The sequence below is a fragment of the Aplidium turbinatum genome, chromosome 16 (genome assembly GCF_918807975.1).
Source record: "Aplidium turbinatum chromosome 16, kaAplTurb1.1, whole genome shotgun sequence".
In the NCBI taxonomy this organism is placed as follows: Eukaryota; Metazoa; Chordata; class Ascidiacea; order Aplousobranchia; family Polyclinidae; genus Aplidium; species Aplidium turbinatum.
Window position 1 is genome coordinate 7,831,124 of NC_137487.1, and position 72,089 is coordinate 7,903,212.

Consider the following 72,089-nt stretch of genomic DNA (forward strand, 5'->3'; position numbering starts at 1 on the left):
AAGTCCACGTTCCTTCTCGCTGCTCCTTCTGATTGTAGTCTGTGTGAAAAATTATAGATTCTTTGGGAAATAATATATTTGATTCATTAGTTAATCAAAACACTAATTTGAATCCACAAAAAAAAGTAATGGATAGCTACTTTTTCCTTAAACTCAGCAGTCTCTTCCCAGACAACAAAACTCGTCATTTTTACATTGATTCAACGTCTGCAGACTGTAAAAATGACGGATTTTGCTTTTCAAACGTTTAATTGCTTCGTAGTGTGTTCACCATTGTGTTTGTTGCAAAAGAGAGATGAAAATGAAAAAAGAAAATCTCGTGTGGTATCTTAAAATTGGAAGGCGCAAAAGAAAGCCACAGAAACATGGTCCTTTTGTATGAGTTAAAGCTCTATAGCAAATGTGCAATTTACTTATAAGTTTAAAAATGTCCATTTATTGTTTTTACTGCTTTATATAGGCTGCTTGCCATACAATACAAACGAAACATAAACACAAAGAAATAACTGCTCATCATCTTAATTGTGTACTTTTTTCTTGTAAATCGTGCTATGCACATGCGCTTGTTCCGGTCAACATTATAATGTGAACTTTTTCATTAAATTATCTCCTGTCGCATTGTTTATTGATTAATTATCATTCGTTGTTTTTTGCATTAAGTTAAAGTTCTTTTTGTCGTGCAAAAACTCACATTGACAACATTCGGCATTACAACCATGAAAACGTCTATGAACTTTTTCAGGAAAGTTTTCTGTTTCAGACGTAACCGTTAATAGAACACTGCAGCAAGTGCAGCATGCCCGGCCGCGAAATATTTTTTCCTACGAGATTTTTGTCTCATTTACATATTTTGGTAAAAGTTTGTATCGAGAAGGTATTGATTAAAACCGTGTGGAATGCAACAGTTTCTCGTTGGCACGGTTGGTTCAGTGGTATCATCCTCCGCCTAGTAAACGTGAGAACGAGGGTTCGACGCCCGTCAAAGTCAAATTTTTTTTTTCTTTAAATTAATTTTTGCGGTGCACAAGAGCTTTTCAAAAAAGTAGGGTTAGGGAAAGCTTATATTTTATTATCATTGCAGAATTTTATTGGCAAATAGTTATTTCGCAATCTGAATCAACCAATCTCTCAAACACTTTCGGAAAATCTTACTTTTAAAGTGACTAAAATAAATGAGACAAAAATCTCGTAGGAAAAAAAATTTCGCTGCCCGGCCAACATCAAATCAAATCACAAGAATAATGTTTGCTAGATAAAAAGCAATCATAGATTAAATACTTAATACCTTAAAACAACTATCCTCGAAATTGTACTCAGTTACAGGATGAATGTACTTTTTATAAGTTCAGTTTTCTCTTTTTGTCTGGTTGTTGTTTACGGTCAAGGTGATGACCTTTGTCTTCCATTACGTCGTGGAGTGTTTAGTAGCGGTCCTGGTCCAGTCATTCAGCAAGGACGTCCTGGAAAGATTGGACCAGCAGGAGTAACAGGACCGCCTGGATCAAAAGGAGACAAGGGATCACCTGGTCGTTGTGAATGCGATCCCAATGAAATTGAGCAACTCCGAGAGGAATTCGAACCGATGAAGATTTTTTTAAAACATTTCATTCCATCACCAGCAAGAGGTTACTTAATAATACATTGAAGTGAAATATCAGTTATAAGTTCGAACTATCTTTTTTATAAAATCCGACTTCAGATCGGATTTCAATAAACAAACGAAATTTCTTTGATGTGATTTGTTAAAATCGAAAAGCATTTTTAATGAGTAGGCTAGGTAGTGTTTCAAACAAATGTTTCAAACATATGTTTTACACCCTAGTTCATGTTTGCGGTGTTGGTATCAGAGATGGTCGCATACCTGACAGCGCATTTTCGGCTTCATCGATGTATACAGGGCCTGATTAAGGCTCACGGGGGCCCGAGGCACAGCTAAGTTTAGGGGCCCCTGTTGGCAATCGCTTTCAATGCAATACCGTGTAGTCTCTGCGAATGATGAAATATGGGCTAACAAATAGTTCAAGCAAAACTATAACTTCATAAATATTAATTTAGCCAATTTACCTACAACTTTCTAACAGTATGCCTGAGCAGCAGTGGCCGAGTGGTTAGCGCGTTGGGCTCGCAGTCGAGGGCCTGCATGTTCGACTCCAGCCACCCGCACTTGCTGTTGTTTCTCTGGGCAAGAAACTTTACAATAATTGCCTCTACCCAGTGATCGATTTCGAGTAATGGGTAGTACCAAATTTAAGTCATAAGTAGAGTAGACAACCGGAAACAGACATTGCCGTCGGCTGCAGCGTGGGTCAGGTGTACGTCGGAAGGCGTACACCGATGCATAGCGCTCAAGTCCGCTTTCCCGCAATGCAGGATAAAGATAATAAAACAAAACAAAAGTATGAACACTCTTATACTTGTTACAAAAATTATTGGATGAAAAATCTCTCTAACAGATTGGAAATTGAGCTCATTTCAATTTCATAATGGAAACACTAGTAAAATATATGCTACATTTGAATTTGAACTAGCAGAGTTTATTAATTGATCCTTGAAACCAGTGCTGTGTTAAACCCTTTGTGGGCCCCGGAGCCAGAATAATTTTGGGCCCTCTATCGTCAAGCAGACCTATAATATTGTGTATATTTTCACTGCACCGACATGGAAATGTGGTTCGTTTCAATAGACTTGCTCACCAGTTTAAAAAACAACACAAGGGTAAGTAACCGCAAACACAGGTCTATCATTTCTTAGCTACACCTTTGCTCGGAATGAAAGCCAAAAGTGTTAACAATTTCTAATAAAAAAAATACTGGCAATGGAACATATCAAACATATCGGTCACGACGCGGTAATACCATCGTACAAAATTTTGACTGTTTGAACTTTGCCGCCCGGTACCACGCAGATAAAACCAAAACTGTAGAAATTATTAATTTCCATTCAGATTTGGTCATCTGGTAACATTATTGTTTTTCCCCATTTTTATTTTTTATCTGGCAACATTACTTGTTTTGTCAACCAAGGTAAAAACATTGTAATTGTAAACAAAAGCAGTGTAAAGCGTTTTGAGGATCAGGTGTTCAATTATTTTTATTCAACATTATTTCATTCCAAGGCAAAGCTTTCATAATTTTATGCAGGCATTCAAGTCTAATTAAAGTTTTTAGGGTATGGTAGCCTAGGTTAGTTGCAAGAATAAACATGTCCTTGTGTTAAGAATGATTTTTGTTTTGTACCGTACAGCATGTGATATGCCAGGCTTATTATAAGGTATTTGAAGATAAGAGCAATTTCATGTGCATATATTCAGAAAAAGTAAATACAGAAGAACGTTTCTGCTAAAAGTACAGGACAAGTTTTTCCTGCTCACAACATCACTAGTCAAGGATATTTATAATTATAGTATTGTATGTAAACGTTAAAAATGAAATGATAATTAAACGATCTGAAATACTATTTTGCTTACACCTAACAATTTTTTAAAACAAAACACTTTTATTGGTGAAAATAAATTGAATCTGTGAATTCACAAAGGGCCTAACCCCATTTTTTTTTATTTTACTTTTTGTGCTTTCCGATTTCTTTCAATGAAAAGAAATTGAATAATTATGTGAATTCAAAAAGGGCCCTCCAGTTTTTTATTTCACTATTTGTGCTTTCCGATTTCTTTCAATGTCTTCTAAACTAAATGATACTTAAAAAAAACAGCCAAATTTTTCAAACATATCGGTAAACACATAAAAAATACCCTATCATTTTTACATTGATTTTGAAATGGGCCCAACTACAGCAATTGCACTTCAACTTCTTTATAGTTTCTCCACAGAATCCTCACTGAGTGAACTTTTTAGGTATGATGCTTCTTACCAGTATATATGTTTAAACATATAATCATTATCGAAGTTTCACCACAAATGTAAATGACCAAAATAATCAAAACAGTTGTGCCAAAAACACTTTGTGGCAATTGGGCCCTTTTTGAATTCATATATTCAATTGCATCAAACCTGTTATATGTTAAATATACATTTCTGCAGATCATGTTACTAACGTTATCGCAGTTTAACTTTGTTTTTAGAGATGTTTCATTGTAGTTAGGGCCCAAATTTGTATAATAGGGCCCAAATTTGAGATGTTTTAGTATAATAAGGGCCTAAATCATCTTCTTAATGGACAAGTACATGCAGTGAACTTTAGCAATTCAAAAAACACTTTACTGAAACGCAAAAGTATATTATTTGTGGGCCCCTGAGATGGTGGGCCCAAGGTCCGGGCCCCCTTTACACGGCACTGCTTGAAACCTATAAAAGTATTGACGCCTACGGTACTAAGGTAAAAAAATTGGGGGCCCCTAAAGCCAGGGGGGCTGAGGCCTGTGCCTCGTGTGCCTCATGGTTAATCGGGCCCTGGATGTATAACTCTGGGACTGCAGCACGATATGCAAGATTGGATAACACAGGAAGTCCAGGAGGATTTTGGCATGTTGGAAGAGGACGTAAGTGATGTATTTCGGCAAATAAGTCGGAAACGATGCAAGACCGTGCAGAATTGCAGATGTCTTCTACAATACTTCCTACCCGCAATAATATTGCTAATTGTGATGAAATAGAAAGTCGACCTCATACGTATGCCTTTTCGAAAAGATTTTTTTTGTCAAAACGCAGTGAAATGAAATTTCATTTTGTGAAAAATGGTTCAAAATAAACAAAAGGAAATTTTTCACAAAAGAATAATTTGAAACGAAACCAAAGCAATAGAATTTTGAAATCTAATCAGGCACAAATGCCTGCTTTTGAACTTTATAATGATTTCGGAATTCATAGATTATTGTTGGGTTTGTTTTGAGTCGGCAATGAAAGCAATATAACGCAGTAATCAGCTAAAAGCACTGTAACAATTTTTTTTGTGAGATTTTATGAAAAGGATTTTGGAAGGCAGACTTTTTACGGCATGGCCTAAATTAAATCTATGAGAACTAGACCAGAGCTTTCCAACCAGTGGGTCGTGACCTATTGGTAGGTCGCGAAGCTATTTCAGGTGGGCCGCAAACCATTTCTTAATGTTACAGTTTACGATTAGATCGAGAAATTGTTGCATTATTATTAAGTACTAATTGTGCAACATCATCCATTTGTCCCTTCTTTAGTAGATGAAACTGGGAGCTTGTTTCCATGAGAAGGAGTCTGCCAGTTTTGCAGCCCTTTTGCCTTGCTTTCTGGTGGTTGAAGTTGATTCTGTTTGAGTTATTTACATTGATATCTTTTTTCACTAACTCGCCATCTCTTTTTCTATTTTGTATGAGGACCATCTGGACATGCACACAAAGCAATAGTAGGCTAGTTGTAAAGGGTTAGACTGCTATTGTATGATTTATTATACTGTACAGCCAGGGATACTCAACTGGCGTACCGCGGTCCTAATCAGGACCTTCTGGGTGTTCATGGTGGACTGTGAGCTTTTGGAAGAATAACCTCATTGCCACGTTCCAGGGCTCCTTTAAACAGATTTCTACCGAGAGGAAGCTATTTTTACTGTGCTTATCCTAGCTGCTGGAGGGCTTCGACTCCCAGACACCCCAACACTTTCTCAGAAATCCAATTTGAGTTACATTTTACCTAAAAAAGTGGTGTGGTACCAATAATTTAACTTTCGTAGTTGCGTGGGAAATAACTTATTTACCGGACCGCTAAAATATTCAACTTGTCAACACCTTTGTTAACATTAGTTGAGTAACCCTGTTGTAGAGACACTGTACACTGTACAGTGCAGTACAATAGAGCACTCGCACCATTTTATAGATTGATGTGCAGAAGCAATAATCAAAAGAAAAATGGCCGTACAAATGTTTCAAGATTAGTGAACGATTTCAATGAAAAAGGTAACTATTACGCTTAATCTGAAGAAAAATGTTTCTGCTCTCAAGCTTTTAACGAATACTTTCTGATAATGAAAGAGTGTAGTTCTACAAAGAGATAAAACCTTTATTAACATATAAAAAACATTCATTTATTTAATCATGGAAGTCATTCATGATGACCAAAGTTATTTCATAAGTTTGTCTTAACCCTATTTCCTGTGACGTATTTTGGCCAGTTGACTTGCGGAGGGGGGGGGTCGGTGCGACACTATCACTTTCAGCTCGTGTAACTCAAAAACTACGCAAAATAGATCAATCAAATTTTCACATGATGCAGATAATTTATCTGACAACATAGCATCGAAAATCTTTTGCAATTTGTTCAACAGCGTAACTTGAAAAATCAAATAATTTGATGGTTGGTCATATTTTTTTATTTGACTTGAGAAATCGTTTCTTAATTACTTTATAATTGAGTGTGACGGGATAATTCCATTGTGTTGGATTTTAATCTCTTACGCGTGGACGTCGTCCACGCTTCAATGAAATCGTAATTGGCGTCTGACTTGCGTTTGCTTGTTGCTTTGCCCGAGGCATTGCAAAAATCTTTCGCTTTGTCTCAACATTTGCAGAGAATGAGACAAAATCACGGCAAAATAAACTGTTTCAAGTCATTTTTGAGCCATATGTTATAGTCTACACATTTTCAAATGTACTGTCATCGCTTGATATTAAAACTAAATCAAGCAATGAGCTTTAGTAAACATTTTATTTGTAACAATTGTGTTCAGTTCAGTTTTCTTTTCACACTCATACTGTCCAATTTGGTTATACATGATCAAGAAACACTTTGCAGTTTACAGCACATCCCAGGGAGCTATTTATTTGTTTTTAACATTGTTTCAACGTCTAGAGACGTTGAATCGATGTAAAAGTATCTGATTTGCTTTCTAGCTAGCGGTTGATACAGAAAAGTAAGGTAGCCTATTGGTGTCACATGGTGTTTGAACCACAACCTATCCAAAGGTAGTTACTTGCTTCGATAGGAGCTCGTTCCAACTTGGACCTTCATGCACTTCAAAAACAAAAAGTGTATAGAACTCCTGACTGATAAACTATGTCACGATGCATTACAAAACTGATTTGTTTCCATACCTACCAACAATGATCACTTTGAATGAAATAATTTTGCAACAATTTTGATAAAGTGAAGTGATAATAATCGTTTAGTCAAATCGTATTAGTAGGCTATAGAAAAAGTCGTTTGTACATTGCCAAAGGGAACTCCCGTTCTGCGTGACAAACTCAAAGTCGTGGCATAACGATAGGAAAAATAAATACATTTAGCAAGATATCAAATCTTGCAAAAAAAATCTTTTTTAGGCTGATTGTTATTATCATACAAAAAAATCACTAAAATTTTGACTTTTTTCTTCGGCAAAATTGAAGGTTTTTGATATTTTGAAAATGCACGTTTGTGTCTAAGCGATTGAAACGGCTTTTTTATGTTGTCAACTAGATTTGCAAGATAAGGTTTTCTACATGTTTTTATAATTTGTTGGACATGCATTTTGTGTTAAGCTATTTCTTACGCATTAGAAGATTTCTTTCTTTTCAAATTTTGAAACAACTTTTTAGATGCAGTTTGCGGTTGACGGCATTACTGCAAAAGCCATCTTTTGTAATTGATACATAACCAAAAACAAAAGGCGCATAAATTAGTGCTGGCTGATAGACCACGTAACAATACATCATAATGATGTTTTTCCGAACCAAAGACCCAGAAAACCGATTTTGTTGTATATTAGTTCAGACGTTGAACCAATGACAAAAAGTGATTTGCTGATTTGAAACAAAGTAATTGCTGTTCCCAATGTGCAAACCTTTTGATAAAAGTAATCAAGTTTTGGCCACAGCTTTCTGGTTCACTGAGGCTACTCTGGTCAATCGACTCACGTTGCAAATAACTTATCGAAATTATTGGGTAGGCTCACACTGAAGTTGTTTTGTGTAAAGTCTTGCTTGTGAAAAAGTCGAAGTAAAAACACAAAAATGAAGTAAGTTATATTTACAAAGTATTATATTCTTGAATCAACCACAGTTTTAAAAAAAAATAGTTTGAACAGGTTTCATGTAATAGAAACTACAATTGATATCATCGCGAAGGATCAAATAGCTGTGAAAATCACTTCGAGCAATTGTTTGTTATGATTTTCATTTTTCATCATGCAAACCAAGGTGAACCTCAATATCATATTTTTATGCCAAACGATAAAAATCGTTTTTATTTTTTTTTAGTTACTTTTAGGAGACAAGGAAAACAATCCGTATAAAAAATAATTCAATTCAACACATTTCCCTTATTTTGTCAGATATGTATTTCGTGCAACAATTTTTTAGAAAAATTGCTGAGTATGGTATCGCGTTTTAGATGCAGTCAGAGAATGCAACTTCGCGGTTGATGGCGTTATTACAAAAGCCAATCTTTTGTCACGGAAATGTATTCGAAAACAAAAAGGCTCAAAAGCGGCTGACTGATAGGTTACGTTGCGATACGTTACAAAAACAAGGCATTGAATTCAGATTCTTTCAACCAAGCAAACAACTTTGCTCCAAATGACATAAACATCCAAATTTATTGAGAAAATGATATATGCCTACACCTTTTTGAGGTAAGCTTTTGTGAAAATAAGCTTTTGAAGATCAACATTTGAAAACAAAGTTTGAAATTATTGAGTTGGTCCTAATAGTGTTTCTGCTGAGATATATCAAAACTTTTCAATCCTCGTAGAGAAAAAATAATTTTGTAATCTCTCAAGCAACTGCAAAATTACCATTTAGGTAAAGATTCATTGCTGACAATACAGTATGTGCAATGTTTGTCAAAGCACAACAATTTCGCTGCGCGTGTTTTTACACAAAAGCAGAGCAGTTTAGATAGACGATGTCAAGTTCTTTTCAGTATCCTTCAATCTCTCGTTTTTATAAAAACGTTTTAACAACATCCATAAATATTTATGTGAATATAAGTGTACCGGTACATGCAGAAGTTTATTGGCGGGTCAAAAACTCACTCCTTGTTGCTTTCCGACAAGAAATCAACAAAAAACTTCCCACATCAGTTTGTTTGTTTTGTGAGATAGACTGAGTTTTGTCAGAAATTTTCGTACGGCTTCTTGTTATAAGTTAGAAACAAAATGTATTGGCCATAGAAAACTATGTAAAATTACATCTTTTTCAGCATGGCTTATCGTATACTTACTCTCTGATATAATTTCAAAGAAACCCACATGTAATTAAAAGATTAATCAAAGCAACTCAAAACTCGAGTTTGCAAACAAAAGGCGGAATCATTACGGTCGAATGCTTTACAACAAAGCCAACTCACGAGTTATCTGCGTCGCAGTTCCACGCACGACGGCGCTCAGTAATCCTATTAATCCGTATAATTAGAAAACAAAAGGACTAGCTAGTAGCAGGCTAAAATATCCGAGTATGTTATGAAAATCATGTCATATCTCTAAAACTATAGACAATAGCAATGCCATTTAAAGCGGAATTAATACTTGAATAATTTTTAGGAAAAGTCAAAAAATTTCAAAGGTGTGGATTGCGTAGTTCTTTAGTGATATTGCTTTGAAAAGCGCCAAGTCCCACCCGACCCCCCCCCACAGGACAAAGGGTTAAACCAAACTCAAAAGATCGGCTGTAAGCGACTTAGCTGCAATGCGTATCACTGCACCAAACATCCGTTGGTGAGCTGACTGCCGAGTTTAGTTTCATGTTTTATAACAGAGAAAATCTATTCGCAACGATATGTACACTGCTTTGAAACTAAGTAATTCAACAACGAGCCTCAATAAAACAGGATATGCTTCTTCCTCCAAACGAAAGTGAAAATAAAGTATTAATTGTTTGTAACAAAGCCTACGTCTTTCATAACTTCAATTGACTTTAGATCTAAACATTCAAACTGAACTTCTACGTTTTCATTTCTTTTATTTTACATTGTATGGTCGTTGAAACAAGGAAAGATGTTTCACTTGGTTATTTTGACGTTGAAAGCCCTTCGAAAAACTTTAATAGATCTTTGCAAATTTTAGAATATTTTGCAAAGTCTAAAACCAAATCAATCTTTTTGTGTCCGTATGTATGTGTCACCTATATCCAGAGCTTTCTTCTTTTGGATGAAGGTGTGTTTGGCGACATTCATCATGGTTAAGAGTATCGGGTTGTTCTTTTGTCCGTCAGGGAATTGATTGTAGAGGATCATGTCTTTTGTTATTTCCATGTCTTTGTTGGTTAGGTCAAAATATTTTTGTTTCAGGCGCTCCCATATTCCTAGCGCAAAGGAGCATTTGGTTAGGACGTGGGCCACATTGTCTTCAGGTTTTCTGCAGCATTTGCAGTTTGTTATTCTATCGGAATGTATTGATCTATTAAATTCTCCCCATTTGTATCCTCCATGTGCAATCCGAAAAGACATGGAGGATAGGTAAGGTGGAAGGAGGAATTTGATTTCTTTAATTCTTAGAAGAATTTCGTTCCAAGGAATCTTTTTCCCGTGTTGGTCAATCTTGTTAGTCTTCTTTTCCTTTTGCGTTTTCAGAATGAGGTAGATGTTCTCATAGGAAGTATTATCCCAATCATGTTTCAAGCCTTTGAGTTTGCAAAAGGACTTGAAGATGTCCGTATACATTTTGTTTGGATTTGGAGCATGCGGAATGCTGTTGGAGAACAAAAGAGGATTGATGTGCCTCATTCTGTAACTCAAATTAAACATGGCCCATTCGTGCCAGATTTCGGTGGCGTCTTCTAGTGAGAAGAGGTGGCGAATTCTATCGATGCGGCTTGTTTGAAATTTTGATTGGATGTCCGACATGCTGATGCCTCCATCTTTGACAGGAGGAAGTGTTTTGCTTCTCTGGAGTTGTTCGAATGGCGAAGGATGCCAGAGGACGTTGAAAAGGATTTTGTTGAGTTCTTTGAGGTGTTGTTGTGTTGGCATCAGTACTCTACTCAAATGCAAAGTGACAGGTACCATGAGAGTGTTGATGATGGAGATCTTTCCGTAGAGGGAGAGTCTTCGTGGTTTGTGGATGTTGGCGATCGTCTGAGTTTTTTTGATGGCGGTCTGCCAGTTCATTTTGTCAAGTTCTGTTTTGTTTATTCCTAGCCAGATGCCCAGGATCTTGATGTTGTTCAAGATCGCAGCTTCAGGAAAGAGCTGTTGAGCTTTTGGGGCCAGAAAAGGTTTGGACGCCAGGATCTGGGTCTTTCCCTGGTTCACTTTCTGGCCGGACATCTTCTGGTAGATAGCTAGTTCTCTGTTGATTTCTTTGAGAGATGGTAGGTGTCTCTTGTTATGAATGTAGTGTCGTCCGCATATTGCTGAATTTTGATTGTCAGCTTGGAAAAGCGAAAACCGTTTATAAAATGGTTTTTCTCTATGCGTCGGGTGAGCACGTCAGCACAGATTATGAAGTAGAGCATGCTGAGGGGGCAACCCTGTCGAATGAATAGTGAATTTTTTTTATTTTTTTTTGTGGATACGTAGTTTTTCACCTCGCACGCACATCAATTTGTTTTTATGCGTTTAGTCATAACATGTCATTGTGGATCGCATAAACAAATAACAATAAAAAGTGGGCGTGAACTGAAAAGGCTTAAGAACCACTGAACCACACAACATTCAGAAGCGCAAAGTAACTTTACACATCATCTCAGTTGTGAGTTTACTGACTAAAAGTGAGAAAGTCAAAAAAGTTGACACATGGCCACCTGGAGATGCGCCTGATTTGTCACATTTTGCAGATTTTGATTACAGCTACTGCTAGTGCTTGACTGACATTTTTTGAGATGTTTTTACTTTTTGCGGTGTCCTAATGACATAAAACTTTTTTGTTGCCTTGGGGAAGCAGTAGCAAATGAGAAAAAGTAAGTTAAAAAACGCAAAATCAGACTGTTATTGAAAATTAACAGTCTGACTAAAATTTACGAAATCAAATTTTCTTTGTTTTTCAACATATGAGGATGTTAAAACCTATTGTGTCATCTGGGGAAAAGAATAAAGAAAGCGTAAAAATCTAATTTTTAGAAAAATTTATTTAAACGTTCGCCCAAAGTTAGAAAAACCTGAAAATTTCTGCCAAATGTGACAAATCAGGCCGTATCTTTAGGTAGCCATGGTTGACATCAGTTTTTCTTTTTAGCTTTGGAAGATTTAGTTGCTCAATTTCGTGAACTTTTAAGCAAATTTATTTTTAATCACGTTTAAATAGAATGAGGCATAAACTAGAGTATCCCAAATGAGCTGTGCCAATTTGAAATTTTAAGGATGTTACAAGCTGAAATCACTGATGAAATAAAAGTTTTGCTCTTTCCTGGCCGCCAAAACTAGCTTTCTAGTTGGTTGAGTTTTGAGCAGTTCTGTGCAGGTCATAGAGTGTGTGATGGGTTGTGAAGCATTTTGAAAAATTTGGAAATTTTATATTTTAAAAATATATAGGCTACAATAAGGAGCATTTTTATTGCACATTTCAGTGATCGCTTGTCGCATTGTTGTACATGGCATTTGAAAGCCACGCACCAAATTTGAGGCTAATCGACGTTGATTTTGCCTAGCGACTTTGGACTGAAAACTGACATTTGGCGCCATTTTATGATACTACAACTTGTATCAATGCACGATGTATTCTGTATAGTGTATATTATACATAATATATCGTGCAGACCAAAAACGATTTGGACAATTTGTAGTGGACGATTTGTAGTGTAACAAGAGCAATTTAAATCTTATAACACGCTAAAGAAATTAAAAAAGTGACAAGTTTCCTTAACTCCCACTTTGAGAGTCTCGCATTCAAAAACGTAGTGTGATGTCATGAAAGACTTAGCAAGGAAAAAATTACAGGAAACCGGCTCAGTGTGACAATGCGGAAGGAGGATTCAAGAAAAAAGTAAGTAAAAATCGAGATATAATTAAACATGATAAAATACAGACATTATACTGTAAGTTAATAGAGAATACACATGGATAACCTATAGCAGTGGTTTCCAAACCGTGGTACGCGTAACACTAGGAGTTCGCGGAAGTCTTCCCGATGGTACGCGAAAAACTCGCTTAAGTTGACAAATAACAATAGTTAAAATAAAATAACAGAACTTGCGAAAACTTTTAGATTACACAATGTGCATTATTGTGTCATAATTAATTTTGAGTTGAGGAGATTCAAGCGTTTATGACGCAACACCTTGGTCAGTGGTTCTCAAACTTTTTTCGTTGTGACGCTTTTGGAAAAGATTGTTGGACTTGCGACGCAATTTCAGTCATTTTTATTTATTTGTTTGCGTCTCCAGTCTTCATTCGTCTCGCGGTGAAGTGAATCAAAATTGCGCTATGTGATTGTTAAACAATAATCGTTTTGTCTCCGAGCCCTGAGCTGATATTCGTTAAACATTCTTGCCTCTTTTTGTATGTTTTGGAATTTTTTTGGAAATGTATGTGGTACGCCCAGGCCCGGATTTAGGGGGGGCAGAGGGTGTAGGTGGCCCGGGCCTCCCGACTTTTGAAAGGCTCCCCTACGTGGAAAAAAATGTGATTTTGTGCTATTTTCTTTCCTTTCAGCCTTTGAAGTTTCTGCAAAATGCTGTGCAGTGCTGGATTAATGCTACTGTAGACGTAGAGGTGATTTTTGCACGGGGGCTCCCCGATCTAAAAGTGCTCGGGCCCTCCATCAGCTAAATCCGGCCCTGGGTACGCCAACACTGTATGAAACTTCTAAATGGTACGTGAAAGGAAAAAAGTTTGAGAATCACTGGCCTGTATCCACGGAAAATCTTAAATCAAGAGTTTTGAGAATCCGACAACATTATTAAGTGAGGAAGATCGACTTAGATATGACCCATCCTTCGCCGATCAATAGAACATAAACATATGACATTATAAATGTTTTATGAAAGCAAAATAAGCAAACTTCAAAATGCGATATATTAGAACCAAGGCAATCATCTCTACAGAAATGATAAAAAGAAAGCGGGTCACAATAAAATACGTATAACAGGCTAAAGTTATTTTTGTAAACAGCAAGTAACTGCTATAGCCCACACTACATAACATTGATTGAAACCTCAAACGTTTAGTTTTGGTGAGCTATGACTAGCCTACTTTTCAATTTTGATAAACAAAGAGGATTTGCGATTCTTGAAAATTCACATCACTGTATCAAAATCAAAAACGCTGAGGCACAATTGTTTGTTCATTAGGTTTTTTTGCATGACATTTTGTAATTGATTGTTGATTGGTTTTTTGCGCTGATTTCAAATCTGAAGTCGGTTTTTGTCTACAAGCTTTAGTTTTCATGCAATTTGAAAATTCTTATTTCGATGGAATCGTATTTGTGAATGCTTCAGAATATCAATATGGCATATTTATAAGGCCGAGCAGCATACATGTTGACAGAAGTGTCTGGAAGGAGCACTGGATGTGTGCAATCATGTAAGTCCTCCGAAACACAAAGCAGCCTAAGAACTCCAAGATCACGCAACTAACTGCTATTTTTGCTAGAACACGAAGGGAGTTGGCAAGAGAAATCGGTCGTCGTCGTCGTGTGAGCGTCTGGGGCCGAGGGTGTATTCTTTTACCACCCCAGATTCACGATGTTTCCGGACTACACTGGAAGGCTACTAGAGAGCAGCCAGTCTTTGGTTTCATCATCCATGACACGCAGACCTTCCACTCCGTTAGGTGGCTTGAAGATGGAGCAGTCATTGATGATGTGGTCTGCGGTCTGTTCCTCGGCACCACATTCACAGGAGGAGGAAGAGGCCATTCCCCATTGGTGCATGGGTATACTGAGAAAGAGAAATCGGTATACTGTAAGATCTCCTATCTAAGCATTCCATTAGCCATTCGACTTATCCGCATCCTGAACTTCCAACCCCGGTAACTAGTGGCTTTTCTTCATGTGAAGACAGCTAAAATGATGATCAGAAATATATGTATATTTGAGAGAAACATATGATGGCAAAAAAGACACATTGAGTAAAACGACATTAGCAATTCAGAAAATTTAAACTTGAAAAGGGAAAACTTAAATTGACAAGAATTCTTTCTTTGTATTTTTCATGCAGTACAATAATGCTGTAATGTTTTGCTTCTCGGAAGATATTTTGTGCTGTTCACTAAGCTTGCCTAAGATCATAGATTAATGGAAAACCACGACCATGGTATATCAAGAATAACACATCAGGTCTGGCATATCTTGTTTCGATAGTGCAGAAAAGTGGCTTTGAAATATGCTTTTCCAAGTCAGAAAAAACAGCTTCAAACAGCAAGATATTGAATAGGTATTCGTTCATGGCAAAACGTTGGTGACTACCAAAGTACTGATGTTCGTGCACATTTAACCCAACAAACTTTCCAAGCTAACCTCAGCTGTATTTTAGTAGTAAGTTGAGAGTGGTAATAAACTATCATTGAAAATGCGCATGAGTAAAATTTGATCAAGTTATGAATAGAAACCAAAAATTTTGCGCAAACGTGTGTAAAATTCTGAGAGATAAATTGGAAAGAAATTTTAAAGTAGACTATGCTCGCTTACCTTGTCTCCTTCCGACTCATTCATGATCATTTGCAACTGATCTGTAGAGCTTCCATATGACATATTGTATGACATATTGTAACTTATTGAGTAATTCATTGATTTTTTGGTCGTTATTTGGTTATTCGCCCCGTTAGCTCAGTGGTTACGCGCCGGCGCAAGTTCGACTCTCAGGGTGTGCGCTTGAGCAACGCACGTTAAGGACTGCTATCCATTCAGCGGCAACAACACTTCAACAATCGGAAACTTCTCTTTGTCAATCTCGGTAACCTGGCCTGCATCAAGAGCCTCTACAAGTATGCAAAACTACCAGGCATAAACAATCAAGGCTTTGTCAGTCCTAGGATAAAGATTCAAAACCAACCAACCAGTCTTCCTTTGATCACAATACCAACAACTTATACTTGCTTCTTCAGATTCACTTGAACCACTGGCCGAGGTTGCAGAAGCATATTTCAACCAATGTGAGCGAACCGAAGCCAACAGACGAAATGAACAATTGATTCTGCCTCATCATACAAAATATTGAAAGCTCGTATTGCAAAAATAGAAATCAAAGAAGAAGCCAGATGAACGGGAATTGATTAAAAAATCTCACAATTTATGGCCTGAATTACAAACGCAAAGTAAATTTTGCAGACAAAAGTTAAAAACTTTCAATCACACAATCTCGGTAACCGAACCTGCGTCAGTGGTTCAAAGCCCTACAAATATTCGAAACTGTTAGGAATTACTTATCAAAGGCTTTGTCAGTCCAAGGATAAAGATTCAAAACTAAATCGAAGGTCAATTTGATTTTTTTGAAAAGTAATTTTTGAGATAATGAGAGATTTTAGGTGAAAATTTCAATTTACGGCAGCGTAAACAAGCTAGCTTAACACAACATGTTTGTATTTAAGTTACTCTTGTATGCATAGGCATGTGTACAAATCGTAACGACAACTTTAATGTAATTTACTGTAAGTTATAGTCCAAACAACTGTTTGCTGCTCTCTTAGAACGCGGCGATGGAGGTTTTAGCAAAAGAACAAATATTATTTGACCTTTAACTGCCATGCAAATGACAATAGTTGTGATATAATTAGCGCAGTTTTTCTAGAAAGTTGCAAGTTGAATACAATGATTTATACAGGTTTCTGACTTCCATACCTCGTTATGTCAATGCACGTGAATACCGGGTGTGTGCAGTAAACAATCTGTTGATACCTTGTGTTTAATACTGTTTATTTGTAGTATTTGTGCGGTATTTACAAATACTACAGTATTTTAAATATTACAACACCTTGTAGAGAAAAGATATTTTTTCAGTTGTGTTTCAATGCTTTCTATGAGAAAATAGTTTTACCCAACCTCTGATGTCATCTGACTCACTTTATTCCTTTGACTGCTACTTAAGTACCTATAGAATATCTTTTTTGTATTGTTGATTTTTTTACAAGCTAGTGTATCAGTTTTAATATTACTATTGTGTTTTGATTTTTGTTTGTTCACTCGTGCCATATGAACTATCACAGTTTGAAATAAACCAGACAACAATATATCAATGTTTGAGATATTGATCAATATCATGCGGTGGACTATAAATACTTGCTGCTTGTGAAAATGATATCTTTAGTTCTACGTCTTATTGATGATGATGGCGTATGAGCGATCTTTCCAGGCTAGATTGGAGGGCAGGAAATCATCAGCCACTCAGCAGTCTCGTCGTCCAGGACCCTCAGACCATGCGCACCGTGTGGAAGGAGCCAGGCCCCACTTGTGCATGTCCGAACGAAAGCGGCCGACGCCAGTTCGCAGGCGGTTGAGCCTGACCCACGCAAGCCTTGCAAGGGACATCCTTGGTGGACGGGGATCAGCGTCGGGTATGAAATCACGGAGCGTGGAGGTGTGATTTTGCCACTCCGTGTTCCACATGTGGTTCGTCCAGTGTGCCGCACTTAAGCCAAGTTCTTCTGTGTTCTTAAGTAGTTGTTGTGCCGCAGGCACAAAGGGGCGCCTTGATTTCAGCCGCTGCTTTATAGGTGGTGGTCGCTTGAATGTTGCATGGAGGAGATGGTCGGGGTCCAGAGCGCGGCAAGCAAGAGAAATCGTGGCTCCTTTACGGCGTAGCTCAGCGGGTTGGATGCCTGCTAGGATGGGTAGGCAGTACGTCTTATTGTGACCTGCTATCTTTTTGTCATTTTTAAAGCGATGTTTGTCTTTTTCCAATGCATTGTATAATCAAGTAAGTTTATTACTCTTCCAAACTACATTTATGATGTCATTTTTTGCTGTTTCGGTGAGAAATAGGTCACATTTCTCGTCGAGTTTGGTGACTTTGAAGTGTAACCTTATAGTTACTAGAGTACAGTCGGTAGTTGAGTAGTTATCGGCTGCGTAGCCGAGTGGTGAGAACGTCTGCGCGACGTTCGAAAGGACGTGGGTTCGACACCGCTCCAGAGCACGCGGCTGTGTCTCGGCAAAGACACTTAATGGCAAGCCAAAATAAAAGGAGCAGCTGACTCGAAGACTATATGTCACTTCGCTGCTTCCTGTCGTCTGTTGTATCGCATCTGTGATCGCAGTGTACTGTATGTTTTCGTAATGGGCATAATGGGCATAATCGTAGGTACCCGGTCAATTGGTCGAAAGACATTTGGACGACCAAATGTCTTGTCGACCAAATGTCTGTCGATCAAATGTCTTGTCGACCAAATATCCTGTCGACCAAATGTCTGTCGACCAATTGTCTGTCGACCAAACGTCCTGTCGACCAAATGTCTTTCGACCAATCGACCGGCCACCTAATCGTAATGGGCACAAAAAAACCCGATTATTATTGTTATTATTACAGTTAGCCTACTATTATAACTTGCAACAAATTGTTGTAATTGAAGAGCAAACTTTATTAGTAATGAATAAAAGCAGCTGTGTATAGATTGGAGTGATGTTAAAATAATAAACTTTAAAACACAATTTCATCATAAAATTCAGCAACTGTTCAAAGCTATTTAAAGATAACTTGCTAAAGATGAAAACAGTAATATACAATTTTTTTAATTTCGATTATGACCGTTCAGACTTTCAACGTTCTGTTGTTACCATTCTTATTGAAACAACTGCTGTTGTCGATGTTATTTATCTACATTATTTGACTGGAGGAATAAGCATCCTATTGACATGACTATTCAGAAAAGCGTATAAACAAGTGATTCCATACAGCAATATAACAAAAAGAAAATGTATTCATTTTAAGATTATTGCAATTGAACACCTAATCCAATAGAAAAAGATGCACGTTGATGAGTTTGTAAATATGGGTTTAATGTATGGTTATATACTGATATATGGGACGTCAGACCACTCAGCATGCGACAACTCAGCAAGTGCTTCAACTTAGCAATTACATTTCAGCTACTGCCAAGTCAGCAAACGAGATTTAGGCCTACGTGCTCACGTCGGACTTGCTTGGTCGTCTCTTGCCAAACCGAATTTGCTGACTTGTGACATACCAAGTTATGGCTTGCTCACTTGTTATACTTACTCAGTTTTATCATTTAACAACTTCAACTACTTACTGAAATGTTGCTCAATTATTACTTGTTCAGTTGTCGCTTGCTTAAATGCTCAGTTCACAACTGCTGACTTGTAGAAGACTCGATATTTTACAATCATGTTTTTATGGTTTAAAAAGAATAGTCCAGGATCAAATCATTTAATGACCAGGTTAACTCTCACAAGTTCAAGATGTATAAGGATCATTTTTTCAGCATATGAGATAATCCATTCGAAGTGCAGCTGCATGATAATGAATTGCGACAACAGTCAGTCGAAAATACCGAGCTGTGATTGGTTGAGGAAACATGTTGATGGCGTAAGAATTTCTATCAGTGTTTCCTTGAAAAATCTGAAAAGAGTGAATCACTAATAAAAGAAATGCAAAGGATGCATTGTTATTTATTGTTCTAAACCAGGGGTCGGCAAACTGCGGCCCGCGGGCCAAATGCGGCCCGCGGACAAACTTTTTGCGGCCCTCGAACGATCTTACTTTTAGTGCATACACTAAAGTTTCATCATTATGTACGCATGAATTCATTTTATATCATAACAATGCCTACTGTTGTTAAAATAATCAACTTTGTTTTGGCAAGAGGCTTTAACCACAGCCAATTCAAAAGTTTACTTGGAGTGATGAATGCTGTGCATCAAGATCTGGTGTATTTTGCGAGGTTAGATGGCTAAGTCGCAGTGCTATGTTGCAACGGTTTTATGATTTGCGAAACAAAATAAGGACTTTCTTGAAACAAAAGAATGCAGGTTTCGGCATTGATGAACTGAGTGATCCTGATTGGTTAACAGATTTAGCCTTTCTCACTGATTTCACTTCTCATATGAACAAGCTAAACTTACAACTACAAGGAAAGGAGCAATTTATTAATCAGATGTATGATCATATTACTGCCTTCGTAAACAAGCTACGTCTTTGGGAAACTCAATTAATCAATTCCAACTTTGCTTATTTTCCCAATTTTGGCCTTTGTAAACCTTTCAACCCTGATAAGTAGCCTACATATCACTTATCGTTTCCACTAAAACTAACTTTGAATCTCGATTTTGCGATTTAAAAAATCAAAAAAACAGATTCGATTTATTTGCCTTCCATTTTCAATGGATGTCAATACTATGCCACATGAGATGCAAATAGAAATAATTGAACTTCAATCGTCTTCGTCGTCGTGTGAGCCTCTGGGGCCAGGGGTCTATCTTTTTACCACCCCAGATTCACGATGTTCCCGGACTACAGTGGAAGGCTACTAGAGAGCAGCCAGTCTTTGGTTGAACATTGAACTTCAATCATCCAACATATTGAAGGCCAAATACGATTCAGTTCCAATTGCCAACTTTTTTAAAGAATATGTCCAGAAATCCACCTATCCTCATCTGTATGACAATGCAAAACCTGTAATGTGCATGTTTGGAAGCACATATTGCTGTGAGCAGCTTTTTTCAAAAATGAATTACGCAAAGAATAAACTTCGCACTCGCCTGTCAGGTCGTCATTTGAATTACGTATTGCAAATATCATCAACAAAGTTGCCAGTTGATTTAAACACCTTGGCCATGACACAGAAACAACATCATCCTTCGCATTGATAAATGATAACTAAATAAAAACAATGCATTGCGTTTTAATACGTGTTTGACAATAAATATGAAACGGCAACAAACACGTCTCATTGTGCAATAGACACAGGAATAGGAGTTGCAGGTGCGCCATGATTTTAAGGATAATGTGGTGATTGTTTATAGGTTGAAATTTATGCGGCCCGCGCGTTACCGGAAGTTTGTAGATTTGGCCCAGTAGTACAGAAAGTTTGCCGACCCCTGTTCTAAACGTTCACATAAAAGTACAATAATTATGAAAAACAAAAAGGCGCTTTATTGTAATGCAAGTGATGAAAACTAGAATACTTTAAGTGAACAATTTTGATAAAGAGGTGGCTTTCTTCAACCATAAACAGATGAAACCAAGCAACCACATGGCATTTAACATAATATATTAAACTGAACATAAACTATCTACGAACGTTTTCAGCCATACACATGTTAGCCCAGTGGTTCTCAACCGGGGGTCCGCGGACCCCAAGGGGTCCGTGAAGCGATTTCCAGGGGTCCGCGAAAGTTTTTGAGTTTTCAACAAGACGGATAAATTAAGAAATTTAAAAATTGTTTGTGCTTTGTTTATATATTAGCCTACAGTGATTCTTAAACTGTAAGTCGCAACGCACTGGTGCGTCGTTTGAAATTGCTAAGGACATTGCACAAAGGTTTGGTTTCTTAACTAAAATATCATATAAATTACTTAAACCTTTTAATAAGGCTATGTTGGCTATGTTCAACTAAATTCTTTTAAGACAACAGATTGTTGATCAATGATTAATTTAGAAATACAAACGTTAGTCAGCAGTCTATCACCACTCACAGTTTTGCAATGACTGTGATTATAACGAATTAATATTGATTTCAAATGAAAAAAGGGAGAAATTCTTTGTAACAGTCGCAAGTATTCTATTAACTTTTGATAAAAGTTATAGAAAAACATCAAATGAGCATATAGCTTACCGATGTTTGCTCCTGTGTGCCAACATACAGCTCATAAGTCATAACATAATTTCGTCAATCTCATCAATCGTCAAGTGCGTTGCGAATTCAGCAAATTCTTTTCAGTGTGTTGCTTTGAAACTTATGTAACATATGATTCCATAAGGAAACGCGATATACCAACATTTTTAATTGAAATTTTTAGTGGTCCGCGACCGCTTCGAAGACACCAAAAGGGTCCACCAAGACAAAAAGGTTGAGAACCACTGTGTTAGCCCTTTTCAAGTAACGAAAAAATAACTGATTTTACATCTACATTGAAATAAATAACTGATCTTCACACTAAATTGAAAACGAAATGCTTCATTCTTATGCATTTCGTTTTCAATTTAGCGTGAAGATCAGTTATTTATTTCAATGTAGATGTAAAATCAGTTATTTTTTCATTACTTGAAAAGGGCTAGCATGTGTATGGCCAGAACGTTCGTAGATAGTTTATGTTTAGTTTAATATACAGTATTATGTTAAATGCCCTGTGGTTGCTTGGTTTCATTTGTTTATGGTTGAAGTGGACAGGTGGGCATTTTCTGCTTGATCATATTCCAATAAAAAAAATTATAAATTGTAAAGGGAATGCAGCCGAGTGTCAGCAATTAAGATTTGACGAAATTAGACCGTTAATTTTATGTTTAACATGAACTGCATGGTCATAACATGAGCAACTGATCTTAACTCTACAAATTGTCTGGTCAGTGATATGGTTTCTATGTTCTCTATCGATATTCTATAATTTTACTGTTCGCAGTGGTTTTTATATAAATTTTACAGATTCTGCTGTTACTTCCTAAATGATCATAATCAGACTCGAATCGTCGGCTGCACAGCCAAATGGTGAGATTCCTGATACGACGCTCAATAGGACGTCGGATTCACATGGATCAAGAATATATGCTGCTGTGTCTTTGGCAAGTCATCCAAGTGACATGGTGATTTGTATTTGCCTATGGCAGCCTACAAGTGCGAAAACAGGTAAAAGCAAGCTACACTAAATCGCTTACCTTGTCTCCTCCTGACTCATTTGTGATCATTTGCAACTGATCTGGTGAGTTTCCATATGAAATTTTGTATTGAGTGATCCAATAATTCCATTGACTGTGATGTGGTCCCTGGGTCACTATTCCAACAACTTGTGTTTGCTTTTGCATATCCACTTGAATCCACTGACCAGGGCTAGATTCTGCAACACATCACGCTAGTCAGTTGCTGTTATGGCAACCTTAAAAAGGCCATTCACTTTTTATTATGTTTTAACTACCAAGCCACATATTTTCATTAATTTATACAATTTTGTCAATTAATTGTCAAAAATAAACTTTCATGGATTAAATGTAGCCTATTCTTGTTTGTTTTCCAAAGAAAATACGTTTTTCAACTTTGCGACAACCTACTTTTTAACAGGTGTAAAGCATAAGACTTATTGCTAAGGAAGTACCTAAAACCAGACTTAAATGGACAACACTAAAGGGCGGAAATGCGGAAGGCGGAAATAAGCCGGGCGTGGAATGGCGTATTGTCCGCAGAAGTAGCGATTTAATGCCGATGTAGAAAAGGCGGAAGTACGATCTTGGCGTCCATATTGTTTAACATAGCGATAACTTTATCATGAAAGAATGAAATGTTGCAACAATTGCATTTTGCATCTAAAAAATAAAAAGGATGGTGCAATATTTCAAATGCAGTCCTCAATGACAATTTTGTGAATATACTTTATGACAAAAAGCAAATATATGAGATTTCATAATTTTATACATATTTTTATTTGGTTGAGTTTATTGCTTACTCAAAAGCTTGCCTAATGTGACGCATTTGGAAGTGTTGTTTTGTCATAATAAATTAAAATCGTTGTTTAACTCTACTTGTACTTTACTATCGTTTCAACTTTATAAAATATCTTCTCTCTGGCTATGACAACCATTCTTTTGTACTGTACACTGTAACACTGCACATGCCAAATTTGTGTTTTCACCATTGCATTTAGTGCATGCTTGCGTCAACAGTATAAAAAAAAAATGAATCGAACTGCCACAAAGAAAAGAAATGTAATTATGCATTTTCTCTCCGCTCAAATTTGGAAACAATACCGCACTTCAAATAAAATACAATTAAAACAACCAAAGCTATCATTGACGTCACAATTGCTTCCAAATCATACTTTTAATAATAATTATGGTATTACCAGAATCAAACAATTTAATCACCTCACAATTGCTTTCAAACAATATCTTTCAATGATATTTCAACATAAGAAATACTTCACTGTTGACTTGTGGCTAAAATTCGCAATTTCGCATTTTTCCTATAGGCCTATTAAAGAATTCCTTCAAATATTCGAAATTTACTCCAATAACTGTGGAATTAAAACAATTAAAATATTTAATAGCATCACAATTGCTTCTAAATAATATTTTTCAATGATAATTCAACGCAAGAAAATGTTCGGTATTGAGTTGTGGCTAAAAATCGCATTTCCGCCTTTTTCCTGTTTCAATGGATTCCTTTGAATTTCTAAAATTTACTCAAATAACCGTGGAATTAAAACAGTCAAAGTATTTAATGACCTCACAATTGCTTCTAAACAATATCTTTCAATGATATTTCAACATAAGAAAATGTTTGGTATTGAGTTATAGCTAAAAATAGCATTTCCGCCTTTTTCGTGTTTCAATGAATTCTCTTTTAACTTTCGAAATTTACTCCAATAACTCTAGAATTAAAACAGTCAAAGTATTTAATGACCTCACAATTGCTTCTAAACAATATCTTTCAATAATATTTCAACATAAAAAAATGTTCGGTATTGAGTTGTGGCTAAAAATCGCACTTCCGCCTTTTTCCTGTTTAAATAAATTTCTTTAAATTTTCGAAATTTGCTCCAATAACTGTGGAATTAAAACAATTAAAATATTTAATGACCTCACAATTGCTTCTAAACAATATTTTTCAATGATATTTCAACATAAAAGTAGGTTCAGTGGTGAGTTGTTGTTAAAAATCGCATTTCCGCCTTTTTCCGGTTTAAACAAATTCCTTTAAATTTTCGAAATTTACTCCAACAACCGTGGAATTAAAACAGTCAAAGTATTTAATGACCTGTCTGCACTGTCTAAGTACCAAAGGATCAGCCAACAGTCTCAATATTATATTAGAAATCGATTTCATGAGAGGCCGCAGCCCTCACATCGTCAGTCTATAGTATGAAACAAGTTACGGTTCGTGCAAAGATAACAAAAATATACGCACTATGACGTAATAAGAATAAAACAAAGGCGTGAATGCCACGGGAATGCATAGTAGTGGAGTCAACACTAGGTCAAAAGTAAATAAATAATTGGTAGAAAATAGACGAATTATTTCACTGCAGGTAAAATCATGGATTGAATATTGATGGTGGCTTTGATCTTGTGAAGCCATTTGTCCTCACAAGCATCAAGCCGGTCTAAACTAGGTTGTTCAAGAAAAGTAACACTGAAACAGTTGGACAGAGGCGGCTTATTGCTCAGATCATGGAAATTGGCGAAATGCTTAAGTAAAGCTGTACTGTCATTATTTTTAGAGAGGTCAAATTTATTCCAGATATTACGATGGCCTGTCCAACGAACAGAAAATTTATTCACAGTTTGGCCGACGTACTGTTCCTTACATACGTTACAAGTTGCTACATAAATACCATAGTTACTACAATCTAATTGTTGCTTGAGTTTAAAAACTTTATGGGGGGTGTTCAAAACATTAGTATGTTGGATCATTGAAATATTGTGTGAGCCGAAATTCCCACAAAGGGCGCAGTGTCGGCAGGGTCTAGAAGACCCGCATAGTTCCGACTGTACTGTATCTTTCGACAACTTTTTATAATTGGTCAGCTGATTACCAATGGTTTTAGGTCTGGCATACGTAACCATGGCATTCGGTTTTAATTGTTTTTCTTTTTCTGTAAGTTTCAACAATTTGGGGAATGCTGTAGCTAATGCAATGCGGTTCTTTTTATTATTTTCAAGTTTTTTGGTGTTGAATCTATCTTTCCAGTTCGAAGCAAGTGCAATTACATCGGATGTCATGTCTTCAGGGAAGTCGGATCTGAGTGCTCTATCTTTTAGACGCTGAAGGCTAGATAGGAAGTCCTCGTCGCATTCGTTCAGATGGCGCAGCCGCAAGGCTTCGCTGTAAACGATTGACTTGAAAGTCGTCAATGGATGATGCGAGGTGCCATTGATGAAGCAGCGATCTAGAGCAGTACTTGTGACAAAATCTTTTGTCACAAACTTGAACTTTGTATTATGACTGATGCAATGGTTGACATCCAGAAATTCCACTGTGTCTGAGTCTTGCGTAGTGTCGGTTTGTCGGAATGTAAGATCTAAATCAAATTTTGCGAAGCTTTCTCTCAGTGCGGATTTGATTGAGTTTGTAGTAGTTGTACCAATTGATATCCAAATAATGTCATCGATGAATCTTTTAAATACACAAGCTTCTTGCAGGATAGTTTTTGAAGCTTGAAGGATGTAATGTACGGTGATGTTCGCCAGGGAAACGCAATGATTGTCACCTGTGACAATCCCATCAATTTGGGTGAAGAAGTTTTCCCTATACTGGGTTACAACATTATTCATGCAAAATTCATTTAACTGAATAATTGTTTTTCTAGCTTCTGCAGGATAGGTAGTCTGCGTTGCAAGTGCGTTTTTCAAGGCTTCATTGACTACACTTATGCGTTTAAGTGACGGATACAGCGCTTTGACATCTGCTGCGACAATGTAGAGTGTTGACGTTTTTAAACAATCTTCAATGGTGCCTACTGTTTTGGTTTGCCAAGCCATCAGTTCTTTTATGTACGGTAGTGTTTACTGTCTCGGCAGTATTCGTTCGGTTGTGTTTGACAAAATGTTTTACTGATTGGTCCTAAAAGTTCTTTTATTCTTATTACGTCATAGTGCGTATATTTTTGTTATCTTTGCACGAACCGTAACTTGTTTCATACTATAGACTGACGATGTGAGGGCTGCGGCCTCTCATGAAATCGATTTCTAATATAATATTGAGACTGTTGGCTGATCCTTTGGTACTTAGACAGTGCAGACAGACCAAGTAGTAATGGACAAAGGATCGTCGCAGCATAATAGCAGCTCAGATAGTCAGGCAGATCTCCTCCATCAGTTTACTACTAGAGAACTTCAAAGACATTCTAGCAAAGGAAAGGGGATCCCTGGCTATACTGAGCAGAGCTTTACAAGTTGCGTCCTGTGCGCTAAGGTAAGAGAAAAATTAGTCTTCCTTAATCGTTGTTTAAAATTCAAAGTACTTCTACCATCCAACCACCACAAAGGAATGGATTTCGACCTTTTGTTAGACCAGCAGAGTCGCAGATTAAGTACTGATATTTCGAAGCTAAAAAAGCAAGCAATAGGTAACAAAAGTATGTGGAATTCATTAACCAACCTTCAGAGAGACCAAATTTTTCAAAAACGTCGTAAAATCAAACATAACTTCATAAACAAGTTCAACTGGTTGTTTCAAAAACAGAAGGATACTAGGATATCCTTGAACAGGCCTAACCTAGATCATAATCACAAAAAAGCTGTTAAGAATAACAAGGACAAGAGAAGATACAAAAAACGCCACAAACAGAGAGCCCTACAGAAAAAACTGGAAAGAGCGGAAGCTATGATTTTGAACAAATCCTCTATTTCCCTGGAGAAAAGCGATAAGTTGTTATTAATGAAAGGATTAAATTTTTCCCCAACGCCCAGCTGGACAGAGTCAGTTGAAAATTCAGAATGGCATAACGCTTATCAGCATGTTAGGAGAATAGAATGGAAGGCAGTATTCCAGCAGGATGAATCGAAGGAAAGCGCACCTTATCTCCCAAAAAAACTCAAAATTCCTAAATCGTCAAAACCAGACAACAATCAACTCGACCCTGAAACGAAAGCATACGTAAACATGACATTCAGCAAAATTCGAAACCTTGGTTCTGAAGTTAGAAAATCATACCTGAAGAGCAACAACCTACCCGCTGATCTTCGCAAAAGCCTCGCTAGATTAAGGGAACTCACAAATGACAAAAAAATCGTTATTTGCAAGTCAGACAAAGATGGAAAAGTGATAATAATAGATTACAAGGATTACGACCAAATTATGCAAAACCAACTGCAACAGTTCGAAAACCTTCCTTTCAATTCGAATACCATTGATAAACACATGGACAGCATTCGGCGCTACTGCGAGGAAGCTCTTACCTCTTTGCATAAGACTGGTGTAATTGATGATAAGGTATTATTCCACACGTCTGGTCTCAAACTGAGAGGGTCTTTCTACCACAAAGCCACTGGACTACAAGCCAAACATTTCCGAAACAATTGTACTGCCTATTGTTATCCACTTTTCAAGACGCACAAAATTGAACCGAATAAACTATCCACTATCTCCATCCAAGATATCCCTGTCCGGTTACTCCAATCCGCAGGAATGATTACAACGTCACGTGCTACCGCCTTTCTGGAAGAACTTTTAGGACCAATCAGTAAAACATTTTGTCAAACACAACCGAACGAATACTGCCGAGACAGTAAACACTACCGTACATAAAAGAACTGATGGCTTGGCAAACCAAAACAGTAGGCACCATTGAAGATTGTTTAAAAACGTCAACACTCTACATTGTCGCAGCAGATGTCAAAGCGCTGTATCCGTCACTTAAACGCATAAGTGTAGTCAATGAAGCCTTGAAAAACGCACTTGCAACGCAGACTACCTATCCTGCAGAAGCTAGAAAAACAATTATTCAGTTAAATGAATTTTGCATGAATAATGTTGTAACCCAGTATAGGGAAAACTTCTTCACCCAAATTGATGGGATTGTCACAGGTGACAATCATTGCGTTTCCCTGGCGAACATCACCGTACATTACATCCTTCAAGCTTCAAAAACTATCCTGCAAGAAGCTTGTGTATTTAAAAGATTCATCGATGACATTATTTGGATATCAATTGGTACAACTACTACAAACTCAATCAAATCCGCACTGAGAGAAAGCTTCGCAAAATTTGATTTAGATCTTACATTCCGACAAACCGACACTACGCAAGACTCAGACACAGTGGAATTTCTGGATGTCAACCATTGCATCAGTCATAATACAAAGTTCAAGTTTGTGACAAAAGATTTTGTCACAAGTACTGCTCTAGATCGCTGCTTCATCAATGGCACCTCGCATCATCCATTGACGACTTTCAAGTCAATCGTTTACAGCGAAGCCTTGCGGCTGCGCCATCTGAACGAATGCGACGAGGACTTCCTATCTAGCCTTCAGCGTCTAAAAGATAGAGCACTCAGATCCGACTTCCCTGAAGACATGACATCCGATGTAATTGCACTTGCTTCGAACTGGAAAGATAGATTCAACACCAAAAAACTTGAAAATAATAAAAAGAACCGCATTGCATTAGCTACAGCATTCCCCAAATTGTTGAAACTTACAGAAAAAGAAAAACAATTAAAACCGAATGCCATGGTTACGTATGCCAGACCTAAAACCATTGGTAATCAGCTGACCAATTATAAAAAGTTGTCGAAAGATACAGTACAGTCGGAACTATGCGGGTCTTCTAGACCCTGCCGACACTGCGCCCTTTGTGGGAATTTCGGCTCACACAATATTTCAATGATCCAACATACTAATGTTTTGAACACCCCCCATAAAGTTTTTAAACTCAAGCAACAATTAGATTGTAGTAACTATGGTATTTATGTAGCAACTTGTAACGTATGTAAGGAACAGTACGTCGGCCAAACTGTGAATAAATTTTCTGTTCGTTGGACAGGCCATCGTAATATCTGGAATAAATTTGACCTCTCTAAAAATAATGACAGTACAGCTTTACTTAAGCATTTCGCCAATTTCCATGATCTGAGCAATAAGCCGCCTCTGTCCAACTGTTTCAGTGTTACTTTTCTTGAACAACCTAGTTTAGACCGGCTTGATGCTTGTGAGGACAAATGGCTTCACAAGATCAAAGCCACCATCAATATTCAATCCATGATTTTACCTGCAGTGAAATAATTCGTCTATTTTCTACCAATTATTTATTTACTTTTGACCTAGTGTTGACTCCACTACTATGCATTCCCGTGGCATTCACGCCTTTGTTTTATTCTTATTACGTCATAGTGCGTATATTTTTGTTATCTTTGCACGAACCGTAACTTGTTTCATACTATAGACCAGTGGTTCTTAACCTGGGCGCTACCGCCCCCTAGTGGGCGCTGGTAACTTTTAGAGGGGCGGAAATATTCAGGGGGCGTTATAGGGGGCGCTACATTTAGAAGGTGTAACGTTATTTTCCTCACTGCAAATTTGCTTTAGTAGTTCTGCTGGGGGTACGAGAATCCACCGAGGATGAGGAGCTATATACAGTATAGAGATTGTGTTTAACAAGGGAAGTAGTGATTCTCTCTCAGAGCATTCTATGTTGACCTATACAGCACAATGCACAACACCATCCGACAAGCGTGGACGTCGCTATAATAGCACCTGGACTGGAAGCCAAACGCTAGGCCTCATCTTGGACGGCAAAGAGGATTGCCATATTGTGAATCCATTTCAGGCTGATGCAAACAATTCTGATCCAAATCTAGTTGAAGAACTTATAGACTTGCAAAACGACTTTGAAAGTGAAGTGTTGTTTCAGCAGATTGGCTATGAAGCTTTCTGGCCAAAGGAACACGTTAAATATCCTCATCTTTGGGAAAAAATCAAGTTATTGCTGTTAGCGTTTCCTTCATCATACCTGGTAGAGAAGGGATTCAGTTCAGTCTTGCAACTCTTAACTAAGCAGAGAAATAGACTGCAAATATGTAAAAGGGGTGATCTGAGGCTCTGTTTATCAAATATTGAACCTGATATAATTAAGTTAGCAAATTCTCACCAGGCCCAAGGTAGTCATTAAATACAATGTATTTAATACATTTTTCCTGCTTTTTCAAAGTGCATTTTTTTATATATATCTTATTATTAGCCTACGGTTATTATTTTGAGTTTTTTGTTTGGGGCACATGCATGTTGTAAATGAGAACTGAGTGAAATACTGCCCCTATTTCCTTAAAGTAATAATAAATGTGAATGTGTTTCTTTAAGTAAATTTACCATATTCTCACAAGCTAAGTTTTCATTTTCTAATTGCACAGCGCTACAATGCAGAATCCGATATAGCTTCACTGTATCACGCATCATCTTTAGTAGGCTACAGCCCTTATATTATGGTGGGCGCCAGACTATGGAAATCTCTGAAAAGGGGCGCTGGGGAAAAAAAGGTTAAGAACCACTGCTATAGACTGACGATGTGAGGGCTGCGGCCTCTCATGAAATCGATTTCTAATATAATATTGAGACTGTTGGCTGATCCTTTGGTACTTAGACAGTGCAGACAGGTCATTAAATACTTTGACTGTTTTAATTCCACGGTTGTTGGAGTAAATTTCGAAAATTTAAAGGAATTTGTTTAAACAGGAAAAAGGCGGAAATGCGATTTTTAACAACAACTCACCACTGAACCTACTTTTATGTTGAAATATCATTGAAAAATATTGTTTAGAAGCAATTGTGAGGTTATTAAATATTTTAATTGTTTTAATTCCACAGTTATTGAAGCAAATTTCGAAAATTTAAAGAAATTTATTTAAACAGGAAAAAGGCGGAAGTGCGATTTTTAGCCACAACTCAATACCGAACATTTTTTTATGTTGAAATATTATTGAAAGATATTGTTTAGAAGCAATTGTGAGGTCATTAAATACTTTGACTGTTTTAATTCTAGAGTTATTGGAGTAAATTTCGAAAGTTAAAAGAGAATTCATTGAAACACGAAAAAGGCGGAAATGCTATTTTTAGCTATAACTCAATACCAAACATTTTCTTATGTTGAAATATCATTGAAAGATATTGTTTAGAAGCAATTGTGAGGTTATTACATATTTTAATTGTTTTAATTCCACAGTTATTGGAGTAAGTTTCGAAAATTTAAAGGGATTTATTTAAACAGGAAAAAGGCGGAAGTGCGATTTTTAGCCACAACGCAATACCGAACATTTTTTTATGTTGAAATATCATTGAAAGATATTGTTTAGAAGCAATTGTGAGGTCATTAAATATTTTGTCTGTTTTAATTTTACAGTTATTGGAGCAAATTTCGAAAATTTAAAGGAATTTATTTAAACAGGAAAAAGGTGAAAGTGCGATTTTTAGCCACAACTCAATACCGAACATTTTTTTATGTTGAAATATCATTGAAAGATATTATTTAGAAGCAATTGTGAGGTCATTAAATACTTTGACTGTTTTAATTCTAGAGTTATTGGAGTAAATTTCGAAAATTTAAAGAGAATTCATTGAAACAGGAAAAAGGCGGAAATGCGATTTTTAGCTATAACTCAATACCAAACATTTTCTTATGTTGAAATATCATTGAAAGATATTGTTTAGAAGCAATTGTGAGGTCATTAAATATTTTAATTGTTTTAATTCTACAGTTATTGGAGTAAATTTCGAAAATTTAAAGGAATTTATTTAAACAGGAAAAAGGCGGAAGTGCGATTTTTAGCCACAACGCAATACCGAACATTTTTTTATGTTGAAATATCATTGAAAGATATTGTTTAGAAGCAATTGTGAGGTTATTAAATATTTTAATTGTTTTAATTCCACAGTTATTGGAGTAAATTTCGAAAATTTAAAGAAATTTATTTACACCAGAAAAAGGCGGAAGTGCGATTTTTAGCCACAACGCAATACCGAACATTTTTTTATATTGAAATATCATTAAAAGATATTATTTAGAAGCAATTGTGAGGTCATTAAATACTTTGATTGTTTTAATTCTAGAGTTATTGGAGTAAATTTCGAAAGTTAAAAGAGAATTCATTGAAACAGGAAAAAGGCGGAAATGCGATTTTTAGCCACAACTCAATACCGAACATTTTCTTATGTTGAAATATCATTGAAAGATATTGTTTAGAAGCAATTGTGAGGTCATTAAATACTTTGACTGTTTTAATTCAACGGTTATTTGAGTAAATTTTAGAAATTCAAAGGAATTCATTGAAACAGGAAAAAGGCGGAAGTGCGATTTTTAGCCACAACTCAATACCGAACATTTTCTTTTGTTGAAATATCATTGAAAGATATTGTTTAGAAGCAATTGTGAGGTCATTAAATATTTTAATTGTTTTAATTCCACAGTTATTGGAGTAAATTTTACAAATTGAAAGGAATTTATTTAAACAGGAAAAAGGCGGAAATGCGATTTTTAGCCACAACTCAATACCGAACATTTTTTATGTTGAAATATCATTGAAAGATATTATTTAGAGCAATTGTGAGGTCATTAAATACTTTGACTGTTTTAATTCTAGAGTTATTGGAGTAAATTTTGAAAGTTTAAAGAGAATTCATTTGAACAGGAAAAAGGCGGAAGTGCGATTTTTAGCCACAACTCAATACCGAACATTTTCTTATGTTGAAATATCATTGAAAGATATTGTTTAGAAGCAATTGTGAGGTCATTAAATACTTTGACTGTTTTAATTCCACGGTTATTTGAGTAAATTTTAGAAATTCAAAGGAATCCATTGAAACAGGAAAAAGGCGGAAATGCGATTTTTAGCCACAACTCAATACCGAACATTTTCTTGCGTTGAATTATCATTGAAAAATATTATTTAGAAGCAATTGTGATGCTATTAAATATTTTAATTGTTTTAATTCCACAGTTATTGGAGTAAATTTTGAATATTTGAAGGAATTCTTTAATAGGCCTATAGGAAAAATGCGAAATTGCGAATTTTAGCCACAAGTCAACAGTGAAGTATTTCTTATGTTGAAATATCATTGAAAGATATTGTTTGAAAGCAATTGTGAGGTGATTAAATTGTTTGATTCTGGTAATACCATAATTATTATTAAAAGTATGATTTGGAAGCAATTGTGACGTCAATGATAGCTTTGGTTGTTTTAATTGTATTTTATTTGAAGTGCGGTATTGTTTCCAAATTTGAGCGGAGAGAAAATGCATAATTACATTTCTTTTCTTTGTGGCAGTTCGATTCAATTTTTTTTATACTGTTGACGCAAGCATGCACTAAATGCAATGGTGAAAACACAAATTTGGCATGTGCAGTGTTACAGTGTACAGTACAAAAGAATGGTTGTCATAGCCAGAGAGAAGATATTTTATAAAGTTGAAACGATAGTAAAGTACAAGTAGAGTTAAACAACGATTTTAATTTATTATGACAAAACAACACTTCCAAATGCGTCACATTAGGCAAGCTTTTGAGTAAGCAATAAACTCAACCAAATAAAAATATGTATACAATTATGAAATCTCATATATTTGCTTTTTGTCATAAAGTATATTCACAAAATTGTCATTGAGAACTGCATTTGAAATATTGCACCATCCTTTTTATTTTTTAGAAGCAAAATGCAATTGTTGCAACATTTCATTCTTTCATGATAAAGTTATCGCTATGTTAAACAATATGGACGCCAAGATCGTACTTCCGCCTTTTCTACATGGGCATTAAATCGCTATTTCTGCGGACAATACGCCATTCCACGCCCGGCTTATTTCCGCCTTCCGCATTTCCGCCCTTTAGTGTTGTCCGACTTAAATTGAATTTATTTTACTATTGCATGATGCACCATCACCATTATCTTCAACAGTTTATAGCACTGCTGGGCCGCTGGCAAATGGCTTCCACATTATGCTCCTACGCGGTTCCATCTTTAGCTGTGCTCATTCAGGGAGCACAAGTTATTTTCAACGTCATCCCACCATCTTGTTTTTAGTTTCCATCTATTTCTTTTAGCATCTCTCGGTGTCTACTAGGGTTATAATATTTTTACAACCTCATATTCCTGTATTATAATTCGAAGAACTTTTGTCTCAAAACAAAGAAAACAACTTTTATTTTGACCTAGTTTTAAAAACATCACCCCGAATTCAAATATTTACTTTGCCTATTTTTGCTGTATGTTGCATATAGTATTCATGTATGCCTAAAGTGGCGAATAGACACACGCTTGAGGACATTTAATGTGCAAAAATGTATACTAATACCTAAAACAAGACCACACGGCCACACATAAATCAGAGCAGTGTAAGCACCATCTTGCCCCCAAAATTCACCAGTGAGCCCTTATGTTTAGTGATCGTTCTTGAAAATAAGACAAGAAAGCGTTAGGTCATGACCGTAAACTCCTAATGTAGGAAAAAAATTCACATTCATCATTTTAGCAAATAGTAAACGACTTTTAGATTTTTAGAAAAAAACAGTAGCCTATTGCGCAGACAATGCAGTAGCGGATTTGGAAAAAAAAGTTAAGGCCCAGTGTTTTAACAAAGCAAAAATTATAAGATATTTGGACAATTCAAAACGTAATGCTGGAAAAGTAAAGTTGGACAAGGGATGTGGGAGGTATGCTCCCCAAACATTTTTGACAGATATGATTTTGTTTTGGTCACTTTTTAAAGGCATACTAAATGAAATTTTCAAACGGGAATTAAGCATTAGAATGCGTAAACTGAACATTCAAGAATACATTTCAAAAAAAAATTACCGAAAAAAATTTGTTTTCAATGGCGCTGGCAAGGCCCAAAGTCCAATGTTTGATTTATTTTCATTTTTTTTTCAAAATGACCAAAAAGTGCAAACACAGCTCGAGAATACGTCACAAAAGACAGCAATAACAAAAGCCACGTTACAACATCTGATGTTTTAACATCAGATCTGAGGTTTTGAGCAAACTGTTTGATGTTTTGACGTTGAAATCTGATGTTTTGATGTAGCCTACATACATACATAGCCTACAGTTAAATTGCCCGCAGTAACAATTATTGCGAGATCAGCTGATTGCTCGTCTTTTATTACGTAGACTGTACAGTCGCACGCTTTGCTGCTCAGGCCCATTCTGGTTTTGAAAGCTCTGACAAAAGTACGCGCGGAATGCTGATCAGACCGCAATGGGGCAAAATTTTATTGAAAATCGTTTTATGGTAGCAAGTTAAACACAAAGAACGTGGAAAATCGCCAAGTCAGGTTTTTTCTTTAGTACCCCTTTAAGCAATTTTGGGCGCAATAATGTTTTTTTTTTTTTTTATCAAAATGCACACTTAGTATGTGACCATAGATCGCTTTGTATGAAAATAAATTCATTTAATTAATATTGGACTGAGTCGAAGATTTGGTTTGAAATTTAAGTTAGCTTATCATTTCAAAAAACTTCATTCACGTCCACAGAAGGATTGTAAATTAATTTCTTGAAAACCTGTATAGCCTACTGTGGTGAAGCCTTTCAGCAAGCTAGAACTTCGAAAATCTATCTGAAGTGTCCTCACCTTCGCTTCAACTATGGTATTTTTAGGTCACATTTCATTATATAACTTAACTCCACAAACGCAGAAATACATCGCTTTAATTGTTAATTAACTGAGCTATTTGTATAAGCTGTGTTTACTTGGGAATATTGCATTATTTTGTTGGTTATTTGTGAGACACAAAAACTTTTTACTCTCTTAGTCCACTTTCTGAAACTATGCATGCCCAAGGTCGCTGGTTAGGTGAAAAATGTGGTTGAGCGAGCAAAGCAAGCAATTTAAGTTTACAAAAATGGAACAAAAATACTATATATAAAATTATAAGCCGAAAAATGCTACACTAACTAAATATGCATGGGCCCCCAGCCGAAGGTTTGGGAAGCAGCATTTACTGCTCTGCAGGATTTAAGCTATTGATTATTATCAAGCTTCTGTAACAGTTTTTTTTTTGTTAACATTAAAAAAAACATTAAACATACTAAAATGAGTGGGTCTCAAGAAACATCAAATGTTATAACTCTAGTTTCCACTCTGTGGTTATTTTTGACTCATCTGTTCCTTGTCATTTTTTGCACATGTCTTGTCATTGCCATTTTATATGTTTTTGTCATTTTAATTACATCTTTATTATATTGATCTGTTTTTGATAATTTTGCTTAATTTTTTTTTATAACTTTCTTTTTGATTAACTTTTGTTTATATTAAAATTATTTTTTCATGTTTATTGCTTTCACGATGCATCTATATTTTACAAGGATTAAAACATTAAATTTGCTAAAATGGCACATTGTAGCTCAAAGCAATTTGCAAACCCAAACCCAAAACGCTTAAAATGGTTGTTTTCTTGAAAACTTAACATTATAAATTTAACATTATTTTTGTCGTATCCAGGATTACACCCAGGGGTTGAAGGTTTAGATAAAGTGACCGGGAAGGCAGGCATGTCCTTAGAGTCTAGGAAAAGACACAGCCACATGCTCTTGAGCGGTTTCGAACCGGTGCCTTTTCGAGTCCATACCAAGTCTCTCACCACTCAGGTATGCAGCCGACAACATCATGTCATGTACTATCACGTCACGTCATGTTATGCACATCGTCATGTACTAGCTCGACTATCATATTTTTATACACTAAAAAAAAGTGATGCGGTGGTTTGAAGATATTTTCAACACCTGGCAACTTCAATTTTGAATATGTGTTTCTGTATTCATAAAATATGGATAGAGTCAATGCAAGCTTGTTGCACTCTTGCAATGACGCAAATGACGCAAAATGACGTACTCTATTTGGGAACCTCTAATTTATGCTCTATATTTGATGTATGAGTAATTCAAAAAAGATATATCTCACAACCTTTTTGTTAATTACAGTAGACTTAGGCAATGTTTCAAAGTTTGAAGTTCTAAAAATTGAGTAATCAAACTTTCCATGATCAGGAAAACTACTGGCATTGTGCTTTTTTGATTTTCCAAAAATTGATCAGTAACCTTGCTAAAATATTTTGACACAGAGATGATATGGAATGGAAAGTTTATACTGTATAAAGGGTATATGCTGCTGGACCTTGCCCGGTTATTTGAAAGTATTAATTTGGACTATGCCACAAAATGTCCATCTTCCACAACACTTTTTTTTAAACCAGCAAAATATGCGGAAATAGCCTACATAATTGCCTGTATCTTTGCAACTTTTATTACATTGCATACAATTTTGTTTTCATTATCAACTCAAAGCGAATTGCATGAAAATCTTTCAATTTGGAAATCACCTTAAACCCAACATGAATGGCTTCGAAAATAGTTTTTGAAAGAGTTGTCAAATATTTGGTTTTTCAGCAGACGTCAAATCAAAAATATTACCAGAATTTTGTTGGATTTTTAAAAAGTCTATTGCTTTAGTTTTGCTTCTGATTACCGGTATCTACTTTGTGAAAAATTGCTTTGTTTCATTTTGAATTGCTTTTCGTGGAGCAAAATTTCTATTTCATTTTGATACAAAATATATTATTTCAAAGAACCAGAGCCGACATATAGCCTATATTGCTTATTTGACACAAATGGCAAAAAGATGGGAAGTATTGTCTAAGCGTTTGCGTGACCTCGTACTGTTTTAGATTTGTTTAACAAAATAATTCACTTACTTCCTTGTCCAACATGCCAAAATCCACCTCGCTTTGTGTTGTCTAATCTTGCATAATGCGCAGCATGCCCACCATTCCATATCGATGAAGCCGAAAATGCGCTGTCAGGTATACTACCATCTCTAATGCCAACCCCACATGCCTGAACTAGATTGAAAAGCAGGTTTTGAAAAATAAGGCATTGTTTAAAAACGTGTATTTAAAAACATTTTTAATTTTGAATAAACGCTTCAAAGCAATGTTTGTTTTATTGTAATTGATCATTAACACAGGGGCTCTATCCACTTTTAGAATTCGGGGGGGTGATTTTTGAACAGTGGGCTAAAATCGTCATAGTTATTTCAACTTCTGGGGGGCTGCGCCCCCCAGACCCCCTATTGCAGCATCAGCTTCTTTTTGTTCGAAGCATGTTCGGTTTCGAAGTCGTTTCACAAAGTATGTTTCGGAAAGCGCATTTTTGGGTAAGCAAACTGGTAGTCACTTAATTAACAAGAAATAATTCTGGCACTGCAAATGAAAACTCGAACCAATCATAAACTACGTTTTCCGTGACGTGAAAAAGGGCGAAAAGAAGATGATACAAAGCAAATCAAGTGCTGGATTTTCTATCAGCTGTTTGTTTGTTTGTTTGTTTATTTGTTTTTCAACCCTGCATTGCGAGAAAGCGGACTTGAGCGCTATGCATCGGTGTACGCCTTCCGACGTACACCTGACCCACGCTGCAGCCGACGGCAATGTCTGTTTCCGGTTGTCTACTCTACTTATGACTTAAATTTGGTATTACCCATTACTCGAAATCGATCACTGGGTAGAGGCAATTATACTTATAGTGAAGTTTGTTCCCCAGAGAAACAACAGCAAGTGCGGGGGGGTGGAGTCGAACATGCAGGCTCTCGACTGCGAGCCCAACGCGCTAACCACTCGGCCACTGCTGCCGACTAAGTTGGCAGCTTGGTTGGCTTTTTAGGGGTTAGGGTTAGAAAGTAGTCATTTCATTGACGTGAGTTCGATTCTCACAACTGCTATTGCTCTTTTTTTTCTGTAATTGCCAAATGAAGTTCAAAACAAAGATTAACTCTCTGGCTAAGTGCGAGAAAGGTCACAATTGGACGGTAGCCTCTTACAACATGTTCTGATTGGTTGGCGGTGTCATTCTAGTCATTTGCAGTGGCAGAATTTTTTTTTTGTTAAAGTGGCTACCAAGCAAACTAAGTTAAAACACAGTGTAAACGCCTGGCTCGTAGTTCAGGGTTGCCAAACCAAAAAATCATATTGAAATGAAATATATATTCATATTGATAAAAAATTCAAAATGTGCTAAACAGCGAAAATATATTTTTCAAAATTTGATCAATAAAATATCACAAAACCTTTTCAAAGCCAAATGAGTGGGGGGGGTGATTTTGCATTGATCACCCCCCCACTCCAATTAGTGGGGGGGTGATCACCCCCCTCACCCCCCCTTGGATAGAGCCCATGCATTAACATACACATTTCTCACACTATTTGCATCCCCATCATGTCAAACTTCTAATTGTTGCAAATTGATGTTTGAATTAGAAAAAACTAATAAAACCTTTTGCTGGAGAGTTTGGAACAAGTCTCAAATATTTCTGCAACGGTCGCATTTCTTCTCGGAGTTGTTCAATTTCATTGGGATCGCATTCACAAAGACCAGGTGATCCCTTGTCTCCTTTTGGTCCAGTAGGTCCTGCTACTCCTGCTGGTCCGATCTTGCCAGGACGTCCTTGTTGATTGACAGGAGCAAGATGACCAGGATCGTTGCCTAGGACACCACGACGTAATGGAAGACAAAGGTCATCACCTTGTCCGAAAATAACAACCAGACAAGAAAAGACTGAACTTATAAAAAGTACATTCATTCTGTAACTGAATACAAAGTCAGGAGGTAGTTACTTTTCTTTACGGAATCAAGTATTTAGTCTATAGTTGGTATTTTATCAAATGAAAATTATTCTTCTTATTTCACCTTGTACAGTACTTGTATTTCATCTTTCAATGAATGTAAAATGTACTACCACCAACTTTGGAAACTGTTGCATGTGGTATTGTAATCTGGGCAGAATGATAGTTTCGATTCTACAACTGCAAAATAGAACTGTAAAAGAGCACAGTTGGCAAACAGAGGTAAGCTTATTGCTGATATTCACTAACGTGTAGGCTGCATTTCTTCAAAGGTAAGATTTAAAAGCCTACTGGGTACTGGTAACTTTATGACGTTTTTTGTTTTTTCTCAATATCTTAATAATGTAGTTGGTTATAAAGTCACTTCGGCAAAAATATCTCGTTATTTAGACAAATCGATTCTTACCATAAGTATTAAACATTCTACCAGTTTAGTAACTTTATAGCACTGCATTTTGTATAAAAAAAAACATTTTGCTTTGAACGTAAAACGTAGTATCGACAATTTTGAAAACATTATATTTGGTACTAAAATTTGGGCTGAATGTTAAGTTTCGATTCAGCATTTGTAAAAAATAAATGTAAAATAATGCGTTTGACAAGCTGAGGTAAGGTTATTACAGATATTTATTACAATATATACACACCAGACTACACTTCTTCATCGGTAGAATTTTGAAACCCTGTTTGGTTCTGGTGAGCTCATGAAGTGTGTTGTTTTTCTCTATATCCCACTAATGTAGTTGTTTGTAAAAATATTTGAGCAAAAATATCCACTTATTGGCTAAATTAATTTTACTATGAGTTATGCTATGCTCACAAAACTTAATTGAAATACTACAAAGATAGCTTAAGCAGGCTATCATTTTTAGATATGGTCAATAATAATCATTTATTATAAACTTTAAAAATTAACAGTTGTGAGGCCACATATACACCTTTTTTGTGAGCATTTGATCCCGGCAACTATTTATAGGCCTGCACAAAGTGAAAAAATATATTAAACGAAAACAACTTGTGAATATTCCAGCATTTAATTTCATATTTTTGTTGGCCACGGTTTAACTGTTTTCAATATAGAATTTTGTACAAACGGCTGTTTGTCTTTGCCTGTCCTGGGGTTGTTGATATGCTCAGCCAGTGGCGTACGCAGGATTTTCGCAAGGGGGGAGCCATTGAAAATGCTTTTGAATCGAAACGAAAAAAAATTAAAAAACGCCCATTTGGTAATAATAGCCAGATAGCAGTGGCGTAGCCAGGAATTTTGAAAGGGGCGGTTTTGACGGCCGGCGGGCGAAGCCCGACGGCGTCTTCGCCAAAGGCGACACCTAGCGGCGGGGGATCTGGGGAGCCTCCCCCAGAAAATTTTGAAAAATTACTTTGAATTTGGTGCATTCTGAGAGCATTTTCAACAAAAATGTGGGTATAAATATTCCTGTAAAATGGTGCTGTCCGGTGGCATAGCAAAAGGATAAGATCATGTTTTCTTGGGCATTTTTCGGTAATAAAGCTAAGTCTCTATGTTTTTGTTGTTGCTAATTCCTGGCTGAGTTTTATTTCAATGTTTGGTAAAACTCGCTCTTTTAATGCAGTTTCGTTTTAAATTAGGCAAACTTTGTTTTAGAGACATAGTGACTGAAAGCATCATTCTTAATATCGTGACGTCACACGCGTGTCAAGGGGGGGGTTGTACCCCCCAAACCCACCCCCCACCCACCCCTCTTGGCTACGCCACTGGCCGAAAGGTTACTGGCATAGGTACTCAGCTTGCATTGACGATAATGTTTTAATTTGCAACGGCTGGTTTACTCATTTGGATAGATCTTGTATTGAAAACAAACGATACGACATAACATTCTTAACGTCGCATTTAATGCCTTACGACTTACGTAGACGACGTAGTTGGATTACCAAACCCAATGAACTACGTGTATTGATGGTACGTTCAGTGGCGTACGCAGGATTTTGTTCCGTGGGAAAGGGGCATTCGATATAATTTGACTTTTTTTTATCAAGAGTTGCCTTATGCTACTTTATAGTCTGACCAAGGTTTAAGGTAGCTTATCTATTAGTTATTTGCTTATCTATTAGTTATAACCTATTAGTTATTTCCTTGTAGAAACACAAGCATTTCAAAACGTTTGTCTGACAATCTGCTGCGTTTGGGACGCATAATGTCCTTTCCAAGGGAAAACATGTGTTTCACAGCAGCGCTAGATGGTATTGGTGTGTTGTATTTCAACAGCAAGCCTTGAAAACGTTCACTCGGAAAGGTATTATTGTTCCAAGCGTGGTTTGATAGTTTAGCATAATTATATAAATCTTTTAACGATGTCCACTGCAACAAAATCGCTCTTTTCAGGGGCATAGAGCTCTTGAAATAAAGTGTCTTCAACCTCCGCGATGACATTCATTGGGCGCCGGTTCGACACCCCTCAAGAGCATGTGGCTGTGTCTTTCGCGGGACACTTAAAGACGTTCCTGAAGGTGGACACAAAGATTGACTTCCTCGCCTTCCCGTCCACTTAATCTAAATCTTCAACCACCGGGTGTAAGCCTGGATACGACAAACAAACAAAAAAAAATTCTATTTTGCTCTCCGATCCCTCGTTCTCGATAGGCTACTGCTCAAGATATGAATGATCACCATTTGGCGCACTTCTTCCGCTTGTATTTCAGGTAGCCATTCCAACCAACACGAAAGCCAGTAATTCGGTTGAGTTGCGCTGACCAAAATACATTGTGAAACTCTCATTGTGAAACGAGATAACAAAAAATGACGCATAGCGCTTGACGCTTAAAATCGGCAAAATAGTTGACGGCGCTATCACTTCCGTCAATTAAAAAACAAAATGACGGCGCTAGCCTCAGCGTCAACAAAAGTTGACGCTGTCAAATGACGCCGTCAAATTGACGGCGTCAACGTACAACACTGCTATCTATGACACGGTATTAAAGCAACAACTATCCAATAGGGTGGCTCTCTTTTGAACTTTTTTTTTAAATTCTCTCGGGGTAGTGAGGAAATGGTGCCAATGAGTGAGAAAACAATCATGACAAAATTTGAAGTTCGTAAAAAATTGTCTTCAGCCTCCTCATGGGGCCCAAAAATCGAAAAATGGGGTCAAAAACAAAACTTTTTCAAAAATATTTTTAGGTTGGGTAGATACAATATTGTTTAGATATATCTAATTAACCTAAAAAAAAATTAAAGTCATTGAACTATTCCTTCAGCTTCCTCACAGCTTCTGAAACTTTCCATTTTGCTGAAAATTTCGCATTTTGTTTGTGGTTACATAACTACAAACTTCGTCAGTGACGTAAATTCAAATAAAAGACGTCACTTTTTCCTACCAAATTAACCCAATTTCATTAAAAAATGACGCAACATCTCAGGGCAGGTCTATAAAGAGAAATACAATGACGTTTTATAGTTGGCAAAATATCTAACGCAATTTTGTAACCACCCACAAAAATGCAAAATTTTCAGCTAAATGGAAATTTTCAGAAGCTGTGAGGAAGCTGAAGGAATAGTTCAAATGACTCCAATTTTTCTTCTTAGTTTAATTAGATAGGTGTTACGGCCAATCTCTGTACAAATCAAACGTCATATAAAACCGTTCAAGTCTACTGAATATTACGTCATGGAAATTCCTAAAGCATGTGCCAAAATTGCACCATCGTTCATAAGACCTGTTTGGACTTGTTTGGGCCTGTTTAAACAGGAAATATTACATCAGCTTGAACACCTGTTGGAATGACTTCATAATTGTCTTTCATTTATTGCGTCACAGTTACTTTCTACGTGAATTTGAGATATTGATATCTATTCTGGTCATTCGTAAAATGATTGTTTGAAAGTTGGCCGCACATTTAACTGTTGGCTTAGTGCTTGCTAGCTGGACAAAGGTTCCGTCTTTTATCCAAGTAATTTGTATTGTAGTGACAGTTTTTAGGTGTACGGCGTTGCACCAGTCATTTCGATAGCCTCGGGCTAATTTTACTGGAATACACTTTTGAATAGACGTTTCGAAAGTGTGTTTATTTTTGGGTCATTGCATGCAGACGAACGGATTTGGGAATCTTACGTTACAATTTTCCCACGAAGAGATTATGGTTTACCGCTGTGACCATAAAAAATAAAAGACGAAGTTGTTGGTTGGTAGGCTACAAAAGCAAAGAAATAATAAAAGAAGATCTTGTTGGTTGGTAGTCTAAAGAAGCAAAGAAAATTAAAGACATTTCTTCTCGGTAGGCAACTGAAGAACTTTAAGCTAAAAAGTAAAGACATTTCTTCTCAGTTTGGTACAGAAGAAAAAATAACTTTGACATTCATTGGCAAGAAAGAAGATTAAAGGCAATCCATCTGTGCTTGAAGATTCAAGTGGAAGAATCCAAGCAAGTTTTGTGGACGTTTGGACTTCACATACTCGTACAGCTACGGTATCGTGCATTTAAATTCTTTTTTGTATTTTTACGGTCTTGGCAGTTAAGTTTTTTATAACTACTGTAATTTGTGTGTTTGTGTAACTTAATTTTTTAATTGTTAAATTTAGCCCTAACATTTAATATGTCTACACTCGGTGGTGACAAGGACTCGACCGCCGTAGACTCGACTGAGTTTAAGCCTGATGATGTTCTTTGCGGTCGGGCAGGCCATTCTGGGGAGGGACCCATTAACGATGAGGCTAAGTCAGTTCGAGAGGCCCGGCATCTTAGACGGGATATTTTGACTCAAATTGGGGAACTTTCTGTAGCCCTAGGTTCTTTGAGTGATAAGCAGGAACTGTTAATTTTTAGATCTAACTTATCTACTTTAGAAGAGGAATTAAGGCATTTCCATGCTCTTTTGAGTAAAATTGTTAACTCTGCAATCTTGGCGGAACTTCGTGATAGGGTAGATCCCGAATTTAACTCGTTAAAAAATAACTTCGAACAAAAAGAAAGTGAGTTCTCAGATAGGTTGGATGCTGACATACATCCTGAGGATAGCGCCTCAAATGTAAGCACTAGGATGTCTGAGAGCTCGTCACGGATAGTTGCACAAATTAACCTACAGTTAAGACGAGAGGAGCTCCAGATCCAAGCTGAGGCCGAAGCAAGAGCTGCTGAGGCCATCGCAAGAGCAGAGGCCATACGAGCTGAGGCCGCACGAGCAGAGGCTGCCGCGAGAGCTGAGGCCGACGCGAGAGCTGCTGAGGCCGCACGAGCAGAGGCTGCCGCGAGAGCTGAGGCCGACGCGAGAGCTGCTGAGGCCGCACGAGCAGAGGCTGCCGCAAGAGTTGAGGCCGAAGCCGAAGCTAGAGCTGCTGAGTTCGCACTCAAAGACGCTCAGTTGAGGGCCGAACAACGTAAAGAGGCAGTTTTAGCTGAATATCGTTCTGAGTTGGGCTCCCGGCGTAGCTCTAGGAAGGGCTCTTCTAGGCATTCCAGAAGTGAACATCAATCGCAGTTTAATTTACCTAACCTTTTCCAGACGCCTGTTCAATCTGTAAGTGGACCAGTGCAATCCACACGTTTTCCAGCTGTTTCAGGAGGTCTCGGGGCCGCGGCTAAGGGTCTTCCGAAGGACCTAGTGCCAAGGCCTGCGAATTTTAGCCGAACTCTTCCCCCAGAGCGTACAGGTCACGGGGCCGCCATTAGCAGTAATGCTTTGCCCCCTTCAAAGTTTTCTGCGCCGCTAGTTTTTGATCGCCCAGCTACACGTAATTTGGGTGGTTGTGAGAGGCGTATCGTGTCTCCTGATTTTAACGTGTTTGAGGATCGTGATCGGGCTGTGCATGGGACTGAGCCCACTCAGCCCCTTAAGGGATATAGCTTGTCTTCTCCCGCTAAATCGAGTTCTCAACAGCAGGATTGCTTTTTTGAATACCAAAATAGTAGGACGTTCTTCGATAAGGCGGCCTTGATTGGTTACGATGGTAATAATATGCCATTTGTCTTCTTTAAAAATCGTGTTATGGCCTTGATGGCAGCTTCGCCCTTTAAGGGAACTCGTTTGACTTTGTTACAAGCAGCTTGTGTTAGAACAGCTGCGCAAACGATTGCTAATTTGGTTTCCGACACTCCTGGCTTGTCAGAGGAAGACAGAATAGAAATGTCGTTAGCTCGCTTGTCCCAGCGTTTTGGAGTTCGTGGAGGTCTTTTTGCCGAACCAGAAATTAGAAAGTATCGCTATGGTAGCAAATTGAATTCGACCTCTTCCAGTGATCTGAAAGAGTTTAAAGATGAATTGTCGCAGTGTTTGCTTTACGCGAAAGCTTATGGTCAGCGTGACAAATTGGAAGGACGTTTTGTTTTGGATTTGGCTAAGCGACTCCCGTTTGACGCTAAGCAGCGTTATCTTGACTTTTTAGGTGATCAGTATGGTAGCACTGAGGAACCTACTTTTCAGAGTTTGTTTGAATTTGTAGTACGGGAGGAAACGCGTAAGTCGACTGATTTTAGCATTATGCTAATGGGCGATTCTGGTGAGTCGCAGCAATTTAAAAAGTTTGGCAAAGGAAAATTGCCTTCATGTCCGGTTAGGCAGACGTCGGTAAAACCCCATGATAATGTGATTTCAGGGAGTTCGCAGTACTCGACTGCTGTTGGCGCACCGCGCGGCGGTGTGGCCAGACGTAGTGACATACCGGCATGTTTTTGTTGTTCATCACGTGGTCAAGTGGAATATCATTTTTTGTCTAATTGTAAAGAATTTTTGCGCTTGACACCTAAAGATCGGAGAGATGTCATTGTGAAAGCTGGCAAATGCTTGAATTGTTTGCGCCAGCATATGGTTAGAGACTGTAATCATGCAAATAACTGTCGTAAGTGTGGACCTACCAACGATAGGAAACACTATTTTCTTCTGCATGATTTTTATGTGACGTCACGTGATTCTCTGGATTCGGTCGGTAAAGATGATGCTGGTGCCAGAGTTCCTGTGCGTAATGTTAAGATTGGAAATGTTAAAGCAGCCTTTAACCGCGTTACTGCTGCTCGTGTTTTGAATCCAATGACGGGCAAATCGAAGTTGGTGTATTGTCAGCATGATCCTGGTTCGCAGTTGACCTTTGTTTCGAGTGACTTGGTGTGCGAACTTGGTCTTAAACCGTATGATAAAGCGTCGTTTAAAATGGATACTCTGGCTGGTCAGAAACCTACTTGTGCTGACCTTGTTAAACTCAACATCCAGTCGTTAGAGACTGATGAACTGTTTTGTGATATAACCTCGGTGGTTAACCCAGCTTGGGCTGACGATGTTAAAACTTTACCCCATAAACAAGATTTAAGTGGTTTCCGTCATTTTCATGACGTGAATATGTTTCATTTGAATGATTGTAGTACTGTAGATGTACTGATTGGCAACGACAACGCTTATTTGATGTGTGCAAAAGAAGAGCGTGTTGGTGACAATCGTAGTGAACCGCATGCTTTGCTCACTCCTCTCGGTTGGTTGGCTTGTGGTGGTAAGTCACCCTTAGTTGAAAGCGTTGCTAAAGTGTGCAGAGTGCAGACGTCTTCAGAGTCGGATGTCATCTCTGGCTTTCAGCGTAAAATTGAGTCTCGCGATATGGAAATAGCAGACCTGAATAAAGTCATTCAGGATTTGACTTTGCAAAATGAAACCTGTGAATTGTCTCGCAATGACATTTTGGCTAGAGAACTTGTCGAACCGAATATTGAGTTGAAAGGTGGTCGATTTGAGATACCTGTACCGTTGAAGGAAGATATTGATTTACCTAACAATTTTGTGTTGGCGTCAGATAGAGATGCTGCTTTAAGGAAGAAGGCTTTAAAACAATCTGAATTTCGAGGAACTTGTGTAAATGATGTAATGTCTTCTTGCCCTGACTTGTCTGACTTGTTAAACCCTCTGGCAGATGTCTTGGCTAGATTTCGGCTTGAAAGATTTGGTTTCATGGCTGATGTGACCAAATACTTTTTTCACATTTTGGACTCTTCAATACGTAAGCCCAGTTTTATTGAACTGCTTACGTACACAGGTAGTGCCGTTCGGATCGTGAACGAACGCCCTTTGGTACCTTTGAGTGACGACCCTAGGGATTTTACTGTCATCACCCCTGCCTCACTTTTGACCCCATACTTAGACCCATACTGTGCTGTTGGGCAACCACATGATCGTGACCAATTAAGAAGGGATTATCGGTTCAATTTGTCACTTTCTCAGCAGTTTTGGAATAAATGGATCGATTTTTACTTGCCAGGTCTTCAGGGCCGGAAAAAATGGCTAAAAATGGCCGACAATTTGGAGCCTGGTCAACTTGTAGTGGTAGGTTCTCTCCAAGACATTGGTAAACGTGGGAAGTATCAACTTGGGAGGGTGCATGAGGTAGTTCCACAAATTAGGAAAGGGAAGCCTGTGGTTCGTAGAGCCAAAGTTGCCGTCTGCAACTATGATGAGAGTACGGGGAAAGTGAAAGTAGACTACGTGTTGAGGGATATTTCGTGCCTCGCCCCCGTAAAGAACACCTAAGTGTTAGGGTTTGAGCCTGGTTTTGTCTGCGGTGGCCGATACTTGTCTGAGCCCAGAACAGTCGGTTATTATCGCAATAATTTATTGTATATAGCGTCATTTTAGCGTGTACCTATGGTACCAATTTCATGTATCGTCGCGTATTCTTATTGCTGTTCATTCTTTGCATGCCCTTTGTATTTGCGTATTAACTTAACGTGAGTGACTCAAGCAATTTGTGTATCATGTGTTTTATTCATTGGCTCACGATTGTCCTTCAATTCTTTTTTAGTTATGCCATGTTAGACTGTCATAACTAGGGGCCGCTATGTTACGGCCAATCTCTGTACAAATCAAACGTCATATAAAACCGTTCAAGTCTACTGAATATTACGTCATGGAAATTCCTAAAGCATGTGCCAAAATTGCACCATCGTTCATAAGACCTGTTTGGACTTGTTTGGGCCTGTTTAAACAGGAAATATTACATCAGCTTGAACACCTGTTGGAATGACTTCATAATTGTCTTTCATTTATTGCGTCACAGTTACTTTCTACGTGAATTTGAGATATTGATATCTATTCTGGTCATTCGTAAAATGATTGTTTGAAAGTTGGCCGCACATTTAACTGTTGGCTTAGTGCTTGCTAGCTGGACAAAGGTTCCGTCTTTTATCCAAGTAATTTGTATTGTAGTGACAGTTTTTAGGTGTACGGCGTTGCACCAGTCATTTCGATAGCCTCGGGCTAATTTTACTGGAATACACTTTTGAATAGACGTTTCGAAAGTGTGTTTATTTTTGGGTCATTGCATGCAGACGAACGGATTTGGGAATCTTACGTTACAATTTTCCCACGAAGAGATTATGGTTTACCGCTGTGACCAATAGGCTATATCTAAACAATATTGAATCTACCCAAACTAAAAATATTTTTGGAAAAAATTTCGTTTTTGACCCCATTTTTCGATTTTTGGGTCCCATGAGGAGGCTGAAGACAATTTTTTACAAATCTCAAATTTTGTCATGAGCGTTTTCTCACTCATTTTCACCATTTCCCCACTACCCCGAGAGAATTAAAACAAAAAGTTCAAAAACAAGCCACCCTACTATCCAATATAAAGACACATGTAATGTTGTTTTCTCATCCAATTCATGCAGTTGATATATCAGGCAATGTAAACAGCGTTGTTGGTAATGTGGTCTGTATTTTGTTGCAAGGATTGAGATTGAAGTTATCAGGCCTAACTGGGAGTCATTTTTCTTCAGTGCTTGTGATTTGAGTAGTTGCTTTATTGTGAAGTAAGAATATCTTCGTAATAATCTTTTAAAAAAACATTGACTATGATTTCATTGTAATATGATATCCATATTTATGGTATTAAAAGTAGTTTTGCTCAAAAGTGCAAGTTTGATGAGCATATACCATGATTGATAAACTGTCAGATTCATTTGAGAATCTAGGATTTAAAGTAGCATGGATTAAGTAATGTTAATGGTTTGATAAGTAAACGGGTTGTCATTTTAGTTTTTTTTCTATGCAAATTTAAAAATATTGAGTCTTTGGACTATCTTTATATTGAAAAAGGATATAGCTTTTTTTGGTCAGGCATTTTATTGCAGTTGTGCTGTAGATTTTCAAATAGTCTGGTGACATGAATATTCAGCAATTGTTATCTAGTTATTGGTTGTTGTATTTCCAGACGTTTAATATAAAATAAACAATAATAATTGTAGCGATAGCCAACCAAGTGAGAAAACCTCGACATTCAAAGTTGGAAGTACCGATCTCCATTAATTCGGTAACCACACACTTAGAACTGGGCACTGCTACGAATGGAAATTTCCTTTCCAACGACGTCTGGACTCGGGTAGGCGCACCTCAATTGCAAGCACCAGTGTCGCAGTTCCAATCTGCTACCAAGCATCTAGTACCAATCACGGGTTCTTTCACGGCCCAGGTAACTTGTCCTTCCACGGGAAGGTCAGATAATATTCCTTTTGTAGTCACGACAGTCAAGGGACTAAACTTGCTAGGTCGTGATGCAATCTCGTCTTTAGGAATTTCTATCGATAAATTACTTCTGTCTAACTATTCTACTTTACAGAGTATCCAGTCATGCGACAAGCCTGATAAGAGTCTGGAGAAAGCATGCTCCCTCTTATGTGACGAGTTCAAAGATGTTTTTAAGCCTGAACTCGGGTGCTTACGAGATTATGAACTAGACACAGATTTTAAGTCTGATGCTAAACCTGTTTTTCTCAAACCCAGGCATGTACCTTTCGCGCTAAAGGAGGACTTAGCACAAGCCTATGATTCGGGCATTGCACGTGGTGTATTGTTTTGACACCAGTTCAGTTTTGCAATTGGGGTACACCGGTTGTTCCAGTCCGTAAGCCTTCAAACTCTTCAGAAGCGAAGGCCAAGTTACGCATATGTGGCGATTATTCAGTCACGGTGAACCCTTCCCTGGAGACCCATCGTCACCCGTTACCCTTACCAGAAGACTTAATGCAAAAGTTGGGTGGTGGGTACGGTTTCAACAAGATAGACTTGGCTGATGCCTACAATCAGATTCGACTTGGTCCTGACAGTCGAAAACAACTCGCATTAACCACTCACCGTGGCGTACTTTTACAAAATGTTTTACCTTTTGGCATATCTTCTGCTCCAGGTTATGTTCAGAAGATCATGGACGACCTTACAGCCGACCTTCCAGGGGTTGCAGTCTACCTAGACGACATTCTTGTCAGTGGCACTACTGCTGAGGAGCATCTCCAGAATCTTAGACGGCTCCTCGATCGACTTCACTCAAAAGGCCTGAGGTGTAGGAAAGACAAGTGTAAGTTTGCACAACCTCAGGTAGAGTATCTCGGACACATTTTGTCCAGGCAGGGCATCTCCAAAGGTCCCAAGGTAAACGCCGTACTGGAGATGTCTGCCCCCACTTACGTATCTTCTCTTCGTTCGTTTTTAGGTTCCTTACAATTTTATTCGAAGTTTCTACCGTTGAACGCTTCTACTGTAGCAGAACCACTATACCATCTCACGAAAAAGGACATTCCTTGGAGATGGGGAAAACAAGAGGAAAACTCTTTTGCTCAGCTGAAGCATCATCTATCTACTGATGAGGTTCTTACACATTTCAATGCGTCACTTCCGGTAGGTATCGCATGTGATGCTTCTAGTGTGGGCATTGGTGCTACTTTGTTTCACCGTTACCCAGATGGCACAGAACGGCCTATAGCAAACATTTCAAAAGTATTAACAGCCTCTCAGAGAAACTATAGTCAAATTCAGAAAGAGGCTTTGCCGATAATTTTTGCGCTAAAGAAATTTTATCAATATCTTTTCGGTAGATCATTCATTTTGGTCACAGATCATAAACCATTGCTTAGTCTTTTTGGCCCGACCAAATCGACACCTTCTTTGGCAGCAAATCTTTTGGCTCGTTGGGCACTCTTTTTGTCGCAATTTACATACACTATTGAGTACAGGAAGACGAAGGATCATCAAAACGCTGATGCTTTGAGTCGCTTACCAGCAGGAGGGGATAAAGTCTTCGATGAAGAGGAAAGTGCGGATGACATTGATATCGTCTGCGCTATCGATGCTTTGGATTTGCAGGTCCAGACCCCAAATGCTGCCTCACTACGTAAAGAATCTTCTAAAGATCCTATCATTTCCACGGTAATGCGTTTCATTCATGAAGGATGGCCGGCCAAGTCTTCTCCAAGACCCGGTCGAACCGTTTCGTAAGTACGCAGACTCTCTTTCTACTTGTTACGGATGTCTACTTTACGGTTCCAAAGTGGTCATCCCGTCCAAACTTCGTCCTTCCGTCCTTCAGTTGCTTCATGAAGGACATTTCGGCATTGAGAGAATGAAGCAGTTGGCAAGGACGTCCGTCTAATGGCCAAACATCGATCGAGACATCGCGGAACTTTGTCACAAGTGCAGTACCTGTGGCGAATATCAACCGCAATCTAAAACCCAGGTCCAATCATGGACGGTTCCAGAAGCACCGTGGAGTCGCTTGCACATAGATCATGCGGTAGAATTCATGGGTTACTATTGGTTACTCAGCATTGATGCTTTTTCTAAATACCCTTGTATTCATGCTACTACTTCCTTATCTTCAACAGCTACTATCAACCTGCTAGAAGAAGATTTTGCTCATTTCGGCTATCCCCATACTGTAGTTACCGATAATGCTACTACTTTTAAATCCACAGAATTCCAAACTTTCTGTAAGGAGAGGGGTATGGTGCACATCACGGGTGCCCCTTACCATCCGGAAACCAATGGAGCAGCGGAGCGCCTCGTACGTACGTTCAAGCAAGCACTTCGCAAATCTCCCCTGCCCCCGAAACAAGCAGTCTTGGAATTCCTACAGCAGTATCGACGCACGCCCACTCCGAGTGGCTACTCTCCAAGCCAATTACTCAACAATCGTCAGATTCGAACCAAGATCGACACGCTTCTCCCCACACCGTCTCAAGTGGTACCCCGACAAAACCCTCATGTCACGATTTCTTTCTATCTCTTACCAGGAAAAAGACTTGGAAAGGTTCAATGACGTAGTTTAATGGGTCAAACCGAAAAGCAGTCAATTAAATGTCGAATAATTCTACTAGTGAAATGATAATCTGACTTCTTGAAGAACTTTAACGAACGGCTTCTCAAATAACTCTAATTTCTGCATCAACTACCAATCCATAACTCATAGCACAACTCTCATAATCAACTCATAACAATCACCATAATAATAATCTCAGAATAATCAGAATACAAACTACACCACTATTTATAGTTGGCTGTTCAGTCCAGTAACTTCGAGAAGGTTACATCATAAAGAACCATCGTTCGGTCACGTAGCATTTAAATGTAAACAACAGAAGTCTCTAGAAGGTCACGTAGGGTAAATGATTCCAGAAAACACGTTACATAATACAGATTTCGTCATCAGAGGTTACTTCAGGTCATAACCGATAATAACACATCGCACCAGAATTCTACAACCAAACAACACGCTCGTTGAAGATACAAAGCAAGCCATCGCGAGGCATTTGCACCTTGATTGTGACATACGCCCCCCCTTTGAATATTGTTGCAAACAATATAACAACACAATCAATACAAAACACACCATAAAACAATTAATTACTCAATAATCAGTTCTCATAAGTCTATCGTTGCATGATCTACCAACGATAGCTTTTCTCAAAACAATAGTCACGTTTTCTGTGAAAGTCTCCAACGTCCTCAACATCTTCAGTGCATCGGCGAGCGAGATGACCCATCTTCCTACATCGGAAACATCTCCTCTCCGGACAGTCCTTGGCGAGATGACCTTCTTTGTGACAGTTGTAGCAAGCCTATTCATCAAAAGGGCAGCTCCTGGCTATGTGTCCAATCTCCCCACATCGGTAGCAGTGGTTGTCACGGCAACGTCTATTTTCCGAATGTCCGCCGTCAGCAACGCACTCCCTGGCGAAGTGTCCGCGTCTACCGCATCTATAGCAAACTCCAAATGGTCGTCGCCTGTCTCTTCTCCTCGGTTCTTCGCGCTCGTAATATCCGTCATCGTGAGATCGTTGCTGATTATCTACAGAACAATCTCGAGCAAAGTGACCATTCTTGCCACAAGAATAACAAGTAACTTTAGAATTTCTCTCAATAACATTTCCGATTATAAGATCCACTAAAGAGTTTTGTAAACATAATGCTTTCACAGTCCCACTACAATACGGAGTTTCGATAGATATCATCGCTAACGGTCCTTGGATTGAAGTGGTATCTATTTTTGTCACATGGCCAGTTTTTCCCGTTAATTGACTGTCTTTAACCAAATCTCTCCTCACTATTATACCAGTAGAACCAGAATCACGTAAAACTTTTACCTTTTTGTCTCCAACTTTTCCATCCACTACTGGCAGGTGATCTTCAGGTATTATTTTCCGCAAACATCTTCATCCGGATTCTCCTCGTCAAGCTTGGGTTCAGGAATCATTAACGCACAACCGCATCGATAAACGTCCGTGTCTTCATCTTTTCCAGACTGATTGGATCGGGAAAACGACTTGTCCTTGCATTCCTTCGCTTCGTGTCCTTGCCTATTGCAACGATTGCACCACTTCCTCGATTCCTGATGATTTCTGTTAGTCTTTCTCCGGCAGTTAACAGACTTATGACCTAAGCCATTACAATTAAAACAACGTACTTCTCTTGGAACCGCACCTCCTTTAAAATTATTTGTTTGCTCCTCGTCATTATCGCATGACAACGTTTCTTCAGTCGACAACTTCTCATCATGAGCAACTAAATACTGTTCCGCCACACTGGCTATGTCTTCTAGAGTCTTTGGACTTCTCTCCATTAAATAAACAGACAGATCTTTTGAACATGAATCTGTGAATTGTTCCTTAACTATAAGGTTTGCCAATCCGTCCAACGATTGATCAGCCCCCGAAAGTTCAAACCATTTCAACAAAAGGTTTCTTAAACGTTCAATAAATTGACCTGGGCTTTCGTGTCGTTCAGGCTTTGCCTCACGGAATCTTTGACGGTATCCATGCTCGGTAAAATTGTATCGCTTTAACAGAGCTAACTTCAATCTGTCGTAGTTCATGGCTTCTTCTTGCGAAAGTCTTGAATATACATCAAGAGCTTGTCCCGATAATAACATGCTTAGCTGAGTAGCCCACGTCGACTTCTCCAATTTGGCTATTGTAGCATATCTTTCAAATCTTAACAAATAACTCATTAGTAGAATTAGATCGCTCACCAATGTCCAGCTTTTGTCTTTCTAATTCAAGTTTTAACTTTTCCAATTCATATTGCGCTCTTCTTTCTTCAGCTTCTGCTTCGCGTTGCGCCCGATTCTCTTCTGCTTCGCGCTGCCCCCGCTTCTCTTCTGCTTCAACTTCACGCTGTGCTCGTTTTTCTTCAGCTTCAAGTTCTGCTTTCCTTATTTCACGAGCAGCTCTTCTATCTTCTCTTTCGTCAGCTTCTCGCTGAACTTTCTGGTCCATTATCTTGTGATACTCTTCCATCACAAACTGAGACTTCTCATTACCAGTCAGCCCCATTCGTTCAGCCATGCTCCCTAAGTCTTCAATCATCTCATGTTTGACAGTATCCGCCATCTTGACATTAATTTATTATTCTTTCAATAAATCTTCGGTATTCTTCGGTTTTTCGGTTAAGTTTTTTTTCGGTTGATCCCGGACGAGCCCTCAGAATGTCACGATTTCTTTCTATCTCTTACCAGGAAAAAGACTTGGAAAGGTTCAATGACGTAGTTTAATGGGTCAAACCGAAAAGCAGTCAATTAAATGTCGAATAATTCTACTAGTGAAATGATAATCTGACTTCTTGAAGAACTTTAACGAACGGCTTCTCAAATAACTCTAATTTCTGCATCAACTACCAATCCATAACTCATAGCACAACTCTCATAATCAACTCATAACAATCACCATAATAATAATCTCAGAATAATCAGAATACAAACTACACCACTATTTATAGTTGGCTGTTCAGTCCAGTAACTTCGAGAAGGTTACATCATAAAGAACCATCGTTCGGTCACGTAGCATTTAAATGTAAACAACAGAAGTCTCTAGAAGGTCACGTAGGGTAAATGATTCCAGAAAACACGTTACATAATACAGATTTCGTCATCAGAGGTTACTTCAGGTCATAACCGATAATAACACATCGCACCAGAATTCTACAACCAAACAACACGCTCGTTGAAGATACAAAGCAAGCCATCGCGAGGCATTTGCACCTTGATTGTGACACCTCACAACACGGACGCCTCTGAAGTTACAAAACGACATTTCAAACCGGGAGATCCCTGTTACGCGCTATCATTCACTCCACGACGGAGCCAGGATCCTCGTTGGGTTCCAGCCGAGGTGATTAAGCGACAGGGTAGCCGAATCTTCCTGGTACGTCTGCTGCCACATGGTCCGACGTGGAGGCGCCATATGGACCAACTGCAACCTCGCTATGCATCATCGGAGGACCAGGAGCCGGGAGAAACTCCTGCACCAACAGTCGACTCCTCCGCTGTCTCCACCTCAGCTCGAACGGATTCGGACGACACACCGACTTTACCGGAATTCGGGCCACACAACCCACGAAGGTCGAGCCGTCGCCGCAGACCTCCGGCCCGTTTCGGACTTTGAGAGTTATTGTTTAATTCGGTGTCTTGTTCATATTTTTCTTTGTGTATAAAAATTATCGGGGGAGGTGTTATAGTCGTCATTTTATTTACGTTGAATATATGTAACTCGTGACCAGCGTCACTACATAATCACAGTTCAGCGTTTTCTGGTACAGACGTTGGAATTGATTACCACCGCACTGCGCGTGTAATCAATTGAGCGTTCTGTACCACGTTCCTTAGTTGATTGTTTTGCGTTTCTTTCTTGATATACTGTATATTGAGTTGTTTTTGTGCACATAAGTCAGTAAGTACAAGAGGTAAATGGTTTTCTGCAAGAACTAGAGAGCATGTTAATTTCCTCGATACAATTTACCTTAGAAGGTTTGAACTGTCTAGCTTTCTTTCGACAAACACTCTGTAAGTGTCCCGTAATATTGCAGAAATGGCAGGTGGCTTTCTTAAACCTACAGTCATTGGCGTTGTGGTTGGAATTACCACAGCGATAGCATTCTTTATTTTTAGAAGTAAAGAAAGTACATGTAAGTTGCCTAGTTTTTGGAGGTTTGCTGATGGTCCTTACTTTCGCAACTGGTGCTGGTGGAGTGCCGTAAACAGTTTCTTTGGCCACCTTGGCTGCCTCTTCGGTTTCTGATGCAACCTCCACCGCACGTTTGAAAGTAAGTTCATCAGCTCTGATTTTGAATAACGCCTTAAGCACCGCCTCGTTACCTATTGAATATATAAAACGAGTAGGTAAAGCTTCGTCCAATGGATTTGAAATGGACGAGAAGTCACAGGTGGCAGCTGCCTGTCGTATGCGGATGGCTAGTTCTTGAGCTGTTTCACCGGGCTTGCGCTTCATTTCGCTCCAGAAACGGAATCGCTCCTTCACGATGAAGCGTTTTGGATCGAATTGTTGAGCCATGTAATTTGTAATTTCCGTCATGGTGAGATCGTTGACTTCCTTTGGGTTTGTTTCCTGCGCAGCCAAATTTGTTAACATTTTGTAGATTGTAGGTGATTGATTGGTGAGAAAAACCTGCGGCATTTTGTCTTGTGCGACTGAATGTGCTGCTACAAAGGTGTTAAACCTCTTCCAATAGTTTGCCCACAGTTCAGTGGTGGCATCGAACACTACGAACTTAGGTAAAGATACCTTTTGTTGTATTGTTGTTGGCTGTGATCTCGCAGTTTGGGCTCGTATTTCTCGTAGTTGTTCTTGGTGGCGCCTTTCTTGTTCTTCTTGACGTTCCTGGTGACGTCGTGCTTGTCTGGCAATTTACTCCTTCGTCTGGCGTTCTTGGTTGGCAATTTGTTGTTGCAGGACTTCGATCAGCTTCTCCATGTTTCTAAAATCCTGTAGAAATTCTGCAAAGATCCTGCCGGCGACGCCAGTTAAATGTCTGTTGTATTTCCAGACGTTTAATATAAAATAAACAATAATAATTGTAGCGATAGCCAACCAAGTGAGAAAACCATTTACCTCTTGTACTTACTGACTTATGTGCACAAAAACAACTCAATATATATCAAGAAAGAAACGCAAAACAATCAACTAAGGAACGTGGTACAGAACGCTCAATTGATTACACGCGCAGTGCGGTGGTAATCAATTCCAACGTCTGTACCAGAAAAACGCTGAACTGTGAATATGTAGTGACGCTGGTCACGAGTTACATATTTTCAACGTAGATGACGACTATAACATTGGTGAAGTTTCAGTTCAAATTTTTGTTGAATCCATGTAGGCTTAATATTGATATTTTAGTGACACACAAGAATGTTTCAATTTGATGACGTAATTAATTGAGACACACAGGGGCGCCGGAAGCGGGGGGCGGATGCCCCCCTGCCCTCAATTTTTCTGCAGATGGAGGGGAAGGGGGGCAATGGTGCCCTTTTAAAGTCATGTAAGCTACTGCACATTTTGCAATATAACAATTTCTGCTATTCGTTTTTAGCCTAGTTATAATCTTTCATTTTTGCCTCAAAATAATATTTACGGCACAAAATTTTGCAACACAGTACAGTTAAAAATTTTTTTTTTTTTTGGCAGCCATCGTGGCCTACTGGGAGCTCCTTCTCGGCGGCCAAATCTTCGTGCTTGGAAGCCAAAATAAAAATAACGATAGCACAAGTAAATAGAGTTAAACTTGCAACAATGCCAAAATGATCACTCAGTGTTGTTGAAGTCTGGGCGACATCCTACAATGGAATCGTTGCACCACGCAATAACTGCTTTATCGGGATTGTAATCCAGTACTGAGGGACCATCTAACGACACTCGCACGACAGTCTCCAATGTGGCTGATTTTAAAGAAGTTCGCCACTCCCCTGGAATTTGTTTTAGCAACGAAAAACAACGTTCGACATGTGTTAACAATAACGGCAAGGTAATAAAATAAGTATTTCAATGACGTGAAGGACATTACTAAAAGAAGCATAATTTTTGCAAAAAATGATCAAAAAATGTTTTCCCCTCGGATGTCAACTAACCTAGTTCTCCTTTTTAACAACGATTCAATGTCCGACAACATCGAATCGACATAAAAACGACAATATTGCCAGCCGATGTAAATTAGCACTTTGTTAAAATATACGTCAGGAATTACAAACAAGACTTACAGCGCTGGTGATCGCAGATGGATATTTTCCATACAACAGCAAATATTCCGGCACAATACAACAGTGGCGATTATGACACGCTGACCTAATTCTGCGTCACTCTTTGGATACTGCATATTTTCAACAGTTTAATTCACGATCATTCTATTGCGAAATTGAATAATTGGCTAGAAGAGACCGGCGGCCAAACTTGGCCGATTGACGAGGTAGCACCGGCGGGCGGCGGTCATTCAAGCACTACTTAGCGGCCATGGCTGCCGGCTGCTTTAAGGCTTGACAGTAGGTTACATCATTATACAGTAGCATAGCATGATGCCCTTCTTTGTATACCGGACACTTGTAGGCTATCATTACTCAATACATAGTGAGCTGATAGATTAGCATTATCGCTATATCTTATCTTAAAACTTGAAAAAAAATTGGCCTTTTAGTAAACAAAAGTGCCCTTTTTTCGTAATCCTGCCCCCTCCCAGTCAAAACTCGTTCCGGCGCCCCTGGAGACACAGACAGGTCTATGAACGTAGATTGAAGTTAATTCAGCCTTGCTTTGCTGTTATACGTTTTGTTGTCTGTTTTCGTACACGGCCAAGTTGATGACTGTAGAGTTATTAGACTGCACTACCTCAGAGATTGTGACTAATTTTGTGTTTTTGAGGATACATAGCCAAAGACAAAATTTTGGCAAACTTTGAAAAATTTGGGAAAGTTATGTTCGCCCTCCCCAAAATGTTTTATACTCAAACGGCTATGCCTCTCCTGCAAAATCTACAGACGGTTTCAGATTAGTAATGCCAAATAATGTTGATGTGAGTTTGTGCACAACAGAAAAAAAAATGCAAAACTACTGCAATGTAGAAAGCGGCAGAGAAAATTATCAAAAGGAAAGTGCCACGCGATTACTCAGCAACAAGGTATCGTACACATTTAATTCTATCGCTGACTCTAACAAACGCGGATGTATGTAGTATGGTTTACGAAAATAGTCAGTGCTGCAATAAGTATGATGATTTGTTGATTTACACCAGGATTGTCCAAACTTTTTTCCCAGATTGGCCAGATTTGGTAATGCTAAAGTGTCCAAGGGCCAATAACTTCTGATAATCCTGTTGTGCAAAGAAAGATGCGTATATTGTGTTATTTAAATGTGATTTTCACACTGCTTCTTCTTCTATCGAGTCTTCTAAAGTTCGTTGATACACCACAGATTGACACATTCTTCCGCAACGGAGTTATACACTGACAGGTCCCACCTACTGCACCGGGTGGCAAGCCAAGGGCAAACAAGAAAGTGATCAGCTGTTTGGGGCTCGGTGCCACAGATACATGCAACAGGGCCCGTGTCGTAGCCCCACTCCACCATTGCAGACTTAGTACGTCCAACACCGGTTCGGAGTCGATTTAATGTTTTCCACTTTGCCCAAGGAGCGTTTGCTCCTGGGGGGAGGGACTCTGATGGTGGGATCTTCATTTCAGTGTATGGTGGGTCATTTTTGAATTGTTGTTTCCATTGCTTAAATCTTGTTTCTTCTTTTGTTGAGGTTAGTGGCTGAACGTGTGTTAGGAAGCTTTTTCTTGATTTCAACCGGGTTTGTTGATTTTAATTTTGACTTGATTTTCACACTACAACAAAGCAATATGCAGGTTTCACTATTTTGTTGTATTCATGTCACGCTATATCAGGCATGTGCAACCTATTTCACTGGAGGGCCAAATACAAAATTTTGAATAATGACGCGTGCCACATGATTTTTTCAGAAAAAATTAGAAAATGTGGTTAAGAAATAGATTTAATGCAGTCCACGACACACTTGTGCAAAGTTTATTGAAAAACTTTGAATAATTGTCGATGGAAGATAAGGAAGCTAAATTCTGTCAAGCGTATTTAATCACAGATTAATGTGATTTTTGGTGTTGCAGATCTTTGCAAACTTTTAGAATATTTGCTTTCACAGAACTACAAGCAACTCGAAGTTGACTTTTCAAATGTTGGTCCGATAGTTGGCCTCTTTGCTTTCCTTTGCAATATTTCATCTTCGAGAAAAATTGCTCGCAGCAATATGTGCTTCCAAAAAGCGAAATGGTTATAAAGACATGGTAGACAAGATTCTGATGCTTCCTCCTGACTTAGTTTTTATAAAAGTTCACCAAATCTTTTTCAACAGTAGACTATCTATGTAGCACCAACAACTCCATCAAGTATCAACTACGGCAGTGCTTCCCAACCGGTGGGTCGCGACTCATTGATGGGTCGCGACTCATTGATGGGTCGCGAAGCTATTTCAGGTGGGTCGCGAAGCATTTCTAAATGCTACTGAATGTTACAATTTTCTTTAAAAAAATACCGCCATTACTATGGATCACACAAGCCGCAGTTTGGTCTTGAACAGTATATACTGCGCCTTCGCCATTGCTACTTTTATTTTCACTTCATTTGTTGACTTTCCATTTTCATGAATTGGGGACCCTGTTTTCCATTAGATCGGGAAATTTTTGCGTTATCATTATGTAACAATTATACAACAATGTGACAGAATGTAACAATTAGATACTGTATGTTGTGTCGCATTAACTATTTCAGTACGTACGCCAGTAGTAAAGATGCCATAAAAAAGATGTCATATCTCATTGTGGGTCGCACAATAAAACTTGCATTGAAAGTGGGTCGCAAACTGAAAAAGGTTGGGAAGCACTGAACTAGGGTACTGTACAATGCCACACAGCTTTTTCTAAGTGGTAATCTCGCATTGCGAAATTATGCACCGCAACATTCTTGCATCACAATGCGCAATATTTCTGTGCACAGCGTGCGAAAATTTCCATTGCTTTGATGGAAACTGCATCAAAATAATAGTGATGGCTAGTATGAACTTTTAACATTTTGCTGAGCACCACACGGGCCGCACGGAACAACCTGGCGGGCCGCAATGCGGCCCGCGGGCGACTGGTTGTACATGTCTGCGCTATAGGCTATGATAAATTAGGCTAGGCCTATATGAGTTATCTGGTTATTTATCAAAAATCAAACCATCCAAAAACTTTGTAAAACTCAGCTGTGTTAAAGTGGAGAATGAAATTGACGTCTTGATTTCAATGTTCAGATTAGGTCTGGTTCGATTTCGTGGTAAACAAGCGTAAAATATCACGTAGGTGGGAGCAGTAACGTAGACATGGAGGTCCAGGAGGTACGTTTAGACGCAAGCCCGGAAAAATTTTAGTGGCCTGTAACCTTTCTAGGAGGCCGGATAATATAAAGAAACCACAGCGTATTCTTTAGATAGCATGTTTCTTCAAGAAATGTATTGATTTGGGGCCGAAGGATCTCATTAGAACGGGCCCAAATTATCCTCTCGACGGCCCTTGAGTGGGAGTCGCTCAATTTTGATCACAGTTGGTTCTTGTTTAAGTTCATAACCGAGAACATTTGCTCGCACAAATATGTTTAGCCGAACAAACTTAATATTTTTTTTGCCAACGTTTGCATTTCTAAAAATTTGTTTTTATCTTAATAATACTCAGTTCTGAGCTTTGGTGAATGAGAAGATAAGGTTATCATCATACTAGGCCTTCAGCACTAACGAGTGGAGTGGTCAGTTTCTTTCTCTGCACCTCTTTTCCTTCAGCAACTATGCCCACCTAATTTATTACACCCTGGATAGAGGTAAACGGTGTTTTATTAACAACCAGCTTAAGCCGCATGTCGAACCAGGAACTTTTTTTTTAGCAGCTGGTAAAAAGACGCAATGGAAAGATGTTACTGTCGGCTTTGGGATTCGGCATCACAGTGAAGCTCAATTAGCTGCAAGTGAGCTGGAGCCTCATCAGAGTTCACGCAAAAAGTAATAAACAGCACTAAGTCCTTATTGCGGCGAAATCTTGAAAGCGGTCGTTGAACTCGTTGGCAATCGAATGAATGAATCAATGCTGCCACAGCAAATTTGGAAAAAGCACAAGATTTAAGAAAAAAAAAGCACAAAATTTGGATACAAAAGCACAAAATTGCAAAATTGAACCTTTGCAACCCATTTTGTGCCAATTTGAAGAATAACATGACTCTGAAATCAACAATTCAGAGAAGAGACATGCTTACTAAATCACTATTTTCTTTCAATTCTTGATCTTTAATATCATAAATCTTACAAAAGGCTACATATCGATCAGTTTTGTCTTCTTGTATCGAACTTTTAAAATAGGATCATTCAACCATTGACGATTAAAAGGCTGTTTATACCACTTTTTTTGTTTTGGGACTTGGTGAATGATTGTCATATTGTCATTATATATTTTGATGTTGATGTACTCTTTTTGCTGCTCTTGTTATCAAACATTTCAAAATTTCTCTCGATCTTTTCAGGGGACGAAATAGGTTAAAATTTGATTTTGTTACTCCGATTTCAGGGTACGAAATCGGGGTACGAATTTTTCAGGAGACGAAATAGGTTGCATCCATACTCAACGTAGAGACATAGCTTTATTTCCGAAAAATGCCAAAGAAAGCATGATCTTATCCTTTTGCTGTGCCACCGGACAGCACCATTTTACAGTAATATTCATACCCAAATTTTTATTGAACATGCTCTCAGAATGCCCCAAATTCAAAGTATTGTTTCAAAATTTTCTGGGGGAGCCCCCCAGGCTCCCCGTCGCTGGGTGTCGCCTTCGGCGATCACGCTGTCAGGCTTTGCCCGCCGACCGTTAAACCAACTCCCTCCCCTTTCAAAATACCTAGCTACGCTGCTGAGTTGGATCATTGTCATTGGGGCCCGCAAAGCATATTCCGCACAGACCCCGAAATACCCTAAGACCGGCACTGACTGATTGATTGGCAGCATACAGAGAGATATGAACCACCGCTAACTCGAGACATACCGGACAGTCAGTTACTGTCCTTCGTTGACGATGCTGCAGCTCCAGCGTTTGAATTTCCTAGCTATCCGTGTCACACACAAGTCATGGAAGGGGCCGTGTGCCTCGTTACTGATAAGCAACATTTGCGGTCTGTGGGCAGAAACAATGGGACGGATTCATTCGAAGTAGACTGCAGTCAAGATTAGAAATGCCTGTATTCAATACAAAACGGAAATTTTTGGCAAACGGAGTGCTTTATGAGATTTGAACTCATGGAAGTCGGCAGAGAGGGCACTTGTCTCCCTGGATTTGGGTCTTATAAACGTTTCTTTCCTTATGAAAACGATATTTCAAAAATATTTCTTACCTTCGGGCGATAATGTATTTTTCTTCCAAGTTTCTTCTAAATAAACCAACATTTTTCCAAGACTATTTTTTGCGCTTTTGGCGCGAAATTATCGCTAAGTATGCCTTGAAAATATTTTTAATTGCAACGTTTTTGCTCGTGCCGCCCAAATTTACCTTACATTTCATAAATATACTTAGCTACGTTGCACTCGTTGCAGCTCACAAGAGGAAATTTGGCTTGAAAGGTGTTTGCTCCCCTCCCCAGCAAATTTTCTGCCAATGCCCATGTATTGTATGAGCTGATTTTACAATATTTGTATGGGATCAAAAGTCAACAGGCAACCGAAATCTCACCATTGTTATAGTAAGAAAAACACTTTTCTACTGTAGTTTGCTTTACCTTTATTGCACATACTTGCTTAAACTGTGCTGATGAACTTGTGAAAGGAACAGAAATTTGAAGAAAATATCTTAAAATGTGTGTTTTTTCTTGTCAGTTGATAATAATAGGCCTATACATGCAACAAGCGTTCTACAAGACGTATTTTCCACTGCGTTGCAACGATTTATGCGCAATTTATAACTCTGATATTGTTAGATATAAGTAGGCCTACCGAAAGTAGAAGTGAGATAAAAGAGACGATCTGCTAATTTTGATGATGTCATAGCACCAAAATACCAGAGAAAACTTCAATCGACTTGGGGCAGATTTAAACGTTGATCAAAATCGGAAATACTTTATCATGTGAATACATTTACCAGATCACAACTTTTAAAGGTGCACTGCAACGAAAATACATAGCTTTTGTATTTGTAGATCTTTCTGAAATAAAACGTTTTTCAACAATTTTTTTATTTTTTGTCTTACCATTAATTAAAAAACCTAAAAAAAACTTTTTTGAATTGAATGATTCTGATTGGTCAAAATTTTTGATGACGTCATTGGCTGGCAAAGCGGCATCCAAGGTCTATTGTTTTGCGTACAAACACAAGGAACAAATCGCGTAGGCTACCGAAACAGCGAACAATTTTGTGCTAAGGGAGTTTTTACACCCTTAAAATGGTGGCTACTTGTATGGCTCCCGGTTGTACTAACCGGGAAATCGTCAAATCTTTCATCGTTTACCTCTGAATAATGACGACAAGCTGAAGAAATGGATCTCAGCAATGAAACTCAAAAACCCACCTGTAAACAAGCACTGCCGTGTGTGCAGCAATCATTTTCTGGCCAGCGATTATTAACGCGATCTACAGGCAGAGCTGCAAGGCACCAAGTCCAAACACCTGCTCATCCCTGAAGCTGTTTCTTCTGTCTTTGATTTTTCAAGATATGTGAAAGCCACTGTCAATACAGTACCTACAAAACTCGATCGACCTAGGTACATGTCTGTGAGTACGATCGGGCGTTTGGATCGAATAGCAAAGCGAGAAAACAACAAGACTTTGAAACAGGTCAGTAAGACAGTAAAACATTGGCAGGCTAGGCAAAGGCATATTAGGCAACTCTGAATACATAGGCTACTTTTAGTTGATATAAACCACTTGGTTCAAGCAAATTATTTTCCTGCATTTTTTTCAATGCAAATTTTCCATCCAACTGCTGTCTGAACTGGTGTTGTCAGAGCACGAATCAGAATGATGTTCTTCGCTGTCAAGTCGCCGTCTTTTTGGTTCAAAGAGAAATCCTTGTCTTGTTTCAGACATCTTGTTTATGCTCAATATGCAATGACCTATGCGACGTTTCTAAGGCAAATGCATGAAGCTGTTTACTTGGTTGCCAGCCGATGACGTCACAAGACACATAGCGCCATCAGGTGGCCGATTTTCATTTGGTTGTATCTCCCAAACAAAAAGGCATATCAAAAAAAATTTTCGAAAAATATAATACTTAAACACTAAAGAATCACCAAAAAAATTTTAATTTTTCATTTCAGGTCCCCTTTAATAACTATTACAGATTAATTCTATCAACTTAAATTTTTGACCTTATGTTTCACTCCACCCTATTATACAATGTGCATTGCCAATCTATAATAGTTCATGCATAAACATTGTTTTGTCTTTATCTTTTTCTTCTTTGATTTTAATTCCGTATCACAAGAACAGATTTTCTTTACCCAATTAAGATTTCTCCAACGCTAATGTGATATTCAAGCAAAATCAAAAAAAACATATGACACTTGCCTGTCATTATTCTAACTCAGGTAAATGTGGTCCCACACTCAGTTTCTGAGCTTCGGGGATTAAGAAAATAAGGTTTTCATCACACTTGGCCTTCTGCACTAACGAGAGTGGAGTGGTTAGTTGGTTCTATTCTCTCGGTCGCCTTTCCTTCAGTAATTACGCTCAACCAATTTATTACAGCCTGGGTAGACGTGAGCGTTGTTTACAGTATCAACAACCAGCTTACGCCGAGTGTCGAACTAGGTTTACATTATTGGAAAGCCAACGCCTTGTACTCTGCGCCGTCCCATTTTTAATCTAACTCAGGGTGGTCCAAGACTGCGAACATGAAGGGCCACATTAGGGTCTGAGGAAAACTTTACGGGCCGCATAGTGAGAAATGATAACGCGTTGCTGAAAGTAGAAACGTTGTTAAATAAAAACTTAACTAGGTTGCGATTTTGAACTTCTTTTCTATAGATTTCGATCTATTTTAGCTACATTCTTACTGTTCGCAGGCTATGAACATTAACAAATCTTGTCGCTGACAAAATACAGTTGCAATGAAAGGACTGAGTTTGCTGTTCTGATCGACCTAATGTTTTGCTGCATGCCTAACTCACTTTTTAATCTCTGCTTGCGACTTAAAAAGTGATTTTCAGCTTGTAAAAAAGATACGATAGGCCATGGACTTCTAAATAGTAGCATCTGGACTGGAAACTCAGTGGGCAACATGAGGCCAAACAGTTGGTACAACAGTTGGCCAACAGTGGGCCAACAGCCAAGTAACTAACCCTGTTGGCCCACTGTTGTACCAACTGTTTGGCCTCATCTTGCCCACTGAGTTTCCAGTCCAGATGCTACTATTTAGAAGTCCATGGATAGGCCTACCTAACACGTCAAAACATTAGCAAACCAAAACAATTTATTGTTTTTTGCTTTTGCATATAGTGTCGATATCTGGTTTAAATTCAGTGGTCGACAGACATAAGCAGGCATCCAGGGTTTCATCATCCATTTTGTTCCGTGTGTCGCTTTTTAATCGCTTCATAACGGAGAAAGTGCCTTCTTAACGGAGAAAGTGCTAGCAACAAAAGCAAAATATCAACGCACGTTTGTGTCGTCACAACCGACATTGTTCCCTCATAGTTACCTATTGACCCGATTATGCGCGACTTATTTAGGGTTGTGGCGAATGCAATGTATTTATAAAACGTAGGTGTATTTTTAAACCTTGGATTTAGCACTGATAATCCTGGCATGCACAAAGTGTTCGCGGGCCGCACAAAAGCTTCACGTGGGCCGCATGCGGCCCGCGTGCCAGTGTTTGGACCACCCTGATCTAACTTATAGTATGTTCCATACGATACTGTCTTAATAGCTGGTTCGGAAGCAAAACTGCAAAATTTGTTAAATAAAGTAAATGAAAGACGTAAAGAATTTGGAATGAAAATGAATGAAAAGAAAACAGAAACAATGCTAATCACAAAGAAAAAAGAAAGCGAAATTGCAATTTGTCAAATAAGGGCAAAAATCAAAACAATATTAAAATGAGCTAAGTATTTAAGTTACCTTTGACACTGCGATTATTCTACAAAAATTACATGATGTCTCCCTGCAAAGGCAACTTATTGGCAATTAGTATATCTAATCAACATTTAAAAATATTAAAAGCGGTAAATGGCTCTTCGGCATAAAAATGAAATTGTCGCCATCGGCTGCTGAAATGAGTGGTCATTGCTTCTATTGAGCGTACAACAGCAAAATCAGTTACGTTTGACAAGCAATAAATTGCGGGCATGGTGCTTTATATACAGTAGAGTACAGTGGGCTACACAAAAACTGTTGCAATCCCACGAATGAAATGTCATAATGTAACATGTTTTCAGCAGATAATTATGAGTACGTGTTTTTCATATTTTAAAAATAAAAAATTTGTAGCATCGCCTACTTAGTACTTACCAGATTTTTCATACTTTGGAGAGAATCTTTCCAAACTTATCTTTGTCTGAGTGTCACCAGAGTGGTGAGTAAATTATTCATTAAGCTTTTATTCATTTTCAACCCACTTGCGTTCAGAGGTCACCAATGTGGTTATTATTTATACTGAGTCTTAGTGGAGGTTTTAATTGGGATTTTAAATGTTAATTGCCTGCCTAGTGCCTAATGAAATTCTGTATGCTTGGTGGACATTCTAACTAATTTGACTATTCAACTCCATTAATCTATTTCCACACATATGTTACTCAAATTATTATTTTAATTATGAGAAGGTGTTCATATGATATTGTAGGCTATAACAAAAATTAATTTAAACATTACAGAATAACAAAACAATATGAGGTTACGAATTATCACATTTTAACAGTCATCCAAATTGTATACGTTCTAATTTTTATTCTCTCTCGTGTCTCTTCGTCTCTCTCGTCAAAGAATGAATGTGAACAGTTTTATTTTCTGTTCCCTTTTTTTCATTTTAAAGCAGCTTAGATGGAAAAATACAAAATCTTTAGAAAATACTTATGGGTTAAAATGGTTCCCTTGTTAGAAAGGAAAACGTGTTGGGCATGATACTGGATTGCTACGCAAGCAAAAACTTTACTTTGTCAATATTGTTGACTTGGCCAGTGTAAGTGCTTCAAAATCTCTGCAAACATAAGAAACTGGTAGGATTATGCTTTCAAATATCTTTTCTCGATCCGATGATGATTTGTTCCAAAACACCAGTGTTTGAAAAAAAAGATGTGTGAAAATGTAAAACTTTGTGTAAAATTAGCTCATTGCCAATTTATTAAATTAATTTTTGCGAAAATTATAAAGAAAAATGAAAATGCGCTTCCCAAGAATTGACAGAATTAATTAAAAGTTTGGAATTAATGTTGAAAGCATTTAAATTGTTCATTTTATCTTCTTGTAAATAATACACAAATAACTGAAACAGTTTGTCGCTCGCAGTATCTGGACTGGCTCTTTTTACACCATCCTCAACAAGTCATCACATACTAGCCTATTGCAAAAACACTGCGGCTGAAAAGGTAAATTAGGGATTTTAAACAATAAACAGAAGCTCTAGTTGGATTTTTGTTTTGGGGGTAAGAAACAAAATATCGCACTTTGGTTTGTATGTTGAGGCTGCAACGAAGTATTGAAAGGGAGATTGTTGTTTTTAATCGCATATTTCAAATACATTACATAGACATTTTGGTCAGTCGACATGCGGACTGGGAGATTGGTTTGACACTGACACTTTGAGCTCATGTGACTCCAAAACTATGCAAGATAGATCAATCAAATTTTCACATGATGCAGATAATTTATCTGACAACACAGCACCGAAAATCTTTTGCAATTTGTTAACAGCACAACTTGAAAAATCATTATTTGACTTGAGAAATCGCTTCTAAATTACGTTATAATTGAGTGTGACGGATCAATTTTTGTGTTCGATTTTAATCTTTTACTTTCTTGAATGAAATCGTAATTAGAGTCCAACTTGCGTTTGCTTGTTGTTTTGCCGCAGGCATTGTAAAAATATTTTGCTTTGTCTCAACATTGCAGAGAATGAGAGAAAATCACCGCAAAAAAACTGTTACAAGTTCTTTGAGCCACATGTTATAGTCTACACTTTTTCAAACGTAGTGTTATCACTTGATATTAGAACTAAATCAAGCAATGAGCTTAAGTAAACATTTTATTTGTGTCAATTGTGTTTAGCTCAGTTTTATTTTCACACACACTCTGTCCAATTTGGTTATACATATGTGTGTTCACGAAATTATTGCCCACCTATCAGTCCCCGTATTGTAACTATTGTGACGCAATCGTAACGTCATCATTGCGATGCACTGTCACGCTTAAGCGACAATCTCTCATTATTCTTTCTCTATTTACTAACTCGTGTTTTCGCTACTAGGCGAAAACGTGGTTCGGCCTTTTTGAATAAGTGCAAACTGCAAGTCTATCGGACGAACGTATTAGAGTGTGCAGTGACTATTCCACATCACAATTGAAGGGTTTAGAACGAAAAGTGACTAAGTCACATTTTCACTCAAATTGAGTTAAGTACAAAAATGTATTGCTTTCATTGTCCTTTGTCACCAGACACAAAAATATTTTGGTATAAAGGTTGCTAAGCCATCATTTTCGAATACAGGTTTTGAGCGGAAAGGTAATTTTTTCTTCTAAAAGTAGCTAAGTCCGTTCTGACCAATAGCGTCGAGTCATTTAACCACGTGACATGATTTTTATTTTTATTTTTGATGGGGTTCCATTTTTGAGGATATAAAGTCATTAGCTGTGCTGTGTGCGACGCGAACACAACAGGTACGGTAGTTAATTGCGCCGGTGACGTCACGATTTTCCTAATCCACCCAGGACTGAGCAACTGTTAAAGCACGCCAACTTGAAGAAATCACTCGGTTTCCAATGACTGCTTCGCAGCAATGAAGTTTATACGGTTTTTCTGTCAAGAAATAACACAGCATAAGACACTAGTCACAATTCAGCAAGCACAACAGTCGAACTGATAAACGTACCAAATTTGTTGACTAACAGTTCTCAATCCACTGTACGGTACACAAGTTCCACAGGTTGGCCAAAGACGCCCTGAATAAATAAATTCGCGATGTTACGTTTCACAATTAGTACGTACCGACAACCATAACGCTAGACCAATAATAAAAACAAAGAAACGTGGCAGTTCACATGGCCTAGTTAAGATCGGTTTACAAGAATTAATTTCCATTAGGCTGACAAATTATTGGTCAATAATTCAGTAGTAAACATGAATCCACAATTTACGACACAAATCAATCAAACATACAATTCAAAATAATAAACGTACCGGTAGTATGACCGCGATCAGTAAACCAAATGATGCACTTGCACGCGAAGGATTCTATAGTGATTGACTCTGCAATATTTAAGTTTGAAGTATTAGCCTAACAACAATTTACGCACACCAGAGATACGTTACGTTACGTTTGTTCACGGTAGAAAGTCAACATTCAGTTATACAAAACATTATTACATCACAAGTAAGCTCACCAGTAAGTTGAACTTTGAGAGATAGCAAGCTGCAAATATGGAATTCAACCTACACGTAAATATTGGGCTACCATAGCAGTTGTCAAACTTAAGTCCTGTAGAAATACATAACAGAGAAGCAGCTAACAAAGCATAAACATCAATCAACTTTCAGTCACAAACTACAGTAGCTAACAAGTTCGGCTAGCTGGCATTCCTGGCAAACTAGCAGCAAAAACGAAAACGTCTCGAAAGTTCGATGACAATCTCATGGTGAGTGTTGCCATTTGCAAACAGCGATAACATAACAATGAAGGGGAAACGACGCTAGGTGGCAAATACACAAATCAACGGGAGTAATGCAGTAAAACGAAAGGTAGGCCTATCAAGGACCTGTTGAAAATCTAACA

The 72,089-nt window shown here is 38.1% G+C and overlaps 1 protein-coding gene across 1 annotated transcript; it reads right to left on the reverse strand.

Annotated features, from left to right (window-relative positions):
* Positions 1–18,393: 18,393 nt before the first annotated feature.
* LOC145785158 (lactadherin-like) lies at positions 18,394–39,993 on the reverse strand. Its single transcript, XM_082596856.1, has 4 exons — positions 39,687–39,993; positions 38,111–38,257; positions 22,599–22,777; positions 18,394–19,345 (listed from the first exon to the last, which is right to left on the reverse strand). Exons 1-4 carry the CDS (start codon positions 39,991–39,993, stop codon positions 19,205–19,207), a joined length of 774 nt encoding a protein of 257 aa, XP_082452982.1. The 3' UTR covers positions 18,394–19,204.
* Positions 39,994–72,089: the final 32,096 nt, after the last annotated feature.

Excerpts from the sequence above, each read along its gene's own strand:
- LOC145785158 (XM_082596856.1), bottom strand. The coding sequence starts at position 39,993 with ATGAATGTACTTTTTATAAGTTCAGTCTTTTCTTGTCTGGTTGTTATT. Across the intron at positions 38,258-39,686 it reads TCCAAACTCTCCAGCAAAAG|TTCAGGCATGTGGGGTTGGC; the intron begins GTTTTATTAGTT and ends TTTTCAATCTAG. Across the intron at positions 19,346-22,598 it reads ATGAGTCAGGAGGAGACAAG|ATTTTTCAAGGAAACACTGA; the intron begins GTAAGCGATTTA and ends CACTCTTTTCAG.